Genomic DNA, 68,771 nt, shown 5'->3' with positions numbered 1-68,771 from the left:
GGGGGAGAGCGAGTGGGGGGCGAGTGGGTGATGGGGTCGTTAGGGTTTCCCCCCCTCGTGGGGATAAGGCAAGGGTGGGTCGGCCGGCTGGGCCAGGTGGGCCGGCCTGGCCGGTGAGCTGGGCCGCCTGGCCCAGTTGGTCAGGGGGGCTTTTTGTTCATTTTTTGTTTTGTTTTCTATTTTTGTATTTTCTTTTATTATTTCTTTTATGTTTAAATTCATTTAAAAGTATTTAGGCATTTCATAAAAATGTTTTTACTTCACCATAATTACCGATGCAATAATTGACATAGCCCGAACATTTTTGTTTTAATATTTGAAAACTTTTGTCGTTTGACTTATTTAGGATTTAAATTTGAAACGGTTTTGAATTAACCCGAGATTAATTACAGTGACAAAGGTGACGTGGCACCATTAACGTGAGATTACTGTAGCATGATTATCCGGGCGTCACACCGGTGCCGTGGTCTACTGACGCCGCAGGCTGAACCGGGGTGGGTTGATAACGACCTGTATATTGTGCTGCCAAAGCGGCCTCCCTTCGTGCTCTGCCATTATCCACCACGTCTTGAGCATTTACCTCACCGCGCGTTGGATTGGGTCCTTGAGGGACATTGCGGCGCCGTCACTGCTAGACACTTCCAGTTCATCCATGTGCCTGCTATAACTTTTGCTCGGACGGGGAGTCGAATGAATTCTATCTCGGCTATAGGAATAAGCTTCCTGCTGCACCACGGCGGTTTGAAGAAGATCCCTGGCCCGCCGTGTCTCAATCGCTGCCAGTGAATCGCCCTCCATCGGAATAGCTGCCAAGCGAGATGCTGCAGCAATCATGTTATCCAAAGGGCTCGAAAAGTGACCCGGTGGTGTCGACACGTATGGTGGCGGGTTATCTGTCCGTCGAGGTGGTTCCGTCAATCGTGGCTGCTCCGGCGCTGCCCTAGGCGTGTTGGTCCGGTTTGCAGCTGCCGGGTTACTCGGCCCAGCCCCCGGTGTATTAAAGAGGTTCAATCCTTCAAAGACCGGCGGCATACGCGATCGGTACTTCCTTCGCATTACGTCATTTGAATCATTCTGATCCAACATGAGCCGGTAATTCTGCGCCTGTATCTGCTGTGACTGGGCATCCAAAGCACCCCGTTCTTCAGCCATCCTAGCATCCTCAATTGCCAGGTCCTCCTTAGCCTGTGTTATCTGGTCCTTCAGCTTTGCAATATCCGCATTATGCTGATCCTGCATCTTCGGGGTAACTGCCGTGGTTAACAAGGTCGCCCAGGCATCCATCAAACCGGAGCGGACTTGAGCCGGTCGGCGCACCGGGCCTCCTGCCTGACCGCTGATCCGGAATTCATTGCTGCTGTAGATGAAGACTGCAAAGTGGGCTGTGTTTCGGCCATAAAGACAGCAACCCGACTCGGCGGTTCAAGGAGGTCCAGAATACTGTTGCCATCGGAATATCCTTCGAACACATCATCATGAATTTGGTACAGGGACTCGGTTTCACCGGTGGATGACTCGCCGTCGGAATAAATAGCCGTCTCGCCTTCAGACACCGGTTCAGATCCAATCCCGTGGACATATCCTACGAACGCACGCTTCATGGCGGGCTTAACCCGGGCAAGATTCGCATGCTGAGCCGTTTCGACGAGGTCGGTGCATATGCCCGGCTCAGGGCCCGGTTCGCTGATCTTGCCAATGAAGACATGAATTCCGCCAAAGGGGACCCGGTACCCATACTCGATTGAGCCGGCCTCGGGGCCCCATCCTTCGTCGTCGATGTAGAGCTTGCCGCGACGACTCTTGGTTATCCGGCCAACTACGTACCCCTTGAGTCCTTCAGAGCTGCCCTTCAAGAACTCGAAACCATCGTGCGATAGCCCCACGGTGGGCGCCAACTGTCATGGAATTAACACGTCAGATGTCCTCGTGAAAGGACTTAGTCATGGAGCCATCGGAACGGGTTAGCTTGAAGGGGCTAAACCGGACAAGGGACACGGGAGTTTTATACTAGTTCGGCTCCTTCGATGAAGGTAAAAGCCTACGTCTAGTTGTGATGGAATTGATTGGGTTTCGATGACCAGGGAGCAAATACGCTTTGCCTGAGTCTCGAGTTGTTGTCCCTTGTCCTTGAACCGCCGCCGGGTCGTCCCTTTATATACATAGGCTAACGCCCGGCCGGTCTATAGAGTCCCGAGGCTGACTCATACAAGTGTCTGGATCGGTCTCTCCTTTCCTAACTTACAATACAAGTTACATAACCATGGAGGTTTACCACTATGGGCCCTAATCCGCCTTTGGGCTCCGGGCCTCTAAGCTTCATTATTAAAGCGCCATCTTCCGGGTCTTCGTGGGCTTCAATGTAGTTGAAGGTGAACCGGCCCCTCCTGGGCGGTTTACACTCAGTAGTCATATCCCCAACAGGGGGCATTGGTCCCAGTTGGTGCCACGAACTGGGACCAATGCTCATGGTATATAAGTAGCACTTAGCAATTTTGCAGAGTTCATCACCACAGTTGCCCCCGACGACGCCGAGCCCATCGTCGCCGCCAGGCTGCCCCGACGCCCCCCGCCGCCCCCGCCGTTGCCGTCGCCATCGCCCGCGCCCGTCGTCATCGTCCCGTCACCCGCGCGCTCACCCGACGCCGTCGCCGCGCGCCGTCCCTGCCCCGACGCGCGCTGCTCCTGCCCCGACGCTGTCGCCGTGCCACTCCCCGTGCCCCTGCTCGCCCCGACGCCGCCCATCGTGCGCTCCTCCCTCTGTGAGCACCGCTACTCTGCCGGCCCCGCCGCCGCCGTGCTATTTTTTTAGTTATACATGCTATTTTTTACATGTTTTTAGACTTTCATATATGTATGTATGTATTTTTTAGATATATGTATTTTTTTACGTATGTTCATATATGTATGTATTTATTTTTTACATGTTTTTTTATGTATGTATGTATTTTTTCAATTGTAATGATGTTTTAAAGTATACATATATGCAAAAGTTAGATTTTTAGAAAAGTTTTATCTATATATGTTCTCTGATTTAGTACATTTTAGGTTAGTTTAATTTTTAGAAAAAATTTATATATCTAGCTAGGAAAGGAAGAAGAAGAAAAAGAATGAGAGGAAAAAGGAAAATAACAAGAGGAAGAAAGGAGAAGAAGAGGAGAGGAAGAAGAGGAGAAATAAATAAGAAGAGGAAAAAAGAAGAAAAAGAAGAGGAGAAGAAGAAAGGAATAGAGGAGAAGAAGAGAAAATAGATTCTCTTCTTCTCCTCTATCCTTTCTTCTTCTCCTCTTTTTTTTTCTTTTTTCTTCTTCGATCTTCTCTTCTATTCCTTTCTTCTTCTCCTCTTTTTATTTCTTCTTTTATCTTCTTATTTTTTATCGGGTATGTCGTTGTCGATATACCCCCTCCCGATAACTTCAACACGAGGGGGGTGGCGATATACCCCCTCCCTGATAACATTATTTTCCCATGTATGTATGTCGTCGTTGTTGATATAACCCCCTCCCGGATAACTTCGACATGAGGGGCGGTCGATATATATACCCCCTCTCGACCGTGATAACTTATACCACGGGAGCACCCCCTCGGCCCTCTCGCTCAACCAAAACTCTCGAGGACACCCAAACCCTAGAAAAAAACGATGTCGGTCTCCTACCCCCTCCCGCCGCGCCCCTACCCGACAAACTCTCTTGAGGCCACCCAAATTTACCAAGTTAAAAGAGCGTTGTCGTTGAGGCCACCCCAAACCCTTGAAGCATTGTCGAGGCCACCCCAAACCCTTGAAGCATTGCCGAGGCCACCCCAAACCCTAGAGAAGCAGCGTCGAGGCCACTAATATGATTCATTATTGTGATTAGCTAGCTAGTTCTATGTTTTCCACTAATATATCCATCTGTCATGTTTGAATAAAAATTGTCATGTTGTAAATATTTGCAGAAACTATGGAGCACCCCCGAGAAGAAGCAACGGAAGCGTTGTTGGGGGACATAATCGCAGAAGGAAGTGATGCCATCTTGTCGTATCTGAACGACACCGATGGTCTGGAAGGACAGGGTGAAGAAGAAGACTATGATTATGATGGCTCCGGTGACCCAATGCCGATACAAGAAGGAGACCGTGATGACAGCTCCGGTGACCGAACCGAGTCCGCCCAGGTATATATATTAGTTAAGCCTGTGCTGACTAGCTAATTGATGCATTCATTGTTTTCATATGTACACATATTAATTAACTCTCGCCTTTCTTCTTTTTTCTAGCCCTCCGGATCGAGCACAACTTCGGTAAAGAGACGAGGCCCGAAGAAAAAGTTGCGCTCGGATGAAAGGTTTGAGATCACAGAAATCGCGCGCGATGGCAAGCCGATTGAACCCACCTAGACAAAGGATGCATTTGCTGCTCAGTGCGGGGTTCTTGTTAGGGACAAGATCCCGATCATTATCCACCAATGGTTAAAGCCTAAGAATGAAGACCCTGGGGTGTCTTATGTCTCTGATATGCAGAAAGATGATCTTGGGACAACGCTTAAGGCAAATTTCACCCTACCACCAGAGGAGGATCCGGAGAAGCCAGTTAAAGAGCAATTGATCAAGTCTAATGCTCTTAAGAAGATGGCAGAACTATTCAGGAGGTGGAAGAATGAGCTGAAAACAGAGTTTGTCCATGAAGAAAAGGCACCGGAATTCACTGGAAAGTATGAGAAGATCAGAGATCACTGGCCCACATATGTGGCCCACAAGACATCGGATAAGAGTAAGAAGATGTCAGCGACAAACAAGAAAAAATTTGCGAAGAAGAAGCATCACCATCGCACAGGGTCAGGTGGCTACCTCAAAGCCCGGCCCTTGTGGCCCAAGGCTGAGAATGACCTGATTGATAAAGGGGTCGAACCAGAGACATTGAACTGGCCAGACCGTCGCCGGACTTGGTTTTTCAGGGTTGGCGGAACCTTGGACCCTGTATCAGGGAAGTGCGTTTGGATGGACGAGCAACTGCGAATACCCATCACGAGGCTTGAGGAGTATATCGAGAAAGCGCAGCAAGGGACGTTCATTCCAGACAGAGAGAAGGACGAGCTCACAATGGCCCTCGGGAATCCTGAGCACCCTGGACGGACAGGAGGCACGCCAGGCTCCGTTTCGTGGAAGGCTGGGTTTCCGGACGCAGGGGGTTACAAATGCCAGGAGAGGAGGAAGAAAGTGGAGCATAGCCAACTGCAGGCGCTGCATGCAAGGGTACAAGCGATAGAGGAACGAGAGGCAAATCGCAGCAAATGACCCGCCGAAGCTTCCCCTAAAGCTACCCCGCCATCTCAGCGGAGAAGCAGCGTGGCTTCCACCGAGCAGCTTCAGCTGGAGCCTGTCTTCACGGCTCCTACTAGCTACCCCGTGGATGCTATCATGGAGTCTCAACATTGCCACCTTATGACGCAATGGATGAAATTCAAAGTCAAGGCGGCTATTGGCTCTGTTTTACCTACTAAACCTGGCGCAACCTACCACTGCCGGTCGATTCCAGAAGGATATGCTAGGGTGATGGTGGATGAAATAATGGACGGATTTGAGGACCTCGAGCTTGACCACCCTACGGGTGAAGGGGAGATTCTGCTGGGTTCTTCTCTGAAGACTCCATGCCTATGGCGGAAGGAGCTCATCAACCTTTCAAACTCGACGCCTCCGCCTCCTCCTCCTCCTCCGGCGAGTCAGGGCACTCCGCATCCTCCTCCGGAGAGTGATCAGGGCACTCAGCCTCCTCCTCCGGCGAGTGATTAGGGCACTCAGCCTCCTTCTTCGGCACGTGGCGGCACTCCACCTCCTTCTCTGCCTGCGCCGGTGCGCCCAAGCAGCCAGCCTCCTCCTTCTCCGCCTCGTCAACAAGGGCGGAAGAGACCCGCCGCTGCTCCGGCTGCTCCGGCGCGTCGTAGTCCTTCTCCTCCACCTCGTAAGAAAGGAAAGACAGCCGCAGCCGCTCCGTCTGCTCCGGCGTCTAGCAGTACAGCTAGAGGCGGGAGGCAATACAGATTCGGTCCTTCTCTAAAGACTCCAGAGAAGTTACCATACGAGAGGAGCCTCGAGGAAAACATGAAAATCGTGCGAGCTGAAGTGAAGAACTTCTTTGAAGGGGTGAAAGCAAAGAAACATCCACCTCTGGAGGAGAAGATAGATCCGGTAAAAGCGAAGCGTACTCTGGCTGCCCTGAAGAAACCACCAAAGTCTCCGGTGAAAGGCAACTATGAGCGCATTACTGAAAAGTCATTTATCAAAGCGGAGAGGTCGGGAAGTACTGTCAGTGATCAAAGGTTAGCAGAACGACGGGCTGGGAAAAAATTGCCCAGCTTGGCGAACAAGCGAACCAATCGTTCCCCCTGCTCCAGGTGTCTAGCGATATCGTCGCTAATGATCCGAGGATGGTGCACAGTTATAACAATCTTGGAGATTACCTGCCCGACGATGTACTTTATGATTTCTTGGAGGTGGACAAACACAAATACGAGTACGGGAAGCCTCTCGTCAAAGATGAAAGATCTCTAACAACGATGATGCGAAGATTCCATGATCGGTACATGAAAACCTGCAGAGAGTCTGAGGGGAGGAATATTGTGACGCTGAGAGTTAGAGAGGAGCATGACCTCATTGAAATTGAACTGTTGAATGTTTCATTTGAGGAGTTCTTCACGTTTTTCAATCAAAAGGCCCTCGATAAATTAACGGTCACTTACTACTGCCTGTAAGTAGTACTACTTCTGTCATTAAGTCTCTATATATAGGTCACCTCTTTCATTGCATGTATTTTTAATTATCCTCACTATATTATGCAGATTGAAGATCACCGAATTGAAGAAAAGACAAATCGATGATATTGGGTTCATTAACACAAATCTCATAGATGCATATATGGTTGAATTTCAGGCGAGAGACACCGAGGCCAAGTTGCTACAATCGTTTGTATTGAATCAAAACAAAGCTATAATACTCTTTCCTTACAACTTCAAATGAGTGTTACTGTCTAGTGCATCTTCGATTTCCCTTATTAGTCAAGGTTATAGTAATGTAATTGATGAGTTATGCATGCATGCGCAACTTCCACTATATTCTCCTAGAGATTAAGCTTGAGCAGGGACTAGTAACCGTCTTAGACTCGACACGAAAAGATCCCAAGGAGTATACGGACATGACTAAAATTCTAGAGAAGTAAGTTAAATCGATCATTATCGCACCATATCAACAAATTTGTTCATTTCCTGATATCAAGTAATTGTTTTCTTTGTCTGGCAGGGTTTGGAAAAAATTCACCTCAAAAACTCCGAGACTGCCGAAGAAGCTGTAATTTAAACACCCGAAAGTAAGTACTATAGTAGCATGTTCCGCGCATCTCCTAGTCATTCAAGCGCTAGTTTCATCAATACCATTTAGCACGCTTGCTGATCAGTTTGATTGACCTCTATTTCTTGTAAAGTGGTTGTGGCAGGAACAAGGAAATGATTACTGTGGATACTACATTTGCGAGTCCATCCGCCACATGACCTGTGAGGGGGGCTACTCTGACAAACAATATGAAGTGCGTAAATAATAATATTCACAATTTTATTTTATTACCATCAGTCATGTCGAGTTTCATTTATTCATATATATGTATTGATCCCCTTCTTCAAATTAGATATTTCGGATGCGGGATGAACTCCTACCACCAGATCGTATGCGAGCAATTCAAGAGGAATTGGCGGCATTCTTTCTTGACCACGTGATCGATAAAGACGGAGAATACCATGTGGACCCTGAGTTCATATATAATTAGGAGATTATATTGTAAGAGATAATTATATTGCATATATGTAGCCAGTAGCAATCGGATAGATATACGAGAACTTGTTGTTCGACCAATCTCTCAGAGAAGGAGAGGTGGTCGATATCACTTCTCTCTGTATGCATATATTCATGATGATCTTCTGTTTCCTTCATATGCTTACTAGATAGCGTGTCTAGTCCTCTCTATACGTATAGTACGTAGCGTCGACCAAGCACGGAGATAAGGGAGGATACTTCTCTCTATTAATTAGCTAGCTAACACAATATATGAAACAACTAAATTAACCCCCAAAAAACCCTAACCCCCCCTCTTTCAAAAAAAAATCCAACCCCTGAAATGCTGACGCGTGGATGCCTATTGGTCCTAGTTGGGGCCACCAACCGGGACCAAAGGGCCTCCTGCCTGGGCTCGCCGCACCGGCCACGTGGAGGCCCATCTGTCCCGGTTTGTATAAGAACCGGGACTAAAGGTCTAGGGTATTAGTAACGACACTTGAGTTCCAGTTCAATAACCGGGACAAATGGCCCTTACGAACCGGGACAATATGTCCTTTTTCTACTAGTGATGCCTCGCCGACCGATAGTATCCACTCAACGTCGTCAGTCGGCTTTTACACGTTTGCCGCCTTGCAAGTGTTCGACGGTTTTGCCTATGTGAGTTTTGTTTACTTTTTGTCAATTGAATTCAACAGATTAATTTAAATTGAAGATGAAGAGGCTGATAGAGATGATCTTCAAGGACTCTTTGTCGGGGGAGGGGGAAGAAGATGACGATGACTTTGAAATTGTCGTTGGCATGAGCTCCAATGATGCTCGCAGTTCGACCGCATACAACTCAGTCGTGATAGAGCGCAAGGCCGTGCCAAGATTATGAGAGATTATTTCGATCCTAATCCAACCTATCTGGAGAAGTATTTTCGGCTCTGAGGATGCACACCAGTCTCTTTCTCACCATTGCAAAACCCGTGAAGAAGCATGATGATTGGTTCAAACTCAGGAGGAACGCATGCTGAGAGATAAGTGCGGGCTCTTTTATGAAGTGTATTGCGGCTGTTCGAGTTCTGCCTATGTGTGTTCGGCTGATGCAATTGATGAGTATGTTCTCATTGGAGAAGATACAATCTTGGAGGCCATTCGAAGATACACAAGAGTCGTCATTGATATCTTTGGGACGGAGTACTTGAAGGCACCCAACAAGGAAGACCCCGAGAGGTTGTTGGCATCGAATGAAAAAAGAGATGGTCTGGGATGCTAGGATCAAGTGCAATGCGGAAAAAGTCAATACAAAGGCCACTGCCATAGTCCAACTATTATTCATGAGGCTGCTACATCGGAGGATCTATGGATTTGGTATTCATTCTTTGGATTGTCTGGTTCTCACAATGATTTGAATGTGTTGTCGAGATCACCACTGTTTGTTAGGCCTGTTGCCGGAGACTTGCAACTATATGATCAATGGTCGTGAGTACACGATGGATTACTACCTTGCAGATGACATCTACTCTCTTTGTCCCAAAATATAAGAATGTTTTTAACACTACACTAGTGTCAAAAACGTTCTTATATTATGGGACGGAGGGAGTACTTTTTATGGATCACATTTGTCAATAAAAAAACAATTCTGCGTCTAAAAGGTAACAAAAGATCTCACTTTGCAACACATCAGTAGTCGAAGGACGTGGCATCTGTCACTCACTTGCCACATAAATGTTGGTGATATGTGATTTTTGAGAGAACCGATGACATCATCATGTTATCCTATCTATAAATGTGGTGGTTTTGCGGAAACTCAATTATGCTCTCGGGCCCAAAAATAATTTTTAAAATGTCAAAAAAAATCAAGACAAAACTTTTATGTGTCCTTAGTCACATCCAAATGCTACCTGCAAAAATTGAGGCAAAAATGTTAAGCATTTTGGCCTGTGCAAAAAAGAAAACACACCAAATGTCACCCAAAATTTGTTTTGCATGAAATTTGTCAAACATGCTTGCGACACCAAATGTCGCCGACGAAACACGGGTGCTCCATTTAGCATGAAATTTGTCAAACATGCTTGCGACGCTAACACGAAGGTCAACAAAAACAAAATCTGATTTATTATTTTTTTACATTTTTATTTTGAATTGACTGTTCATCCAGCCAAAACGCCCCTGAGCAATTTAGTCCGGCCGGTGAAGCCATCAACCTGACTTTGCCTCTTTACTCCTCACCGCTCCCTCTCCGTCATAAATCTTGCTGCCCTATTCCAGCGGCAGTGAGAAAGCGGAGCCTCAGCTCCGGGCATTATCACGTCCCTGCACCAACTTGACAGCTCACATTCTCCCCCCGACGCCGAATCCCCTTTCTCCCGGAGCCTCACCAATTTGGATCGACGACGCAAGGCCGCCGGCCGGAACCCAGTCGAGTCGAGCTCCTCCCGGCGCGGCCTTCAGCAGTGCGCAGCGCTCCAGCTCGTCTTCACCGTCCAGCCCGAAGAAGATACAGGTATGGATAAAATCCTGTTGATCTCAACACATTCATGGCCGTAGCCCTTGCTTACTTTGCAGACCAGCGGACTAGTCTTCTGATCTGGATCTGAACTAAAATACTAGGACATGAAATTATTCTGCCGAGGCGAAGTGCCTGCCGCTTGTGATCTCCGACTCGCATTTCCTTTAGGTGCCAGGCTGAGTGCTGCAGAGTGATTTTCAGAAACAGGGCTGCTAGAATGTTCAGAAACCGCTGCTTTGCCTCCCGCAAATACTACCTGTAAACTCATCCTACGAGTCGTTTGGCATAAATCACAGCAGCATTCATTTCCCTCTCCCATATATACCATCAAAAATTCAAATAGGCATACGAGTGTGGTTACAATTTCATTTGAGTCTCCCACAGCCACAAAGTTGCTGCAAATTTAGGATGTCAGTTAGCACTCATCAAGCCTTGTGAATAAGACGAAAAGTAAGTCAGCATCCACCTCCAACCTTGTTCGTCTAAGTTATCTTTGCAAGTAGCTGGATCTTTTCATGTGTAGGGTTTGCAAACTCGATCTCAGTTTACAAGAATATAAAGGGAGGCTTTTTGACATAACCAGAATGAGCACACATAACATCGTTTTCGTTCAGCTGTCGTTTTCGTTTCTGTTTATTGACAAAATTTCTTATCCAAGAAGCTTGGGTATATATGTATTTTCTCTTTTGTTGTATAGTGGTTTTGTCCATTTGATCTGTTTTTTTATGGTGGTATCTAGCTTGCCTATTATGTTTGTACTCTCACAGTAGTAATGTCATGTGCAAGATCTGAAGTGTTGTTGTTGGCTTTTCTCGTAGGAGAACTAGTATTTTGTTTCTGTACAGTGTCGTTGGCTTGTAAATGATAGCAATTTCTATTTTTCGTTTTTGCTTTAGTGTGCAGGATCTGAAGTATCAACCTCTTTGATATTCCTTCTCCCGGCAGCGGCGCACTTCGTCGGTTTTGTCCCGCTCGGCACTCTCCTCCCAGGCTCCCACCCAGTGGTCAGCTCTTCTCGAATGTTGTCGGCCATGCTTTTGCTATTACTTACTTTCTTTTACCTAGCTTGTAGTGATTTTCCTCTCTGATGAAAGATCTATAAGCTGTATGGTTTGATATTACATTTGTGTCTTGCGAACATGACAATAATCAATAAAGAGTAAAAATGCTACTCATATATCTAGTGCTAACCATACACTTGAATAGACATTAATTTCTTTTGGCAAGAAAATTTCAATTTTCAAACTTCAATCTTTTGTGACCACATTAACTCTTCAATCTTCTAGCGAGATTGAAGGAACATTCCATGGTTGATGATGAAGCTGGTTTGCAAGGGTCTTGACTTGCAAAATGATGTTAATTATGAATTTGTATTTATGTTTAATATACTCATTTATAACTCCGAAGTGTCCTTCAATTCTGACATTCCATAGTTCTAAAAAAAATATCTGACATTTTATTTTATTTTGAAGTGTGTTTAAATCCTGGTTAATTATTTGTAGTGATATATTTGTGTTTATTCATGTAAAATGCTTTGTAAAATTCTATGTGAAATAGATGGTTCTGGAATTCTGTTCACTGATGTATGTGTAAAGCCAGTTCCAGTTTGAATCTGTGATGTAATCTGATTACACAGCACCTCCAAACGCAGTCTTGTAACTTGATACCTTCACATGTATGAAACAAACAGAAAAGCACTCCGTACTTCCAATCAACAATGTGCTTTGCAGATGCATTACGCTTTGAAGCCCTTGCTTTGCATTTCGCTTCAGCAGACTAATCCTACCCAACTATATATGACTTCCCTGCAGTTTGCCGGTGGAGACCAAAGATGAAGCGGAGCAGCCTCGCGTGCGCGGCCATCGTTCTGCTCGTCGCGTTCGGATGGCTCGCAGCTTCTGGAGACTGCAGTCTTTCCCTCAAGTTTTGCGTCATGAGGGATTGCAAGACCAAAGGGGAGTTCTGGAAGTGGAAACCGGACTGCTTCTGCTGCGTCGTGCAGCCGGGCGTTCCGTGCTGGCACACGGTTAAGGAGTGCCAGGCAAATTGCCGGGCCTGCAGCCCCAAGTGCTAGCTAGGAGTTACATGTGTGATCATGAGTGTGTCTATGTCCAATGCTAGGAAAACCTGCAGTATGTGATGATGCTGCGCCCTGTTTGCTGTTGCAACCCCTGTGTGTGGTGCTACGCCTGTTTGCTGTTGCAACCCCTGTGTGTGGTGCTACGCCTGTTTGCTTCTGTACTGAGGTGCGAGGCTGGGTTCTGTACTGAGGGGCCAAGCATCCCTGCTAGGCAGAGCGGATGGGTTGCTCCAGCGGATAATATGAAGAAAATTAATGTTGATGCCGCTAGCTTTTGGAATGCTTCGGTGGGAGCTGTGGCTGCTGTGTGCATGGATTTTCATGGAAATTACATGGGAGCTTCAATCTCTATGAGCGGAGAATTTATATTGCTTCTAAGCCTGGGAATAGTTTCACATCCAAACCAAAGCTAGTCCAGCCCATAGCACTATACGCCCAGGATTCAAGCCAAACCGATCCAAACCAAATCAGCTAGAACCCAGACCAAACCAAATTGTATGCTTTTTCAACCCAACCCCATCCAGATTGTTTCTGATTTTTGGATTGAAACCACAAACTCGAACTATGGACAAAGCCCTTAACGTGAAAAGGGCATAAGCAGTCAACGACCAAGCCCAATCAGGGATAATAATTTCTAAAGTGATATGGGCAATCCAGACCAAGCTAAGAGCATCTACAGCCACAACCTGCAAATCTGGGCCCTCAAACGTACACGGCCCCGTCCGGCGCATCCGCGGACACTGACCGGACACTTCTCAAATCCTATCGTCCACATCCGTGCATCTCATATTCGGTCTCTATATCCTTACTAAGCATGCAACGTGGAACTAAACAACGTAGATCATCAAACACACATAGAATCGGACATAGAAATGCACATTCCAATCATCAAAAGATCACCAACGGATCTCCAAAAGATCGCCAAAGTTCACATAATTCATATAAACGACGGACAAGTTTAAACTAGATTACTGAAAACTTGAAATTAAAGACGGAGACAGTGGAGCTTCACCACTTCCTCACCGAGCCTTTGCCTTTTCGGTCGCCGGTGCACATATAGGCGTCTGCGGCTGGTGGTGGACCTTGGTTGTCCGAGGAGGAGGTGAAGCTGTCGCGGTCGCCGTTGTTGTCATCAGAGTCGGAGAGGACGATGAGCCCCTTCATCCGACGGACCGCCCTGTCCTGCTCCCGCTTCAACTTGGCGACCCGAGCCTTCTCCGCCGCTGCTTCGTTTGCCCCGCACTCCGACTGCTCAATAGCAAGCCGGAGCGCCTTGGCGTTGTTCCGCCGGAGGCGGCGAGCGTCCATCTCGCCGTCGTGAGGGACCGACGGTGGACCCATCCGAGGACCCGCGTGTCCTCGTCGGGCTCCGCCTGCATCCCACGCCGGCGGCGCACAGACTTCTCCGCATTGTCCCTCTCCCATGCACGCTGCGCGCGCCTCCAGTCCCGGAGTGCGCGTGCAGGCCGACAGCGCGGGCACTAGCATCCACCGCCGCCCGCGTGGAGGAGTGGCCGGCGGGGGAAGGAGACGGTGCGAGGGCGATGCAGACTACGTGTCCTAGCTTCGTTGCATGCGGGCCAGGAGGGTCCAACTCCGGTGTCCGCGTTGCGTTGGCGTGGGAGCTGCGACGATGCTCCAGATCCGGAGCTTCCGTATGTGTCCACCTTGGACCGCTCCAACGCAATGCGGAGGGCTATCTCCTCCTCGTAGTCGAGCTCGAAGCCAGGTTCGCTGTAGGAGCTGGACATCGGAGTTGATGAGAACGGAATTAGAGAGGAAGAGGAGAGGATGAAGCAAGAGAGAGTGAGTTAATATTCGAAGTGAGGCGCCAGAATTAGGGTTTTTGTGAGACAGTTGTGGGATCGGTGGTGGGTCGGGTCAGTCAGGTAGACGCACGCGGGCGTTTCAAGGCCGCCCCATATCTGCCCTATATTTGGGCTAGATATGAGAGGTACCGGTCGGCCCGGGCTTTTGTCCGCGATTTGAAAGGTCCGATTGATCGGGTTTTTTTTACCAGTCAGTGACCGACAACCTGTCAGGGCGTTCGTGACCGGTAGCATGTCTACCTACAGAGGCGAGAGGTCGCGGGTGAGAGAGAGGGCCCACCCACCTGCCACAAAAGCTTGGCGTCAATTGTGCCGAACGCAACATCGTTGAACATTTTAATGCCAATTGAACAGAGGTAAGTGTTTCCAATCACTCGAAACATGATACTAGTAATTAGGGAAAACGGGAAAAGAAAAATCAAGCAACTGAAACAGAATTTTTTCAAGCAACTGGGTAAACTGCAGGACAGTGGCTTCATTCAAGCCACTGAGACGCGACTGCAAGTTCGGACGGGACAATCCTAAGTTCGCAGAAATGTCTTGTTGTGTCCGCCCGTCCTTGTTGTGTCCGCCCGTGTCCATGTACGACGCCTGATTGCGCTCCTGGATTGGAGGGTGGCCGACGGTGAGATGGAGTCGGACATGGGATAAGGACCGACTCTCTGGAGTGGAGGCGCCGCCGTCTCTCATGCCCTACTCTTTTTCATCGGAGTCCGTGACTTGCACGTCGTCGGTCGATGTGAGGTCGACGATGAATCTGTTGTGGTCGGAGTCCATGACGTCCACCACGAGCGGATGTGGCACCCTGGATTGCCGGGCACTCTGTAGCGGCGCCGGAGAGTGCGACTCCACCTCGCCGGCGCCTGCTGCCTCGCACGACAGGCATGTCATGCCATATTTGTGCCGAACGCGGCGCAGACGTGCACCTCCGCGACGGATCAGGAAGTGAAGGACTAGGAAGGGAGCTTGAAGACGGAGGAGAATGGGGTGTAGTGGAATGCGGTTAGGGTTTCATCTGTAGTGCGGATAGAGTTGAATATACATGTGGTCCGAAGGGCAAAGTAGGCCGGATACGTGTTGTCTGGAGTGAAAATATTTTGCGGTCCGACAATTCAAACTGAAAAAAAAGGAAAGAAACCCCAGCCCCATCCCACTCATTTCCATTCTTCCTCTCCTTCTCCCACCGCCGCCACCCCTCCCCCCCACCCCCACCCACCGGCGACCTCGCTCCCGGGCTCCGCCGTTCCCACCCACCCCGTCCCTCGCCTTCACTACGCAGCAATCGAGCAGTTGGTCAGGCGGTGGCCAGATCCGCCACGGCCGCCACGCTTCTTCCGGATCCGCGCCATCCTCCAGTGCTCCGATTGAGGTGCGCCGCGACGGACGTGCTCGAGGTCCCCAATCGCGCCACTGCGTCCTTTCTCGGGCGACGACGCGACCGTGCGGTTCGAAGCCGCCCTACCGCGATCCCAAGCACTGCGGCTGGGAGGGCATTTCCTGCTCCTTCCCCAACCTCAGGAGGGTCCAGTCCAGTGCTGAAGCTAGAAATTTTGTGAAGCCTGGGCAAACTTGAGCCTAAGTATAAAATAGCTCCAAACATCTGAGTTTGGTCCAAGGAGGGTGAGCGGGTGGGGGCATAGGCCCCCTCGGCCTCAACATAGCTCCGCCAGTGAAATATGAAGTCAAAACATAAGCCTAGTAGTCCTGCAAATGTAATTTTTAAGTAAACTATTATATAACATATTAATGTTCAGTTTCATCGAACAAAATAAAGTTGAGACTTAGACAACATAAGTCTTAGAATGAGGCCATGCATAGGACCAAATCCCATAGCTCTCGGGGTCCCATCCACCCTTCTACTATCGGTTTCCGGGTGTGAGCCAGATGTAGAGCTTGGATTTGAATATTGCTTTGACCATCATGTTGCTAGAAAATTCAAAATTATAGCCATCCAAATTAGCTTCCAAACGTCCTAGAAAGCGTTACAAGATAAAAAAGAAGGATTTGTAGTGCAAATAAAGTACGTGTTGTGACTTGTGAGCGTGTTCAAAGTAAAGAACTTTAGAGAATAGAGATGGTCAGATAAAACATACCAATAATATGCTAAAGAAAATCACGAGGGAAAATTCTTGTGGTAAGTGTGAGTGCTTGCTCTACTAACCAAATTTTACCATCTATGAAATTCAGTAATTTCAAAATTGAAGTTATCATGTAACTATCTGAAACAAATCCATAAACCAAAGACTAGACTTTTGAGGCCGTGATCATCACCGGAGGTCAATTTCCCATTGTCTGACCTCAAAATTTAAGCCCTAAATCTACCAATTTCCAAATCAGTTAGTAGTCTTATCTGATCGTCATAAAGAGGATGAGATGACGAGTTGTCGAGGATGTAAGCCGTTCCTGAAAATGGATTTGCTCTGCCCAGCACTTCCTCTGCATCAAGGCCTGCCTCCGCTTGTTGCCAATCTGTCTCACAATACGTACAAACGGACAGCTAAAGTGCAGAAAAGGGTTGTGATTGCTCGTGTTCCTCCCAAGTAATTATTCTGGAAGAAGCAAACTTAGCACCCCATGACCGTTGAACATTATGCTTGATATAGCCAAGTTTTTTTAAAAAAGTACAAGTGTGAAAAAATAACTTACATAATATTCCGCTTCATTATTATAAAAACATCATTAAGTTTGTGTTAACTTAAATTTGCCACTATGATTGTCAATAAGATAAAATAGTAATAATTTCACCAGAAGAGATCTTAGCTGCAAATTCTCTATGTATATTATCATGCTTTTCGAAGCAAGTCGCCTCACATTTTACTTCAAGAAATTAAATTATCGTGTTTAACAAATAAATAAATTTTGTCGCGTTTGGCGACTTTTTCTCTTATGCATCAGATATCTTATGGCTAACAGAATTAAATCTAAGTAATATTTTTGGTATGCACAAGATCAGATTTGAGAGATACGAGCCGAAAACCAAAAAGATTTCAGCTGATGCCATCTATTCATACGTGGTAAAATGAGTGTTTTTTTTAGAAATGGAGGTATACCCCCGGCCTCTGCATCATGATGATGCATGCGGCCTTTTTATTTAAAATCCAGAAAGAGTCATCACAAAGGTCTTACAGCTCGCAAATGGAGCAAAATAAAGCACAAAGACAACCGGTATGGTGATAATAAGGACCAGCTCTCTAGACTCGTATCCTGTTATGCGACCGCCATCCGAACCGGTTGAATATAACCCAAGCCACCATCTCCCATTGGTTACACCCAGTAACCAAAAGCTCCCTGGAGTCCGTAGGAGTGAGTAAGGACCACGTACGGATCCAAGCTGTAGCTCTGAAGATAACCTGCAAAAAAGTTAAGTTGTGTTGTCTGTTAAAAATCATATCATTTCTGCAGTTCCATATAGCCCATAATAGCGCACATATTCCAATCCGAATACGAGCTGCCGTGATCTTTTCAACCCCAGCTAACCACGTCCCAAACAATGACGCAATATCTACTGGAGGATTGATATTAAAAGCTATATGAATCATCCTCCAAAGTAACTTTGCAAGTGGACATTCGATAAATAAATGTTGTATTGTCTCATCCTAAGTACAAAAACAACACCGCGAGTTACCTACCCATCTCCTCTTAAGTAAGTTGTCCTTTGTGAGTGTTACTTGCTTGTGGACAAACCACATGAAAATTTTGATCCGCAAAGGAACTTTAACCTTCCATATATGAAGGGACCTCGGGATGGGGCCAGAATTAATCAGATCCGTGTAAAAAGATTTCACCGTAAATATCCCATTTTTAGTTAACTTCCATTTTGTGGAGTCAGGCACATCGGAGAGTCGAACTTCAATCAATCTCCGAATCAAGTGCATCCAGGCAAAATGAGTGGTGATGTAGACGTGTGGGCGATCCGCAAACGCCAATACGTGTGGGTGTTAGTTTTTCAAAAAATTTAACTAGCCCATTGTTTATCACATACGTGTATAGGTGGACCCTTTTTGAATCAATCGTGCATGCGTGCCTAGCAGTAAAATCTGCCTATTGTTTATCATGCATGTACAATGTCTCACAGCCAACGAGCCCGGGCAAGTGCCCGGGGTGGCTGGGCGCTGGCTCCGCCCCTGGTCCAGTCCATGTATGTGTTCTTCCCCCGTCCTCCTCCTCCATTCATCAGAGCTTCCTTTTCCCCTCTCGGTTGGATTGCTTCCTCACCTCACCCGTGGATGAACAATCCTCTTGTTTTCGTGTTACAGTCTCGCCAAGCTGCAGGGGACGGCTGGAGCCGACCGGGACCGGAGCAGAGGCCTTCTCTTCCTTTCTCTCCGGTAAGCCCCGACCCGCCCTCCCTCCTGTTACGCACGGCGAGTCGATCCGATCCAGGTCTCCGCTCTAGTCCCATTGCCACCAAGATTATCTCTGTTTGTTGCACCACCTCGTTTCCAGGGGCATTAGGGACGGGGCCAAGTTTCTTTCCTGTAGGTTTGGATGGGTCGGTGAGTGGACGGATGTGCTGAGGTCGCTGGTTGCTCGTATAGATTGCTGCGTGTCCTCGCCTGGCGCTGCTTGAACCACTATGCTATCTAGTATGATTGATGCAATAACCATCCTTTCTTTTCCCGTGAACCGTGCCTCAGCTGTTTGCTTCTTCTCCATGCGTGAGTGGATTTTATTGTTCTACTAGTCTCTTGCTCTGTTGGCGAAGAAGGGCTTGGTAGTCCCTACTTCTTCCCCTATGCTGATGCGACTGGTTGAGCCAGTCTTGGTTCCTATCTTTTTATATCGTCTCATGTTTACATACCACCCAATTTTTTTTGAGCTATGAAGCAACCTGTATCGGCCTCAAATCCCTTGTTTCCTCTTTCAGAGCTCGGCACCAGAAGAACCTACATGTCCAGAGCTCTGCATGAGAACAACCTATTTCAGAGTAGAGATCAATAACTGCACCGAGCTCAGAGCAATCTATGTATGCCACCAGCCATCTGGCTGATTTCTTTTTTTGGAAAAGGGGATGTACCCCGCCTCTGCATCAGAAAGATGCATACGGCTTACTTCAGAGTCAAATACCTGCAAGGAGGCATCCCTCTGGAGCTCGGGGAGCTCGTCCATCTCACCATCCCGTAGCACAATCATCAACTATTCCGTCAGCCTGTGCCGGAGCTTACTCGACGCCTCCTGCCCTGCCCCTCCTCCGGTGACGGCTTCTTCATCGACTGGTAAGCCACTCGGTTCTTCTCCCCTGCTTTCTCTTTGTCTAATAAATATGGGTTTAGTTCTGCGACCATGCAAGTTGTGATCCAATGTCTCCTATCCTGTTCAACATTGTCGTTGATATGTTGGCCATTTTGATAGGTCGGGCAAAAGAGGCCGGGCAAGTAGGTGGCTTGGTGCCTCATCTAGTCGATGATGGTGTGTCCATCCTGCAGTACGCTGATGATACAATCATCTTTATGGAGCACGACTTGGCTAAAGCGAGAAATATGAAGCTGGTACTGTACCTTTTCGAGCAATTGACCGGTCTGAAGATCAACTTCCATAAAAGCGAGTTGTTCTGTTTTGGTAGAGCCAAAGAGGAACAAGATGCTTACAAGCAACAGTTTGGTTGCGATTTGGGAGCTCTTCCGTTCACTTACCTAGGTATCCCCATTCATCATCGTAAGTTGACTAACAGTGAATAGAAGTGTATCGAGGACAGGTTTGAGAAGAAACTGAGCTGCTGGAAGGGCAAACTCATGTCGTATGGAGGCCGATTGATTCTCATTAATTCGGTGCTCACGAGTTTGCCGATGTTTCTTTTATCCTTTTTTGAAGTACCAGTTGGAGTTAGGAAAAGGCTGGACTTCTACCGGTCACGTCTCTTCTGGTAGAGTGATGAAACAAAGAGAAAGTACCGGCTAGCCAAATGGGATGTTATTTGCAGACCAAAATACCAAGGGGGTCTTGGGGTTGAGAACCTGGAAGTCAAGAACAAATGCCAACTCAGTAAGTGGCTATATAAGTTATCTGCAGAGACTGAGGCAACTTGGGCACAGATTCTTCGTAACAAGTATCTGTACTCTAAGACCATGTCGCGGGTGACAGCTAGACCAACTGATTCACCTTTCTGGAAGGGGCTAATGAGGGTCAAAGCTACTTTCTTTAATAGAACAAAGTTTATTGTCGGTGATGGCAATAACACTCGTTTCTGAGAGGATACTTGGCTAGGTGATGCACCGCTGGCACTTCAGTATCCGTCGCTATATCGTATTGTGCAGCGACGGGATGCTCTGGTTGCAACAAGTTTGCAATCCACTCCTCTTAACATTCAATTTAGGAGGGTGCTCGTTGGTGACCGGTGGGAGGCTTGGATTCATCTGGTGAGTAGACTGATGGAGGTTCAGCTTACTCATCAGCCCGATCAGTTGTGTTGGAAGCTTACTAAATCTGGTGAATTCACAGTCAAGTCGATGTACATTGATGTCATCAACTTTGGTGTTATTCCTAGTTCCAAACATGTCTGGAAAGTAAAGGTTCCTCTGATAATCAAAGTGTTTATGTGGTTTGTCCATAAACAAGTCCTTCTAAAGAAAGATAATTTGATTAAGCGCAACTGGACAAGTTCTACTAGGTGTAGTTTCTGTGATCGGGATGAAAATATCAAGCATCTTTTCTTTGATTGCCCGTTGGCGAGGGTGTTATGGCGCTCGGTGCAAATTGCTTTTAACATTACTCCTCCGAATTCGGTCAGGTCGTTTTTTGGAACGTGGCTTGCCGGTATGGAGGCCGAAACAACTAGACAAATTCGAGTAGGAGCATGTGCGTTGTTATGGGCGATTTGGAACTGCAGAAATGATTTGGCTTTTAACAGGACAACAACTATTCATTTTTTGCAGGTTGTATTCCGGGCTACTGCGCTAATCCGTATGTGGTCATTACTCACTCCGACGGAGGCCAGGGCGTGTTTGGTTACTGGATCTGTCCAGTGGAAGATGGTAGCGCGGGATATCTTCAACCGGTTTGGATGGCGGTCATGTAATAGGATAGGCGATTAGTTTACCTATCTCTCTATATTATGTCAGCCGGTTGTGGCTTCTGGGCCTTGTTTTATTTCGCTAGCTCTTTGTGAGCCAGCCTCCTTTGTTGCAGCACATTGCAAGACTTTGTTGAACCACTTTATTTATTTATAAATATGGCCGTATGCATCACTCAGATGCAGAGGCCGGGGAGTCTCTCCTTTTCGGAAAAAAAAAGTTTCACACTTGTACTTTAACTTCCTGTTAATGCTGAGTATTCAACATTTACATCCCCCCAAATAAAGAAGAGTATTTTGCACTTGACTTCTGAACAACTAATCGTCATCTACCAACTGAGCACCATGAGTCTTTGGAAAGAAAAACATTAGATATGACTAATAAATGAAATATTTACAGAACTCTCAACCCATGTTGCTATTTGGTCAAGGATATCTGCAAGTGTAATTGTTTGGTCATGTGAAAAACAATGTGGTATATTGATATTTAAAGGGAGGCGCTGACCTAAATGGCGCTGACCTACAAGGAGTGAATACAGCACACATTGTGCTTATACCAAAAAAGGAAACACCTGTTGAGATAAAGGATTTCCGACCTATTTCACTCGTTCACAGCCTGCCAAAGCTAGGCTCAAAAGTCCTTGCAAACAGGCTTCAGCCCTTAATCCCGTCTTTGGTGCACCCGCTGCAATCCGGATTCCTCCCTGGACGAAGCATTATCGAAAACTTCTTGTTAGCAGCTGAACTTGTACAGCAAGCGAAGAAGAGACATATGCCCATGATTGTCCTTAAGCTTGATTTCAGAAAAGCATTTGACAGCGTCAGTTGGGAGGCCCTTTTCAAAATCCTTGCTGCAAGGGGATGCGGAGACAGATGGCTGGGATGGATCAGCTCTATACTATCTTCCAGTTCCTCAAGAGTTATGATCAATGGTGCGCTCGGAGAACAGATCAAGCTGAAATGTGGATTACGACAAGGAGACGCCTTGTCGCCATACCTGTTCATTCTTGTGGCCGATCTTCTACAGAGATTATGCATCGCGGAGCACCAACTGGGCACCCTTGAACACCCACTTGCGGCACATGCGCCCTTCCCTGTGCTGCAGTACGCAGATGACACCTTGATCCTCCTAAAGAGTACGTATGAACAAGCCTTAGTTATCAAACGGATACTCAACAGTTTCTCTGATTTCACGGGGCTACACATCAATTTCAACAAAAGTACCTTCGTCCCCATAAACATGGACGACGACACCTGCCGCAGAGTTCAGGACTTACTGCAATGCCAGATATCCTCTTTCCCCTGCACCTACTTGGGTCTGCCCCTCTCCACAAACAAGATCACCCACGGCCTGCTCATGCCGGTGATCCACAGGGTTGACAAACGACTGTCTGGTTGGCTAGCCACCTTCCTCTCTTGGGGTGGGAGGCTCACACTTATAAACTCTGTTTTGGCCACTATACCAAACTACTTCATGGCATGCTTCCACTGGCCGAAACAATCCTTGGACAGGCTAGAACAAATACTCAGAGGCTTCTTATGGCAACGCAAGAATAAAGCATCTGGTGGACAGTGTCTTGTTGCCTGGGACTATGTTACTTTGCCAAAGGCCAATGGCGGCTTGGGAATCAGGGACCTCAGGGCTCATAACTTTGCCATGATATGCAAACTTGCATACAACGTTCTGCAATCAAGTGGAATACCGTGATATGACTAGTTCGCTCAGCAACACTGTCAGCATACCATGCCCATGGATAAACATCATAGAGACACGGCTACCTGGAGTTGCCTGGCATCAGCCATCAAGACAGTCATAGAATCAACGAGATGTACCTTGGGAAATGGATCCAGAATCTCCTTCTGGCACGACTGGTGGTTGGACTGTGGAAGGCTGAAATTCTCTTTCCCAATTCTCTTCACCTTTGCACAATCGCCTTATTGCACTGTTGCCTCGCAGTTCACTGATGGACACTTGAGCGAACATGACTGAGAGACCGCCCCGGGCGACTCCCCGGGCGACTCCCCGAGCGACAGCCGGGGACTCCGCCGCGCTGTGTCCTCCTGCTGTGGCTGCTAGGGCGGGCATCGGCGGTCGCTTCTGGGCCCTCCTGGCTTCGGACGAGGAGGAGGCCGACGGAGATAGCGACAACTCAGAGTACTCGCTGCCGTCACCTACGCCTTCGGATCTGATTTGCGATCTATTTCATGCAGGGTATGACGAAGATGAGGTGGCCATTACAGTGGACACGGTTGTGCCGGTGGAGGATCCGGCGAGGATTGGGCTTCGTCCGGACGAGAGGAAGGAATTGGTACACCGTGTCGTTCACCGGAGAAATGCGGCTTCGGCGGTCAGGCCGTGGAAGGGACCGTTGCCTAAGGTACGCCTACCAAACCTTACCTTGTTCGATTTAATACATCCGGATTCATGGACGGTGGTCAAGAAGAGGAGGGCTGCGCATCGGTTCAGAACCAGATCGCTGCCGGTGGCGGCGGCTGTGTTGCCGACGAGGCTGCCGAGCGGGATCCGGGCGAAACGCAGCGAGCGATTGAACAATCTGCTGGGCCGCTTTGGGCCGGACTCTCCGTGCGTTCCTGCTTTGCTAAGTGGGCCGGATATGGCTGGGTATGAGGCCCAGGCCATACCGGACGCCACATGCACAACTAGCGCCGCATGCACGGACGTAGTTTCCGCATCCGCGTTCGTATCGTCGTCTTCCTCTAGGGTTCGCCGGCGTGGGACGCCCTTTCTTCCTCCGTGCGGTCCTGGTCGGGCTTGCCGGATCCCGCCACTGCTTCTGATGGCCGGTCGAGGAATGGGTGGACCGCCGGCAGTGCAGCCCCGCGCGGCTGCGAGTAAGGCCGGGGCGATCGGGCCGCCGCCGCCGCCTGGGAAGGCTGGTCGAGGGGCCCCTGGCGCGGGGAGCAGCGCAGTCGACGCCGGGCGAGTTGTCGCCGGGGCCGGGCTTGGCGCTCCCGCCCCCTCCGGACGGGTTGGTGGCAACCAAGGGGCACGGCCGCCCGTGCCTGCGGCGGCTCGGCCGCCGGTGATGCCTACGGGCAGTGGAGGTCCCCGACCTTTGGGGCCTTCGTCTGCCAGGCTGCCGGACTTTCCTGCGGGAAGAGGAGTCCCTGTAGGGTCGCGACCTTCGGGGCCTTCGCCTGCCAGACCGCCGGACTTTCATGCGGGAAGAGGAGCCCCTGCAGGACCGCGACCTCCGGGGCCGTCGCCTCCGGTGGCCACAGTCATGGGCCGTGGCAGCGGGCCTGGTGATGTGGTGCCGGCCCCGGGTGGTGCTCCGCCTCGGGCTGCTCCGCCGCCGCATTATGCAGCGAGGCCGGCTCAGTATCGGTCAGGATCTTCGCAGCCTAGGAAGGAGTGGACAGTTCGAGAGTCTGTTGAGGCGCCCCGTGATCAGTGGGGTGATGATGGTGTTGATGCTTATGGAGATGGACAGCACCGCGGTTCCTCGTCTACCGGTGGAGGCCGAGGCTATGCATGGCAGAGTGACGGGTCTGCTGAGAGACCTTTCCTCGGGCCTCCTGGTGGCTTTGTCGAGGGGGCTTCCGGCCCGGACCCCCGCCAGAGAGATGGATTCCATGGACGTCGGGGTGGTCGGGGCGGAGGCCGTGGTAGGTTTCGTCGGCAACCTCCGCCTCCGGTTGCTGTTGACCAGAAGGTTACCGCGGTTGAGACGGATTCTGCTCAGTCTACGGATGTTACTAATCGGGCTATGGAGGTGGTAACGACACTGGCCAAGGTTGATGTTCCGGTGCCTGGGGCTGCAGATGAAACATCAGACATGTCTGACTCCGAGAGGGCGGCCAAATGGGCGCGCAAGAAGGAGAGGATGCTGTGTTACCGGTGTGGTGAGAAGGGCCATTTTATTGCAGAGTGCGTCGCAGAGCTGTGTGACTCTTGTGGCAAGCTTGCACATGATTCGGGAGATTGCCCGTTAGTGCGTGACCAGGCTCCATCTCTGACTATGTATGGGCTGTACTGTGCGGAGCTATTGTTCTTCGAGTCCCCGGCGGCGAGGGAGATTCCCGAGGATACACAGTGCATGACTACCGGGATTGTGAAGGCAACTCAGGGCGAGGTGACTGAGGCTCAGATTATCCACAGACTTCAGGAGTTGGCGCCGGGGGACTATCAGTGGGAGCTGGTCGGACTCGAAGCGAATGTCTTTAAGGTGGATTTCCCTTCTGTGGAGGATTTACAGAGATTACTGAGTTTTGGCTTGTGTGGAGTTCCAGGTACTACGTGTATTTTGGAGTTTCACGAGTGGACGAAGGTGGAGCCTAAAGGCAAGCCGCTCACGCAGATCTGGCTGCGGTTTTCTGGGGCCCCATCTAAGCCTCTGCAGGACGTTCGAGTTGTAGCCAGTATGGGTATCATGGTCGGAAAGACGGAGAGAGTAGATATGGCTTTCACTCGGGCTCATGGAGTGGCTCGGATATTGGTGAGTGTTCTGAATGTTGACTTCGTGCCTGATGTCGTTCACTGGACATATAGGGGAGAGGTATTCCCGCTCGACATAGAGTTTGAGGACATTGAGATGTTCGCTGGCGAGGTTGCTGGGGATGATGTTGATAGGCACGAGAGTGATGGTGGTGCAGGAGCCACGGGGGCGCCAGACGAGTCTGCTCGAGAGGGTTCGACCAGATCTCGTCCTGATGCTCAGTTGCCTGGGGAGGGGTCCGGAGCTGGTTCCACTCCGCCTTCGATACCCACGACGACCCTGCGGTTTGGGTCCTTTGAGCCTGCTTCTGCGCCTCCCAAGCTATGGAGTGATAGGGTAGAGGCTGATGATGAGTTTGAGCACACACTTCCTTCTTTGGACTCTGCTGAGACTGCACTTCGGGATGTAGAGCCGGAGGTCGCTCCTATTTCCCTTGCTATGCCGGTTGAGGTGGTTCCCACATTGTCATCTATGACCGAGGTGGGCCTTATGGGACGGGGGTCCAGGCAGGTGGCCTTGTCCTCTTCCCTACCTATACAGACGTTGGTGTCACCGGCCATGTCGGGGGACGCCAGCGATAGGAGTGGGAGCCCGAGGCAGGTGGCTTCGGCTCCCCCTCCTCAGGCCCTGGCTATGGCGCCATCATCCCCCGGGACGCCCGGGGAGGAGGGGTTGGGGCAGGTGGCCCTAGACTCCCCTTCATCGTCTGCGGTCAGGAGGACCGCCCCTACTATGCTTCGCTCTGAGCCGGTGGGCGGTGCAGGAGGAGGGAGTGGGCAGGTGGCCCCAGCTATCCCGCCTCTTGCCATACCCGCCGGGCACTTGTCTGAGGGCATCTGGAGCCCGCAGCTTTCCCATTCTAGAGAGGAGGTTGTTGCCTTCGGCGGTATCCCAGACCCGGTCTCGACGGGGAGACGGACCAGTGCCCGCGTTCTGGACCTTCCGGAGGTGGACGATATGCAGCAGCGGTGCGCTATGAGGGCGGCCAAGCTTCACGATGCTGCGATATATACTGGTATGTCCGTCAACATATCTAATTCTTTATTGCATTTTGCTCCTGAGGAGATTGTTAATAATGCAAACCAATTAGGAGTTTCTCTTGGCGCTAATGATATTGAAATATCCAACTCGGTGAATGATATGTTAGATTTAGAGGCGGAGCGGGCCTTAGAGACTATTAGTCATCTTGCTGCGGTCAAGCCCATGAATGATGAGGAAATTGAGGAGTTAGGGATAAAAGTGCTAAATAATCTATGTGCGGACCTAGCACCTTCTAATCAGGAGTCGGAGGGCGAGGATGTGCCCTTAGATGATGCAGATAGCAATTCCGTTCAGCCCGGTTATGAGGACCGGGTGAAGGAGCACCCCAAGCTAAGGTGTAAGTGGAAACGAAAAATTTATCCCGACTCTGCTGTTCGTAGGAGTGCTAGGATTCGGACTGCTAAAAAATTCCATGATGAACTATGAAAGGAATCTTTTGGAATAGCAGAGGTCTGAAAGACTTGGCTAAAAGGAGGTTTCTTGCTGAAGCTTCTCTGGAACATCGGTTAGATTTCGTTGCTCTGTCGGAAACTGGTCGAGATAATTTTGCGCCGCAGTTTCTTTCCTCTCTTGTGGGTGGTCTTGAGTTTGATTGGCATTGCCTCCCGCCACGAGGTCGATCGGGGGGCATCTTACTGGGTGTGAGATGTGATGCCCTTGAAGTCCGGAGTGTAGTAATGGGTGATTTCGCGGTAAAGTTTCGAGTTAGGTCTAAAGTTGATGGGTTCAACTGGGCGTTGGTAGCGGTCTATGGTGCCGCCCAACCCGAGCTTAAACCGGAGTTTCTGGCGGATCTGGTTCGGATATGTGGGTCCGAACAGCTTCCGATTTTGGTCGGGGGTGATTTCAATATCATTAGAAGGAGAGAGGAGAAAAACAATGATAACTTCGACGGCAGGTGGTCGTTTATGTTCAATACTATTATTGAAAGCTTAGATCTAAGGGAGATAGAGCTCACTGGTAGACAGTTTACCTGGGCTAATGCTCTGCCAAACCCGACATATGAGAAGCTTGATCGGGTTCTCGCCAGCGTGGAGTGGGAACAAAAGTTCCCTCTTGTTACGGTGCAAGCTCTCACGCGGGGAATCTCTGATCACGCACCTTTGTTCGTGGACTCAGGGGAGCCGAACCATATAGGAAACAAAAACACATTCTCTTTTGAGATGGCCTGGTTCGAACGCGAGGGATTCTTAGACATCATAGCCAGGGAGTGGGCTAAGGGTGTTGGAGGAAGGACGGCGGTCGAGCGCTGGCAGAATAAAATTAGGCATTTGAGAAGCTTCTTACGGGGTTGGGCTAAGCATCTAAGTGGGGTGTATAAGGTTGAGAAGGATAGACTCCTCTCTCTTATACAGGCATTGGACGTAAAAGCTGAATCTGCGCTGTTATTGCCTACCGAGCTCCAAGTTAAAAATGAGGAGGAGAAGAGGCTGAAAGAACTTCTCTGCGAAGAAGAATTGAAGTGGGCTTTGCGTGCCAAGGTCCGCAAGGTAGTCCAAGGGGACGCAAATACTCAATTCTTCCACCTCATTGCTAATGGTAAACACAGAAAGAAGCGGATCTTTCAGCTAGAGCAGGATGAGGGTACTATTCTAGGGCAGGATAATCTCAAAACCTATATTACCGAATACTATAGACAGCTATTTGGACCGCCGGAGGCCAATTGTGTGTCCCTCGATGAGTCCAGGGTTGAGGACGTGCCTCAATTGACTGCTGCTGATAATGATATCCTGGCTGCCCCGTTCTCAGAAAAGGAGGTGTTTGAGGCTATTGCACAAATGAAAAACAATAAGGCTCCCGGTCCGGATGGGTTCCCGGCTGAGTTTTATAAAAAGTGTTGGCACATTATTAAGGGGGATTTACTACCTATGTTTCATGATCTATTCTCTGGATAGCTTCAATTATTTCACTTGAATTTTGGAACTATCACCTTGCTTCCGAAGAAAACGGATGCTGCGAGGATTGAGCAGTTCAGGCCGATCTGCCTCCTCAATGTTAGTTTCAAAATCTTCACCAAGGTCGGAACTAATAGGCTCACACAGATTGCGCAATCTGTGGTGCAGCAATCCCAAACTGCTTTCATGCCGGACAGGAACATCCTTGAAGGGGTGGTTGTCCTTCATGAAACGCTCCATGAAATCCATTCCAAAAAATTAGATGGAGTAATTTTTAAGGTGGATTTCGAAAAAGCGTACGATAAAGTTAAGTGGCCATTCCTCCAACAGGCATTGCGTATGAAAGGTTTTGATGAAGCCTGGCGCCGACAGGTCGAATCATTTACGCAAAAAGGGAGTGTGGGAATTAAAGTGAATGACGACATAGGTCATTATTTCCAGACACATAAAGGCCTAAGACAAGGAGATCCGATGTCCCCTATCCTGTTTAACATTGTGGTGGATATGTTAGCAATTTTGATAGGCCGGGCTAAGGAAAATGGTCTAAGTGGGTGGGTTGGTTCCTCATCTTGTGGAGGGAGGTGTTTCCATCCTTCAGTACGCCGATGATACAATCATCTTTATGGAGCATGATTTGGCCAAGGCGAGAAATATGAAGCTTGTGTTATGCCTGTTTGAACAATTAACCGGGTTAAAGATTAACTTCCATAAGAGCGAATGGTTCTGCTTTGGTAGAGCCAAAGACGACCAGGAGTCTTATAGGCAGTTGTTTGGGTGCGAGTTGGGGAGTTTACCCTTCTCTTACCTTGGTATCCTGATTCACCATCGTAGGCTAACAAACAGAGAATGGAAGTGCATCGAGGATCGTTTTGAGAAAAAACTGAGCTGTTGGAAGGGTAAGCTCATGTCATACGGAGGCCGGTTGATTTTGATTAATTCGGTGCTCACGAGTATGCCTATGTTTCTCTTATCTTTCTTTGAGGTCCCAGTTGGTGTTAGGAAAAGACTGGACTTCTATCGGTCGCGCTTCTTTTGGCAGGGTGATGAACTTAAAAGAAAGTACCGGCTTGCTAAATGGGACATCATCTGTAGACCGAAAGACCAAGGGGGTCTCGGTATTGAAAATCTTGAAGTCAAGAACAGATGTCTTCTTAGTAAGTGGTTGTGGAAGTTGTCCGCCGGGACTGAGGCCATGTGGGCGCAGATCCTTCGTAACAAGTACCTCCAAACTAAAACATTGTCCCAGGTCGCAGTCAGGCCGACTGATTCGCCTTTCTGAAAAGGACTAATGAAAGTCAAACAATCTATGTTCAATAGGACGAGATTTGTTATTGGAAACGGTACAAGTACCCGTTTCTGGGAGGATACTTGGCTTGGTGAATCACCTTTAGCCATTCAATATCCGTCTTTATATCGGATTGCTCAACGACGTGAGGTGTTCGTGGCAACGATATTCCAATCTATCCCCCTTAATATTCAGTTTCGACGGTCGCTAGCGGGCAATCGTTGGGAAGAATGGCTTCATCTAGTAAGGAGACTAATGGAGGTTCAACTTTCTCACCGACCCGATGTATTGCGTTGGAAGTTGACTAGATCTGGAGTATTTACAGTTAAATCAATGTATATTGATGTTATTAATTCGACTGATATTCCAACTTTTAAGTTTGTTTGGGCTGTCAAGGTGCCTTTAAAAATAAAAGTGTTTATGTGGTTTGTCCATAAACAAGTTATTTTAACAAAGGACAACTTGATTAAACGCAATTGGACAGGTCCTACTAGGTGTAGTTTCTGTGATCGGGATGAGACGATTAAGCATTTATTCTTTGATTGCCCGTTGGCTAGAGTTCTTTGGCGGACGATTCATATTGCTTTTAATCTTCCTCCACCGACTTCTGTCTTTGCTTTATTTGGGACATGGCTTCATGGGGTTGGGCCTGTTCTCACAAGACATATTCGAGTTGGAGTTTGCGCTTTGTTATGGACTATCTGGAATTGCAGAAATGATTTGGTTTTTAACAGAACATCACGGATTCATTTTTTGCAGGTTATTTTCCGAGCTACGGCACTGATCCGTTCATGGTCTCTACTCACTCCGATGGAGGCCAGGGAGCATTTGGTTACTGGATCTATCCATTGGGAGATGGTCGCTCGGGATATCTTCAACCGGTTTGGATGGCGGTCATGTAATAGGATAGGCAATTAGTTTCCCTATCTATTGTTAGCCAGCCGGTTGTGGCATCTGTTTTGGGCTAGTCTGTATATCTAGCCGCTTGGAGCTCTGTGTGAGCTGCATTTCTCTTTTTTCCTTTTGGTTTAGCTGGAGACTGTGGAACCTTGTTGGCACTTTTGCCTTTTTTTAATAAGATGGCCGTATGCATCGTTTTGATGCAGAGGCCGGGGAGCCCCCCTTTTCGAAAAAGAAAAAAAAACATCCGAATTTAACTCTGACAGCCACAAGAGAAATGGAGGCCTTACTGACGATTCTAGTTGGAGTGCATCCATCTCTTTCTCACACTGAAGCAGATCAGAGAAACCCTTTTATGAAATCTGGAAAGGTCACCACTGCATTCTTCTATGAGCTGCTCACGTTCAGGGGGATCCTTTGCCTAGCTGCTTCAAAGATATGGGACACTTTGATACCCAACAGACATCGGGTCTTCCTTTGGCTGGCTCTACGAGGTAGACTGAACACAAGAGATAATATTCTCAAAAAAGGCTGGACGTCAATCACAACACACAATGGCTGCGACCTGTGCCCTGCAACCGAAAACAGTAGCCATATCATCCTCAGATGCAGGCTTGCTGATGCTGTTTGGGAGCGGGCAGGCGTGCAAGACAAGGCAAGAAGCTCCAATGATCTCCAGGATTTTCTACTCGCCACGGAACCCCCTGCATATGGCAACCTCTGGCATATTGTTTTTGCAGCCTGCACCGTGTCTCTCTGGTCTGCCAGGAACGAGCAGGTCTTCCAGCACACACGATGGTCCGCTGGCAAGGCGTTGAGCACGATTGCAGACCTGCTGCGCCTGTGGAGTAATCGTGCGAATAACAATGAGGATAGGATTAAGCTGTGTAATTTTGCTGCTCTTTTCCATACCCCTTTTTCTACCTCTTTTTAGGCTTGGTGACGGCTAGCTGCACTGTCGCAGCGCTTACGCCACCTTCATGTAATCTGATTCTAACCAGCCGGGCCTCGCCCGTTTTGAATGCATAAGGTAGATCATGATCTACCTTTCCTTTCAAAAAAAATATATTTAAAGGGAGGCGTTTTAACATAACATAGTTTCCATTCAGCCATAGTTCCCTGCCAGGCTGCCACAGCCTGAAAGAACAATGGTGAATAGCAGCACATCAAAACTGAGTACAATCGCATAATTTGCTTTGCGGATTCATTATGCACTAGCCCTTGCTTTGCATTTCGCTTCAGCAGACTGATTTTTCTCACCTAAAACGTACTGAACTATTATGACTTCCCTGCAGTTGGCCGGTGGAGACCAAACATGAAGCGGAGCAGCCTCGCGTGCGCGGCCATCGTTCTGCTCGTCGCGTTCGGATGGCTCGCAGCTGCTGGAGAGTGCAATCTTTCCCTCAAGTTCTGCGTCATAAGGGATTGCAAGACCAAAGGTGAGTCCTGGAAGTGGAAACCGGACTGCTTCTGCTGCATCGTGCTGGCACACGGTTAAGGAGTGCCAGGCAAATTGCCGCTCCTGCAACCCCAAGTGCTAGGTAGGTCGAATTTAGCTATTTGTTCAGTGCAATTTGAGTTTGAAAGACATGTGTGGAGTTGCATGTATGAGGATGACTGATAGCACTCCTCAATGCAGACTCAGCAGTTGTCCGTTTGGATTTCGTAGCTAACCCAGTTCTGATTTCTGCGAAAATTCTCCCGGTGCCGACAAGTGCTGGATGCCGGCTGGTCCCTAGTTCATGCCTCCAACTAATCGATTTGAAGCCTGGTGAAGCTGCGAAGGAGGGTGATGCTTCACATTCCCCGCTGATCGAAGCCAAAGTACTGTTGGAGCGTGCAAGATGGTCCTCAATCTGAACAGTAACTAAATACTTGAGTCAATTGTGGAGCGATCATAAAAACCATGATGTAGAAATATTTGCATTTCAATGAGTGGTCGCTGAAGAGGCTTGTGTGCCCTGAAAATATGTATGGAGATAATCTTCATATGTACTGCTGCTATAAACAATTGGGAATAGAAGGGTCGCGAGTTGGCAAGTATAAACTGATTGTCTTGACGGAGACGCTAAATGAGCGCAGCTGCAGGAAAATGGATAAGTAGATAAGGCACTCCAATGTATTACTGTACCACATAAGAGATGGAGGAAGCAACAATAACTCAAATGAAAAACAAAAGAAAAATAAATACAGCATGATTAGTAGTGATGCAACATTGGTGATACATATTTGATTTGGCTCGGTAGTACTCCCTCCGTCCCTAAATATAAGTCTTCTTAGACATTTCAAATGGACTACAACATGCGGATGTATATAGACATATTTTAGAGTGCAGATTCACTCATTTTGTTTCGTATGTAGTCACTAGTTGGAATCTCTAGAAAGACTTATATTAAGAGTAGTCAGCTAAAACGGTTTTTGTACCTAAAGAGATAAATAGATGACGGGTAGAAGATTAGTAGTACTTGCTAATTCTTTGGCTACAATGATCAATCATTTTGGGACAACTATTAGTCAATCGCAAAACATCAGAAACAAATTGGCAGCTACTGGCTAGAGCTAGTATTATGCTATCATGTTTTCCGAACAGATTATAAGGAACACCGACATTCCGCAAGTTCATAGGCTACTACATTGTATATATGAGACTGAAAACATCAGTTTCGGGGAGATAAACTAGATAATAAAATTAGGAAGAGTAATCTACTTGCAGAACAGTATGAGAACTTCCATTTTTTTGTATATCATCATTATTTTTCGTATTCCCGCAAAAAAAATCATTATTTTTCGTAAATAACTTGTCTTGATATTTTACCTTGATTCAAGTTAATGTAGGTTTGGGCTCCGATTTACTGGTTGCTGGTTGACTACACTTTTCAATCAGATTTCTTGCCTCAAACTGAAGATAAACCGTTTCCATTAACAAAGGAGTTTTGGCAGACTAAATAAATTGTCAAACACCACATGCTAACAAGAAAAGGAACAACATCTGAAGTTTTAAACACAAAACAGGAAAAGGGATAGCATTTCAGTTTCTTAAAATGTTCAAGAACAGAAGCCTGAACATTAGGTTCGACATCTGCATCATCTTTCTACACAACCTACATATTCCAAACCGTGAGGAACCAAGAAGCACTTACTTAAATAAGCATTAAGTAAGGGGTGGCATATCTCCGCGTACATCAAAGGTATTTTGTTTGGCCTGTACAGGTCTCCCTGTTTAAGGAATGCTCCCTGTGTTCCTAAATACTAGATCAGGAACGCGCCTTGGCGCGGGGTGCCGGTCCCAACGATGTGGTCAAGAAGGTAATCATCGGTTAGTAGAAAGCATGGTTTAAGTTAATAGGAAGTGCAGCTTGCCACATCCCTGCCGGGTGAATCATATCCAATCCGGTAGAAGTCATGAAGATCAGTACATTCCATTGATGCATTTCATATACGTAATATTTAACATATATAATGCACCGAAACTTTAAGGTTTACAATAACACAAAATAATAAGTTCATTTGCAACCTTCTGAGAATTACATGAGATATACAAAAGACGCCTTGGCACTGACATTTACTTACAGAAGATACAAAATTTCACACTTTCTTAAATTATTGGAGTCAACAAAACAAAAGTTTACAGAAAAAGATTGACATAGAATCCCACACAACGATCGACAATAATGAACTGATCGTTGGCATTGTCCACCGCATTGATCACGTCGCCGATCTGATTGTCATGCCATTGTGCGTGATGCCGCTGCCCATTCGCTCATCGCCCCTCACATTGACAATGGCGTTTTGCCTGGTTCCTGGACGCTGAAGGGGGCGATAGCGATGACGCCATCATGCTCTTGGCCTCATTTTGCTGCTTAGTTCACAACTTTGTCATCCTGCATCATCAGTTCACACGGCAGAGAGAGAGATAGCAGAGGTTCAGAGTTATTCTTGGACTAATTCGATGTGTTTAGTAGCTATATTCTGGTTGAGGTAGAAGATGCAGAGTGAACGATATACAGTACCACTTTATTGGGAGATTCGGCATTTTAGACCTTGGCTTCGTCCCCGAGCTGCTCCTGCTCCGCTTTCTGCTTGCACGGCTGGGCTAGAGATGCCAATGCTTCAAATACAACTATAAGAAAATAATAACAGGAGAATCCATTAAGTTTGTGAGCGTATCGGAGGCAGAAATACATATTAACATTAAGAACAAACAGAAATGACTTTTTGCCTCTTGTAGAATAAGATTTCACAATAAATGAATCGGAAAATTGATCTTAGTTGCATGGACAAAAGCATGCAGAGCTGGATTTATAGCTTTACGGTCAACAGTACCTACAGTCTGATGCAACTGATCCATTGAAGAACAGATATAAAAGCTGATAGAAATACACAGGTGCGGCTAGTCTAATATAAAATCTACCAGGTCAACGAAGCTCACTTCCAATTGACAGAAAATCTACACATTACGCATGTATTTTTTGAGCAAAATTATTATGCATGTATTGAATGGAGAGAACTTCGGGTCAAAATTACATTTAGATATTAATCGAAGGAAAAATAAATTGGCAAAGGCGATGGATACTATAAAGCAAACAAATCATCGTTCTGAGTCAGCAAAATCAATCACTAAAAGGCAGGAATCATGTGGTCTTCGAGAGAAGAGCAGCATCCTCCTTTGGATACAGCGATATGTTTAGCAGTATTTCCTAGAAAAGCAAATGCTAGCTTGATAGTTAACTCAATACATATGTGGTAACTACTTCTTTGGATCCAGTACATGGATCAGAAGGAAAGGAATTTCATGGTGCACCTTTTTAGATAATGGACATGAATATTTCCAATGCATTTGAATGTTTTAGTTCAGTAATTGATATATTCAGAGAGAGAGAGAGAGAGAGAGAGAGAGAGAGAGAGAGAAATAGCCCAAAGGTACAAAAACGTCAGGGAAGTCGTAAGATACAGTTTTTTTAAGATACAGATAAGAAAATCAGCAAGACAATCCGCTAAAAATGAAAGGCGCAGTTGGAGGAAGGTGATTGGCAGGAGACGTACCAAAGGGACGATGACGGCCATGAGCAGGTGGCGGCAAAGGACCTGGAGATAATTACATTCCTGCGCAAGATATATGATGTCGTTAGAAACATATGGAGTACTGCATTGGTTGTCGTTGATCATATGGAGTATGACCAAGGTTTTTGAGTCGCCGAGTCAAGCCAAGTCGCCAAGGCTGCGGCTAGTGGCTTGCTGGCTTGAGTCAGTGACTTGCCTGGACTAATCGTCCCAAGTCGCCATGGCAGTACAGTGCACTCCTGCACCAGTTTCCCTCCTTTGCATAGCCCATTAATGCCAGATAAGCAAAGTTATCAGGCCGAACAGGCCCAGCACGGCCCAGCTAACCACTCCTGGCCCTCATCCACTCGCTAAACCTAGCGCTGCCAGCCCGCACTCCTTCATCTGCGCCTCTCCCCTCGAACTTCTTCCTCTGCACCGCCGGCGAGGAGAGGCGGCGCCTCCTCCCCCGCCTCCTCTCCCTCCCCCGCCTCCTCCCCAGCCTCACCCGTCTCTGGCTCAGTCCTGCAGCTTCATCTCCTCCTCCCCCACCTTAGTCTGCGCCGCCACAGCCTCGCTCGAGGTCACGGCCGTCGCCGCGGAGGTCCAGCCGCCGTCGATCTGAAGGGGGTGCGTCGCCGGCGAGCTGCGGCGGCGGTTCCTAGGTCACGGCCGCGAGCGCCATGGCTTCCTCTCCTCCCGAGCTCCCTCCCTTTCCCTCTCTCTCTCGAGCCAGCAAGTCAATTAAGCGACTAATCACAATGATTAATCACAGAAAATCGCTGTTGAGCCAGCAAGTCGGGCAACTCGCTCCGCGAGCCAAGTCGCCCGCGCAAGCCAGTCACGGCGCGACGACTAGGCGATTAGTCGGTGACCAATCGGCAATTAGTCGGCGACTCAAAAACCTTGAGTATGACAGACTCAGAAAAGCAGAAACCATATGAATCATAACAGGATAATGCACAAGAGAGCACATAACGACAGCACACATTGATCATAGGCCCAAGCAGGCATATTGACATGGATGAGGTTCATGAGTACATCCGATGATAGACTACAGAGCACGAACATGCAGACGTCAACAGATTGCAAAGCTCATTTACATATATACAAACAAAATAACCAGGGCACCGAAGCTTTATGATCCTCTACACATGGATTTTCGACCTAATGCCAAGTGCAGGTGTACGACACAACTAACCTAAGAGGCCACATGTGTTGGAAATATGCCCTAGAGGCAATAATAAAAGTGTTATTATTATATTTCTTTGTTCATGATAATAGTCTTTTATTCATGCTATAACTGTATTATCCGGAAATCGTAATACACGTGTGAATACATAGACCATAATATGTCCCTAGTGAGCCTCTAGTTGACTAGCTCGTTGTGATCAACAAATAGTCATGGTTTCCTGGCTATGGACATTGGATGTCGTTGATAACGGGATCACATCATTAGGAGAATGATGTGATGGACAAGACCCAATCCTAAGCCTAGCACAAAGATCGTGTAGTTCGTATGCTAAAGCTTTTCTAATGTCAAGTATCTTTTCCTTAGACCATGAGATTGTGCAACTCCCGGATACCGTAGGAATGCTTTGGGTGTACCAAACGTCACAACGTAACTAGGTGGCTATAAAGGTGCATTACAGGTATCTCCGAAAGTGTCTGTTGGGTTGGCACGAATCGAGACTGGGATTTGTCACTCCGTGTAAACGGAGAGGTATCTCTGGGCCCACTCGGTAGGACATCATCATAATGTGCACAATGTGACCAAGGGGTTGATCACGGGATGATGTGTTACGGAACGAGCAAAGAGACTTGCCGGTAACGAGATTGAACAAGGTATCGGTATACCGACGATCGAATCTCGGGCAAGTACAATACCGTTAGACAAAGGGAATTGCATACGGGATCGATTGAGTCCTTGACATCGTGGTTCATCCGATGAGATCATCGTGGAACATGTGGGAGCCAACATGGGTATCCAGATCCCGCTGTTGGTTATTGACCGGAGAACGTCTCGGTCATGTCTACATGTCTCCCGAACCCGTAGGGTCTACACACTTAAGGTTCGATGACGCTAGGGTTATAAAGGAAGTTTGTATGTGGTTACCGAATGTTTTTCGGAGTCCCGGATGAGATCCCGGACGTCACGAGGAGTTCCAGAATGGTCCGGAGGTAAAGATTTATATATGGGAAGTCCTGTTTTGGTCACCGGAAAAGTTTCGGGATTTATCGGTAATGTACCGGGACCACCGGAAGGGTCCCGGGGGTCCACCGGGGGGGTCTACCTAACCCGGGGGGCCACATGGGCTGTAGGGGGTGCGCCTTGGCCTATATGGGCCAAGGGCACCAGCCCGAAGAGGCCCATGCGCCTAGGGTTTTGAGGAGGGAAGAGTCCCACAAGGGAAAGGCACCTCCTAGGTGCCTTGGGGGGGAGGGAAACCTCCTCTTGGCCGCCTCCCCTTTCCCATCTAGGGCTGCCGCCCCCCTAGGGGTGGGAACCCTAGAGGGGGCGCACCCTCCTCCCTCTCCCCTATATGTAGTGAGGCCTGGGGCTGCCCAAGACACGCGATCTGATCTCTGCCTATTGGTGCAGCCCTCCCTCTCTTTCTCCTCATATCTCGCGGTGCTTGGCGAAGCCCTGCAGGATTGCCACGCTCCTCCATCACCACCACGCCGTTGTGCTGCTGCTGGATGGAGTCTTCCTCAACCTCTCCCTCTCTCCTTGCTGGATCAAGGCATGGGAGACGTCACCGGGCTGTACGTGTGTTGAACGCGGAGGTGCCGTCCGTTCGGCACTAGGATCATCGGTGATTTGAATCACGACGAGTACGACTCCATCAACCCCGTTCACTTGAACGCTTCCGCTTAGCGATCTACAAGGGTATGTAGATGCACTCTCCTTCCCCTCGTTGCTGGTCCCTCCATAGATAGATCTTGGTGACACGTAGGAAAATTTTGAATTTCTGCTATGTTCCCCAACAGTGGCATCATGAGCTAGGTCTATTGCGTAGATTCTTTGCACGAGTAGAACACAAAGTAGTTGTGGGCGTTGATGTTGTTCTATATGCTTGCCGTTACTAGTCTTATCTTGATTCGGCGGCATCGTGGGATGAAGCGGCCCGGACCGACCTTACACGTACTCTTACGTGAGACAGGTTCCACCGACTGACATGCACTAGTTGCATAAGGTGGCTAGCGGGTGTCTGTCTCTCTTACTTTAGTCGGATCGGATTTGATGAAAAGGGCCCTTATGAAGGGTAAATAGCAATTGGCATATCACGTTGTGGTTTTGCGTAGGTAAGAAACGTTCTTGCTAGAAACCCATAGCAGCCACGTAAAACATGTAAACAACAATTAGAGGACGTCTAACTTGTTTTTGCAGGGTATGCTATGTGATGTGATATGGCCAAAAGGATGTGATGAATGATATATGTGATGTATGAGATTGATCATGTTCTTGTAATAGATGATCATGGAGCCCCAAGATGGAGATCAAAGGAGCTATATGATATTGGCCATATCATGTCACTATTATTTGATTGCATGTGATGTTTATCATGTTTATGCATCTTATTTGCTTAGAACGACGGTAGTAAATAAGATGATCCCTCATTACAATTTCAAGAAGTGTTCTCCCCTAACTGTGCACCGTTGCTACAATTCATTGTTTCGAAGCACCACGTGATGATCGGGTGTGATAGATCCTTATGTTCACATACAACGGGTGTAAGAAAGTTTTACACATGCAAAACACTTAGGGTTAACTTGACGAGCCTAGCATGTGTATAGACATGGCCTCGGAACACAGAAGACCGAAAGGTCGAGCATGAGTCGTATAGTAGATACGATCAACATGAAGATGTTCACCGATGATGACTAGTCCGTCTCACGTGATGATCGGACACGGCCTAGTTGACTCGGATCATGTAATCGCTTAGATAACTAGAGGGATGTCTATCTGATTGGGAGTTCATAATATGAACTTAATTATCCTGAACATAGTCAAAAGACCTTTACAAATTATGTCGTAAGCTCGCGCTTTAGTTCCACTGTTTAGATATGTTCCTAGAGAAAATATAGTTGAAAGTTGATAGTAGCAATTATGCGGACAGTAGAAAGCTTATGTCCTTAATGCACTGCTCAGTGTGCTGAACCCCAAACGTTGTTTGTGGATGCTGCGAACATCGGACATACACGTTTTGATAACTACGTGATAGTTCTGTTAAACGGTTTAGAGTTGAGGCACTAAAGACATTTTCGAAACATCGCGGAACATATGAGATGTTTCAAGGGCTGAAATTGGGATTTCAGGCTCGTGCCCACGTCAAGAGGTATAAGACCTCCGACGATTTTCTTAGCCGGCAAACTAAGGGAGAAAAGCTCAATCGTTGAGCTTGTGCTCAGATTGTCTGAGTGCAACAATAACTTGAATCGAGTGGGAGTTGATCTTCCAGATGAGATAGTGATGTTTCTCCAAAAGTCATTGCCACCAAGCTACTAGAGCTTCGTGATGAACTATAACATATCAGGGATAGATATGATGATCCTTGAGGTATTCGTGATGTTTGACACCGCGAAAGTAGAAATCAAGAAGGAGCATCAATTGTTGATGGTTGGTGAAACCACTAGTTTCAAGAAGGGCAAGGGCAAGAAGGGACACTTCATGAAACGGCAAATCAGCTGCTGCTCCAGTGAAGAAACCCAAGGTTGAACCCAAACCCGAGACTAAGTGCTTCTGTGATAAGGGGAATAGTCACTAGAGCGGAATTACCCTAGATACTTGGTAGATGAGAAGGCTGGCAAGGTCAATAGAAGTATATTGGATATACATTATGTTAATGTGTACTTTACTAGTACTCCTAGTAGCACCAGGGTATAAGATACCGGTTCGGTTGCTAAGTGTTAGTAACTCGAAATAAAAGAGCTACGGAATAAACGGAGACTAGCTAAAGATGAGCTGACGATATGTGTTGGAAGTGTTTCCAAGTTTGATGTGATCAAACATCGCACGCTCCCTCTACCATCAAGATTAGTATTAAACCTGAATAATTGTCATTTGGTGCTTGCGTTGAGCATAGACATGATTGGATTATGTCTATCGCAATACGGTTATTCATTTAAGGAGAATAATGGTTACTCTATTTATTTGAATAAAACCTTCAATGGTCTTGCACCTAAAGGAATGGTTTATTGAATCTCGATCGTAGTGATACACATTTTCATGCCAAAAGATATAAGATAGTAATGATAGTACTACTTACTTGTGGCACTGCCATGTAAGTCATAATGGTATAAAACGCATGAAGAAGCTCCATGTTGATGGATCTTTGGACTCACTCGTTTTTGAAAAGTTTGAGACATGCGAACCATGTCTATTGGTGTATACGCATGAAGAAACTCCATGCAGATGGATCGTTTGGACTCACTTGATTTTGAATCACTTGAGATATGCAAATGATACCACATGGGCAAGATGACTGAAAAGCCTCGGTTTCAGTAAGATTGAACAAGATAGCAACTTGTTGGAAGTAACACATTTTGATGTGTGTAGTCCAATGAGTGCTGAGGCATACAGTGAATATCGTTATGTTCTTACTTCACAGATGATTTGAGTAGATGTTGAATATATTTACTTGATGAAACACAAGTCTGAATTATTGAATGGTTCAAGTAATTTCAGAGTGAAGTTGAAGATCATCGTGACAAGAGGATAAAATGTCTATGATAAGATCATAGAGATGAGTATCTGAGTTACGAGCTTTGGCACGCAATTAAGACATTGTGGAAATTGTTTCACAATTAATACCGCCTGGAACACCATAGTTTGATGGTGTGTCCGAACATCATAGTTGCACCCTATTGGATATGATGCGTACCATGATGTCTCTTATCAAATTACCACTATCGTTCATGGGTTAGGCATTAGAGACAACCGCACTCACTTTAAATAGGGCACCACGTAATTCCGTTGAGATGACACCGTATGAATTATGGTTTAGAGAAACCTAAGTTGTCATTTCTTAAAGGTTTGGGGCTACGACGCTTATGTGAAAAAGTTTCAGGATTGATAAGCCCGAACCCAAAGCGGATAAAATACATCTTCATAGGACACCCAAAACAGTTGGGTATACCTCCTAATTCAGATCCGAAAGCAATATGGATTGTTTCTTGAATCGGGTCCTTTCTCGAGGAAAGGTTTCTCTCGAAAAGTTGAGTGGGAGGATGGTGGAGACTTGATATGGTTATTGAACCATTACTTCAACAAGTGTGTAGCAGGGCACAGGAAGTTGTTCCTGTGGCACCTACACCAATTGAAGTAGAAGCTTATGATAGTGATCATGAAGTTTTTTGGATCAAGTCACTACCGAACCTCGTAGGATGACAAGGACGCGTACTGCTTTGGAGTGGTACAGTGATCCTGTATTGAAGGACATGTTGCTAGACAACAATGAACCTACGAGCTATGGAGAAGCGATGGTGGGCCCAAATTCCGACAAATGGTTAGAAACCATGAAATCCGAGATAGGATCCATGTATCAGAACAAAGCATGGACTTTGGTGGACTTGCCCAATGATTGGCAAGCCATTGAGATAAATGGATCTTTTAAGAAGAATACGGATGTGGATGGTAATGTCACCATCTATGAAGCTCGACTTGTGGCGAAGAGTTTTTCACAAGTTCAAGGAGTTGACTACGATGAGATTTTCTCATCCGTAGCGATGCTTAAGTCCGTCGGAATCATGTTAGCATAAGCTGCATTTATGAAATCTGGCAGATGGATGTCAAAACGAGTTTCCTTACCAACTTTCGTAAGGAAAGGTTGTATGTGATACAATCAAAAAGGTTTTGTCGATCCTAAGGATGCTAAAAGGTATGCTAGCTCCAGCAATCCTTCTAGGGACTGGAGTAAGCATCTCGGAGTTGGAATGTATGCTTTGATGATGATCAAAGATTTTGGGTGTATACAAAATTTATGAGAAACTTGTATTTCCAAAGAAGTGAGTGGGAGCACTATAGAATTTCTGATGAGTATATGTTGTTGACATGTTATGTATCAGAAATGACGTAGAATTTTAGGAAAGCATATAGGGTTATTTGGAAAGTGTTTTTCAATAGAAAACCTGGATTAAGCTACTTGAACATTGAGCATCAAGATCTATAAGGATAGATCAAAATGCTTAATAATACTTTCAAATGAGCACATACCTTGACATGATCTTGAAGGTGTTCAAGATGGATCAGTCAAAGAAGGAGTTCTTGCCTGAGTTGTAAGGTATGAAGTTAAGACTTAAAGCTCGACCATGGCAAGAAAGAGAGAAAGGACGAAGGTTGTCCCCTATGCTTTAGACGTAGGCTCTACAGTATGCTATGCTAAGTACCGCACCTGATGTGTGCCTTGCCACATGTCTGGCAAGAGAGTACAAAGGTGATCAAGGAGTGGATCATCAGATAGCGGTCAAAGTTATCCTTAGAGGAATAAGGATATGTTTCTCGATTATGGAGGTGATAAAGAGTTCGGCGTAAAGGGTTACGACGATGCAAGCTTTAACACCTATCCGAATGACTCTGAGTAGCAAACCGGATACGTATAGTGGAGCAACCATTTGGAATAGCTCCAAGTGGAGCATGAAAACAACATTTACAATATGACCTAGAAATTTGCGAAGTACATACGGATCTGAATGTTACAGATCCGTTGACTAAAACCTCTCTCACAAGCAGAACATGATCAAACCCCAGAACTCATTGAGTCTTAATCACATGATGATGTGAACTAGTTTAATGACACTAGTAAACTCTTTGGATGTTGGTCACATGGTGATGTGACCTGTCAGTGTTAATCACATGGTGATGTGAACTAGATTATTGACTCTAGTGCAAGTGGGAGACTGTTGGAAATATGCCCTAGAGGCAATAAGAAAAGTGTTATTATTATATTTCTTTGTTCATGATAATAGTCTTTTATTCATGCTATAACTGTATTATCCGGAAATCATAATACACGTGTGAATACATAGACCACAATATGTCCCTAGTGAGCCTTTAGTTAACTAGCTCGTTGTGATCAACGGATAGTCATGGTTTCCTGGCTATGGACATTGGATGTCGTTGATAACGGGATCACATCATTAGGAGAATGATGTGATGGACAAGACCCAATCCTAAGCCTAGCACAAAGATCGTGTAGTTCGTATGCTAAAGCTTTTCTAATGTCAAGTATCTTTTCCTTAGACCATGAGATTGTGCAAATCCCGGATACCGTAGGAATGCTTTGGGTGTACCAAACATCACAACGTAACTGGGTGGCTATAAAGGTGCATTACAGGTATCTCCGAAAGTGTCTGTTGGGTTGGCACGAATCGAGACTGGGATTTGTCACTCCGTCTAAACGGAGAGGTATCTCTGGGCCCACTCGGTAGGACATCACCATAATGTGCACACTGTGACCAAGGGGTTGATCACGGGATGATGTGTTACGGAACGAGTAAAGAGACTTGCTGGTAACGAGATTGAACAAGGTATCGGTATACCGATGATCGAATCTCGGGCAAGTACAATACCGTTAGACAAAGGGAATTGCATACGGGATCGATTGAGTCCTTGACATCGTGGTTCATCCGATGAGATCATCGTGGAACATGTGGGAGCCAACATGGGTATCCAGATCCCGCTGTTGGTTATTGACCGGAGAACGTCTCGGTCATGTCTACATGTCTCCCGAACCCGTAGGGTCTACACACTTAAGGTTCGATGACGCTAGGGTTATAAAGCAAGTTTGTATGTGGTTACCGAATGTTGTTAGGAGTCCCGGATGAGATCCCGGACGTCACAAGGAGTTCCGAAATGGTCCGGAGGTAAAGATTTATATATGGGAAGTCCTGTTTTGGTCACCGGAAAAGTTTCGGGATTTATCGGTAATGTACCGGGACCACCGGAAGGGTCCCGGGGGTCCACCGGGGGGGTCCACCTGCCCCGGGGGGCCACATGGGCTGTAGGGGGTGCGCCTTGGCCTATATGGGCCAAGGGCACCAGCCCCAAGAGGCCCATGCGCCTAGGGTTTTGAGGAGGGAAGAGTCCCACAAGGGGAAGGCACCTCCTAGGTGCCTTGGGGGGGGGGGACGGAAACCTCCTCTTGGTCGCCTCCCCTTTCCCATCTAGGGCTGCCGCCCCCTAGGGGTGGGAACCCTAGAGGGGGCGCACCCTCCTCCCTCTCCCCTATATATAGTGAGGCCTGGGGCTGCCCAAGACACGCGATCTGATCTCTGCCTATTGGTGCAGCCCTCCCTCTCTTTCTCCTCATATCTCGCGGTGCTTGGCGAAGCCCTGCAGGATAGCCACGCTCCTCCATCACCACCACGCCGTTGTGCTGCTGCTGGATGGAGTCTTCCTCAACCTCTCCCTCTCTCCTTGCTGCATCAAGGCATGGGAGACGTCACCGGGCTGTACGTGTGTTGAACGCGGAGGTGCCGTCCGTTCGGCACTAGGATCATCGGTGATTTGAATCACGACGAGTACGACTCCATCAACCCCGTTCACTTGAACGCTTCCGCTTAGCGATCTACAAGGGTATGTAGATGCACTCTCCTTCCCCTCGTTGCTGGTCCCTCCATAGATAGATCTTGGTGACACGTAGGAAAATTTTGAATTTCTGCTACGTTCCCCAACAACATGCAGTGGTGGTTGATTGCCTGAAGTACCACTTAGTGGTGCCTCACATCCATATGCAGAAATGCCATAGTGCGGCTGCTTTTCCATAGGCGGCGCATCTGGATGGGGATAATAGTTTTCTTGTGGCCTTGGAGGCATGAACTATGGATTTCCACCATAACCTGGACCACCAGGATGGAGGTTTGGAGGAGGAACCCAGGGTTGAGGAGGTGCCCAATGCTGTGGGGCTGCCATGGGCTGTTCTCTCTGCACACTGTGCATTTTTATCCATTGAGATGGAAATTTACAGTTGTAAATGCTGCATCCAAGAAACTTATTATTGATAGGAACATAGGGTGCCAAAACGAAATCGAACTTACTTGTTGTTCAAATAGTGGGAAAACGCTGTGGTCAACAAGAAACTTTCTCAAGTGACTTGCTATCAACTCCACTGCTTTGTGGACACCAAGAGGCTCGCCTTGTATCTCCACAACTCTATCGTTATTTAGTGCAACAGGGGGCACATTTTCTGATAAAAATTTAGAATGTTAAGCTAAAAAGGCATATAGCATAATAATGCTGACGCTACGTAGCATCTTCTCCGAATGTATCAAATTATCCCATGCAGTTTTCAAGTTAAGTAGTTCCAGACTTGTAGAGTTGCAGTCACCAATGATGAATATCAACATCCCAGTTTAGAGGACCAACTGAATTCTAAACATTTGAAAATGCTAAATGCTACAATAATAAGCAGCTGAGCACATTGAAAAATGAGAAGAAAAGTTAAGAATCTTGCATGTAGTTATAATAAGCTGTTCTGCAAACCTATAAGCAGAAGGAAGGTTCAAGTACACAAATCCTATGAGATAGCAGAAATACCAGATCTGGGTTATTTTAAAGACTATTAGGTTAATGTTTGGTTTGTGCCATATCACACCCTACCAATTTTTGCCAACAAGGCTAGGCAAAAAATTAGGTAGAGATTCCTTGGCCCTTGGGAGTTGTGTAGGGAATGTGAGGTGGTGTGGGCTACTTTTCATAGGCAACCAACCAAATGATGGCCAAGATATTAGGCTGGCAAAATTTTGGCACGGCACATATAGGCACAAATCAAACATACACTTAGTATGTAAACTCCACCCCCTAAACCCTAAACCCTAAAAAAACATCCATTTACAAAACTTGTTTCTAAAAGGCTTAGGTCACCAAAAGACGTCGTTGTTCCTGAAATGATGCAAGAATCAATGAAAAATTATATGGTGCAATGTGAAATGATAACAAAGGCCCAAGAAGAGATCAATTGGGGCAGGGTAAACACCTAGTAAAGGGTTTTGCTTCTTCCAGACCTTTCTTGCCCATAGTTGTTGGGGCAACAGTAGGCACGGACGGTTCAAACCTGAAAAGAAAGGACATGACAAGCAGAAGTAGCATTAGGCATGGAATAGTTAATGCAGTTTCAATAAAAGAGACGTCGAGAGGCAAAGGAACATCAAGAACCTGTTTGCATTGGTTGTTGCATCAGTAAGTGCCAACCCGTCTTTCTCATGAGAGTGATAGTTGAATGACACTTATAATCCCCAAGACTCATAATATCAGAAGATAACTGTTACAAAATGAGATGTAAGAATGGCATTAGTATGAATCCAATTTGAGATGAGAAATAATAAAAAAGAGCTCCCAGGAAAATGTTTATGATAAGTAATAAGGAGCATGTACATTTGCCTTTTGCCTCAGTGTCTCACCCTGTCCTGACAGAACTCTCAGGATCTGCCACACACGGATAAACCTAGGACTTATTCAGCATGCTGACCAAACCTTAATAAACACTACATTAACACATGTCATGTTGTAGCAGAGGCATTATAGCAGACACACAAGCATGACACCGACTGCGAGCAATGCATCATGTAACGTCTAGCAATCCCAGGGGCCGACGCACGCCTAGGAACGGCGGCACACCCAGGACCAGCAGCACGAGCAGGGACAGGCACATGCACAAAAGTGGCGTCGTGCCCAGGATCAGCAGCACGACCAGGGACAGACACATGTGCAGTAGCGACTGCATGCCCAGAATCAGCACCATGACCAGGGACACGGCCACGAACACCCCTACCACTTAGCCAAGGTAGGGCGCCACGCCCAGCGGCAGGCACATGTCGAGCGCCACGCCCACACCTGGCGATAGGCTCAGCTCCAGCAGTAGGCACCCGCCGACTCACGCCCCTACGCCTGTCAAGAGGCTCAGCCCCACCAGCAGCGACATGATCAGAAACAGGGGCACGCCCTATATTAGAGCCTCCACGGCCAGTGGCTCGTCCACGACGACCAGCAGACCGCCCACGACCACGCCCACGGCCACCTAGCAACCCAACATAAGCCTCGGGCGTGGCTTGAGCATGAGCAGAAACCGGACCACACGCCATGTCAACAACCCAACAACGTCATACACACACGCTGGACAAATAAGCAAGAACCACGTAACCATATATCAGAGCATAGCATAACAACAATAGGCAACCGAGTATAAAACACAGTACACAAGCAACATAATCAGAAACATGATAATACTGTCATTGAATAAAAGAATAACGAATTAGACCTTCACATAAGAAGTACCACATCGAAAAATATAGGCAAAACCATGTCAAGCCTGTATAAAAAATAATGGCAAGCATGTGATTCGTATTGCATGTGTCAAGTATCAGCTTAGCACACAAGAGTGGTCGTTACATAAGAAGTGGTTTCACCATTAGAGAGAGTGTAGCCATGAGTTTACTGCTTAAGTTTCACCAAAGCAGAAAATGTTGATTGGACAACGCGAAGAGCTAGAAATATTGATTGGTGCAAGTTTGAAGAAAATAAATCTAAATCAAGTCATAATTCCTAAGTGAAACAACTGGGAAAATGTTCCAATAAATAGGCGATTGTAGTGACTCCTGATATAAGAACTAAATCTTTTCTAGCCTTCAATTAAATGTACTATTTCAGAATTGAAAAATTGCACACGAGAGGATGCAAGAGGCACAGGTGTCCCAGTTCATGGAAAAATTGCACAAGCACCTTTGTCAAGAACAAAAGCAAACACGTAAAAGGCGTATCAAACAATTCACAGGTGTCCCAGTTCATGGATACATTGTTGCAATAGATAGCAACATAAACGATCCAGCAATTGGTACCTCTGTCAAGCAAATGAAGCAAATGCTTTACATTACACCTAATCGTATTTAAGTGCCAGACCTAAATAACTGGATACGAAAGAGAAGTAAAACAAAGCAACACATATGGTCTTTTGAAGGGACGCAAGTAGATCAATGCTACCTCTGAATATAAAATTAGGCATACTGGGACAACATATGTTTATGGAGATTTGAGAGATTAGCCAAAACAAAAAGGTGTTGTTCTGTATATAGACCACTAATTAGAGCATGTGAGTTTAGAGCAAGAGCTTAACACCAAATGAACACATCATGATTATAGTGGACGAACAGTTCATCCAAAATTATAGTGCGCGTGCAAACTTACAACAACAACTTCCATATTGATTTCAGTAGCCTCGTCGATCTTTCCATGCCCCTCTGTGATTTCAGCAACTTCTTATAAACTCAGAGCGGAAGAGAAAAAAAATAGGGTGCATGAATAAAGTTGCTCCTTGTTGATCGACTTCATACATTTGCTATAAATAAACAAAGAAAATAGAAGCTTTTACAACAATTGTGAACACTGCAAGGGTGTGGCATGTCTTCGACCCCTTACGGATGAGCCAGACATCCCATTTCATAAAGGCATGAAGCTACACAGAACATATGTGAGACCTACTTCCTACACACATAGCCCACTAACACATGTGTTCTCCGAATAGCCAATTCTTATGACATAAAGAATAAATCTGATAGGTTAACTGAACCAATTCTCTAGGCAACTTCTCTGAACATGTTTCCACCACATAAATCTGAATAGTAGCTAGATGTTCAAACAAAGAATAAGGAATATGGAGCTAGTTGTACCTGTTTGAGCTGCCCCTCTTGTCACCTGGCAAGGTAGTAGATGCGGGCTTGGAGGAGGATTTCTGCCTTCACAAATCACCTATGGGAGACGCGGCATGCTGGCCACAACGGCAACCTGCACGATGGGAGATGGAAGGAGCATCGATGAGAGAGAGAGAGAGAGAGAGAGAGAGAGAGAGAGAGAGAGAGAGAGAGAGAGAGAGAGAGAGACGCCCTGGCAGAAGGAGCCTCACCTCATCACGCTGCCCTCGTCGGTCCCTACGACGGCGGCCTCCGGCGCGGCGCGGTCTTCCAGCACCTCGCGCTCGACCGCTTTGCGGCCGGTGAGACCGAAAGCCGCTGTCGACGCACTCCTCTGGTAGAGCAGCGGCACGAGCGGCCACGTCCGCTCGGCAGGCGGGGAGGAGATGGGCCAGGTCGGACGGGCGATGGGAGGGGAGGAGACAGAGAGGATGGGAGCAGGACGGGCGGCGGCGGCGGCGGGATGGGGAGGATGGCTGGTGGCGGCGAGGAGGAGAGGATAGCGGGCTCGAGTGGTCGTGGAGGAGAGTGGGCTCGAGGGGGAGGGGAACGACCCAGCTCGCTCTCAGCCCTAGCGCTAATTGGGCACTTTTCCAACAAGGTGAAATACCAAAAATGCCCTGGGGGGGGGCACAAATTTTACGGGCGGTGGCAGAAGATATTTACCGCTCGAGGGACACTGTTTCGATCGACAGTTACTCGACTCGATCCTACGGCCCGTATCCTTCCATCTCGCGATCGAACAGACGAAAACGCATCAAGGACGGGATCCGACGGCCAGGAATCGCTGATCTATGAGAGGGCTGGGTTACTCCCGTCGTAATTCTTTCTGGATAAGACGTTTTGGCAGTTCTTTAGGAATGGAGGGAGTATCTATTAGAAATGGAAAAAATTTAAAGACCACAATTATGTATTGTTTGATATGTTTTGGTTTCGCTTCAGGGAGGTTTCATGATTTGGTTTCTAGACTCTAAAATTAACTTTTGTTTTCTAACAGAAGAACATGCTTTGTTTTTTTGCTTCAGAGAGGTTGCAACTGGTGTGAAAACCCATTTCAGGGACCTCCTACAAGCAATTCATTAGAAGGCCGGTGCAAATTAAGCTTTTTTTCCTTGAAAAACATGATTTCAAAAGGAAATCACATATTACCTGAGTCTCAATGAGGCGTTCATGTACATGAACAACTAGTAATTGTTTCCTATGGTTTAGTTGGACATTAAATAAAGGCACTCTCCATCTAAGATGGCCAGAAATGAATCACAAGACATGTGTAGCAAAATAATGTACCGTCAATCTGTACCGCAACTTCCAGGTACTGATTTCTGCATATACAAGTACTAACAACTACTACGTACTTATGTGGAAACGCTTTTCTTTAATTGGCACAACGGCATGCAATCCCGCAAAAAAAAAAACCTACATACAAATATGAAGGATCTAAAGTATTTTTCAATCTTGCTGCTGCAACTAAGGATAAACTTTTTACCCTTATAATTCAAGATCATATTCGATTTGGAGCGGCCATATGTGTATTCCCAGTGCCACTGATTCCAAACGAGTTGGGACAGAAATTACGCCCAAATTGGAAAGATAATACACGTAAATTATGGACAGGGAAGAAGCAGTTTTATTTTTAGAAAAGGAGGTTAAATCCCGGCCTCTGCATCAATCGATGTATTTAACCATCTTTATTAATTATTTCCCAAAGGTTTGACAAAAAAATACATCAATCCACCTCACTCACACCTACAAACTCGATAGTGTGGAGTGCTCTCACTCCTTATATCTAAAACAGGTATCGTCGCCGGTCCATTCACATAACGTATCGGGACCAATAGCTAGTGCAGCCTATCTAAAACGCACACCACATGTACACGTTTTACAAGCCGCCATCATCATGGGACCACTCACTCATCTTCAGGACAGAGATCCGCATGATCCTTGCCAGTCTGGACATCCGTTGACGCCGCCACGGCGCCACTCCCGTGCGCTCGTCCGTCCAGGCGCGAAGACTCTGAAAGATCTGTCGTGCGTAGCACCTGCCAACTAGGCATGACTCAACGTAGCATCTGTCGGCCAGGCATGACTTGACAGCTCCACCAAAGCTCTGTGCAAGACGAAGCCGCTCCATCTCCTGCCTCTGTCTTCCAGCGCCGCTCCACAAACGATGCTCCCAAGAGAGAAACATCATCGTAGTACTGCCATCGTTTGATTCGGAAGACCAAATCCTAAGGTTTCCCCCGAAGCAACACGGGTGAGTCGACAACAGTTACACGACGATGCCTTCATCAAGATAATGGCGCAAAACGCCGCAATTGCCAGCCAACGGCTCGATTTTCACCGGCAACTATGTCTCCCCAACTCATAGCTGAAACTAGATGACGAATCTTGAGATCCGACCACCCAGCCGCAGGCCGAACACCTCTGACGGAAGAGATGACCATCATCGCCGGCTGCACCGGTGAGAACAGATCTGACCGGAGGTGCCACCGACGCGACCACCAGGCCCTCCACGCCACCGTTGATCCAAAGGCAGATGGCGCGCCGCTGCCCGCAGCGCCGCCGCCGCCCAAAACAGGGCTAGCTGCCGCAGCCGCGCTGCCTCGCCACGGCCATCGTCGTTGCCAATTGGATCGGGCACGCCTCCACACAATTCAGGGCCCCGCACAACCCCAGATCCGCGGGAGAGAGGCGATGTCCTCCGCCACCACCGTCAGCCCCAGGTTTAGACCGGCGGCGTCCCCTAACTGCGGCGGAGGGAGGGGAGGAGGGAGTGTGCGCCCCCGGCGGCTGGGTTTAGGGCGCCGCCCGAGTCGCCCTAGCGGGGACGACGCGGGGCTCTAATCCCTGACGTGGCTTCACGGTTGGTCCACGAGCGCGTCCGTTTCACAGGATACCCTCTCCTTTCTCCTCCCCGGCCGCCCCCTCTCCGCTGCCCGGCCTATTCCTATTCCAGCGGCAGTGAGAAAGGCACTTATTCCCCCGAAGCCGAATCCCCTTTCTCCCGGAGCCTCACCAATCCCGATCGACGACGCAAGGCGGACGGCCGGCCGGAACCCAGTCGAGTCGAGCTCCTTCAACAGTGCACGGCGCTCGAGCTCGTCTGCACCGTCCAGCCCGAAGAACATACAGGTATGGATAAAATCCTGTTGATCTCAACACATCCATGGCGGTAGCCCTTGCTTACTTTGCAGATCAGCGGACTAGTCTTCCGATCTGAACCCCAACAAAAATAGCAGGATAGGAAAATTAGTCCGCTGAGATGAAATGCCTGCAGCTGGTGATCTCCAACTCGCATTTCCTTAGGTACCACTGTCAGGCTGAGTGCTGCAGAGTAAATTCTTTTGTAGGGTCTGCAGAGTGACTTTGAAATACAGAGCTGCTACAACATTCAAAAATCTCAAGACTTTGCGCCCGCACATATGACGCTTTGTCAGTTACAGTACCTGCTATAAACTCCTAAATTACATTTGCCTAGATAGAAACATGGCATTTGGCATAAATCGCATCAGCATCCATTTCCCTCTCCCATATGTACCATCAAGAATTCAAATAGTCATACGAGTGTAGTTACAATTTGATTTGAGTCTAATTGGTGCGACAAAAAATTAAAAGCTGCAATTTAGGATGCCACAAACTAAAAGGGATGCTTTTTGACATAACCAAAATGAGCTCACATAACATCGTTTTCATTCAGCTATAGTTCTCTTCCACAAACTAAAAGAACAATTAATGATGAATAGCAGCACATCAAACTAAGTACAAGCCACTCAACAATAGAAATTTTCAATGTACCTCAGAGGATTGTTTAAGCAATATGAATTATTGTTTGCTGAGATATATCATATACTACTCCTATACTAGCCTGCCTGCCAACTAGCGGGAACAGAGTTGGGCTCGAACAAAGCTCGAATTGACTCAACCTTTATTTGACAAGCTAGGATCTGTAACTCCACAAATACACACATGTGATATATTATAGGTGCGATCATGCTCAGGCTCAACACTAAGGCCAATTACTCTGTAAATATCATATGCTCAACATGATAGAACTGAATGGGATGCATTATGCTTGAAGTCCCTGCAGTTGGCCGGTGGAGACCAAACATGAAGTGGAGCAGCCTCCTGTGCGCGGCCATCGTTCTGCTCGTCGCGTTCGGATGGCTCGCAGCTGCTGGAGAGTGCAATCTTTCCCTGAAGTTTTTGGCTATAGGGATTGCAAGACCAAAGGTGAGGCCTGGAGTACCCACTGCGTCTGCTGCCTCGTGATGCCGGGTGTTCCGTGCTGGCATTCGTTCATGGAGTGCCAGGTAAATTGCCGCTCCTGCACCCTCAAGTGCTAGCTAGGAGTTACATGTGTGAAGGTCGAATTTAGCTTACCCGCAAAAAAAAAGGTCGAATTTAGCTATTGTTCTGTACAATTTGAGTTTCAAACGCATGTGGTGATGCAGACTGCTTTTGTTCTACATGTTGGGTTTGATCTTAGGTTATTGTTAACCGAGAGAAAAATATGGGAGACAAAGTCTCCTCCCCTAACGATTGTGCTCTGATCGGAGGCACCCATAACCGACTTTTGGTTTTGGTCCCTGGTCCACCTAGCGCCATATATAAAAGGAGGAAGTCGTACCCATCAAGGGCCCTCACGCACATGTACAGGCTAAAACCCCAGACTCCTAACAGCCGATCCAAAAAGGGCGCTAGAAGGGATCAGAAGGCCATCTCCACCGCCGGCCACCGCAGGGTCGTGCCGGCGGCTTGCTGCCATCATCTACGTGGTCTTTCTGCCGCTCAGCTTCATCCACCGTTTTCTCGTTGCTGGAGATCATGGAATACGCTATGCCTGCATCAAGCAGGCACGAGACCTTACACAATACCCGTAAGATCTCATGAACTCCTTCTCTGTTAATCTGTTTTAGGTGATCTAATTCTAGGCTTAAGATCCTGTCACGTTCATCCCTAAGGATTTTTTCTAACACTACACTCTACTATGTCTGCATCGTATCCGCGGAAACATGGGTTCGAGTTTGATGCAGCAACAGATCATGCTCCCAGGGTGATATATAGCCATGGCTTGAGATTTAACTTCAATTAGGATACACCTTTTCTTGTACTAAGACCGGCACCGTGCGCACCCACAAGGTCAACAATGTTAGTGCCACTATGATTCCAAGCCCCCCACCCCCGGTTAACTAAATTCTATGTAAGTCGAGAACAACAAATGCTAAAGTCCTGCACATTAATTTGGTCATCATCACATACTCAGTTATGGGCAAATCTTGCTGATTTGAATGCATCCACATTTATGGGCATTCATTAAAAAAATCAGGAACATATCTTGCAATATATCGTTCGAAAAATATGTATATACGCAGTACAATAATTCTGAGATCTATGGTAATAATCACAAGAACGCATGTTAATGCTCTCCATAAGATCGAGGCAGGCGGGGGGTTCTAGTCATATGGGCACGTCTATATCTCGAGACTGTTTTTTTTTAGCAAAACATAGCTAGTCTGTATTGACCAATGAGAATGTTTACAGGAATAACTATTGGGTCATGAGGTGAACCTAACCAAACATGTCTCCCCTGAGGAAGAGACACACCAAATCTAGCTATGTTATGAGATTCAAAATTTGAAGCTCAAGATTCAAACACGAAATTATAGGAAGTAAAAACACTAACAGTTTCTACAATCTCTTTAATTATGTCTCCATGGTTTCCCCCGGCCCTTTCATGAATATGTTTTGACCTGCTTGCAATCCGTGGATACTTGAATATGTTGCATAGCTAAGTCTTGTGCCAAAGAAAGAGCTACCCTACATGCTAGGGCTTCAAACGCAGAAGGATCCCCCCTACACGCTAGGGTTTCAAACGCGGAAGGGTCCAACAATCCTTATATAACTAGAACGGAAGAGCCCAGGTAGGTGCCATATATATCGCGACAAATTGCAGCAGCAGTGCCCACATTCGGTGGCGGAGCTACAGCAAGGCCGGATGGGACATGGCCTGCCCAACATTTTAAAATTTGTACACGAGTTTTTTTTACTGTTGGGCCTTAGAACACTAGCCCACAGGCTATTTCTTTCATTTTGGCCCGCCCAGCTCACCCAGAGTTGGGCTTCAAGCTCCGCCACTGCCCACCTTATGGTTCGGCGAGACACCAACATCAACATTTATTTTCAAAAAATCAATACGTAGCGGAATCCTCTAGTGGGCCGGTCTAGTAGAAAATTCCTTCTGTGTTGTTTCATTACGTACCTATGATTCGTTTCTCTTTTATTTATTTTTAAGCTTTTCTCAACATTTATTTATATTAGACATTTATTTATATTTCTAATATATATAAACATACTTGAACCCTGGTGGGCTAAGGATACCCTTGTACTCGTAATCATCCAACCACAGGTTGTTTTGCGGCATGAGAGAAGTCAAACTGTCTCCAGCAGGAAGGATCTCTTGCACTTTCTGGAACCATGGTGTCTGACCACTTGGCCCCACCAGGACATCAACGGGACAAAAAAAATCTACCTATACACGTTATGTTGGACTGCTAATCTCTACTCCTAATGGAGCAGTTGGTAGGATTGCGTCCACGGTTTATTTTCGTCTGGTTATATTTCGTCTGGTTTATTTTCGTCCGGTTTATTTTCGTCTCATATCCCACCACCATATCTCCTCACATTGATTTTTTTACCCTCACAATAAAAACTTTCCTAACTTTTCCAAAGTTTCCTAACTAGACACGTTATAAACGGGCATGTACCGATAGCACGTTATCAATTAATAAAATTTTGTTTTATGACAATCAATTCCAAATCCTAATTTTTCTAATGCATCGATCTTTGCCTTTTTTAAGTAGTTATTTTGATAGGGAGGGTTTAGCCACGAAAATCATCCCTCCATCGTCGGCTGCATCCCTCACCCACGTCGCTGTTGCAGGATCTTCATCCGTCATCCTGAGCAATTGGGGCGGCGATGCGGGCGAGCTTCACGATAGTGGGGAGGACCAGGCCGCGGTGAAGGCAGGTCATGCGCTCCTCACGCTCCACGAACGGAACCTGCGCACGGAGGCGGTAGCGCGGGGTGGCAGCCGGCAATGAGGCGGCCGCGCTACGTGACGAGCTACGGGTCCCCCTTTGTGATGTTTTGGCATCGCTCCTTCATCGCACATCCTCAGGTTCCTCTTGCCCTTCCCTTCCTCTGTCCTCCTCTCCCATCTCTATGCTTTCACGTGCATCCAGTTTTGATTCCTCGTGTGATATATACCAAACATAGGTACGTCAATTCACTTCCTTCCCTTCCCTTCGTCCCTCGGTCCCACGCTCGTGGCGCTGAAGTGGTGGCAACAGGCGATGGCGGTGGTGTCCCTGATGGCGGCGAGGACAGCATGTGGCAGCTCCCGAAGCATGAACACGACCGCACCTCGGGCCTGCCGTCTGCCAAGATATGGGTGAGTTCTCGTGCTGCCAACCATAAACCCTCATGTCCTACAAATTCCTCAAACCCTACCGTCTTGATCCCGTCCACGCTCTGATCCAAAGGACGATGCAGCTCTGGCCGATTGACAATGGAGGTTTGGGATCCTTCCTCTCAGCACCCACTCCTGGAAGAATCAGCGGTGCGCCACGCCGATTGAACCCCGTCGAGATCACTCGCCAAGATTGCTATTCTGAAGTTTATTGTAAAGAAAGTGAAGAGTGAGACAGGATCCGTTTATTTTCAACCGGTTTATTTTCAACCGGTTTATTTCCATCAAATTACCCCCACCCCCACGCCCACCCACCGAAACGCGCCCAGCGAACCGGGGAGAGATCCATTGATTTGGCTAAGGTAGGAAAGAATCTGTTATTTGTTTGCTAAAGCAAATTGCATTAATGGGAGAGATCCGTTGATTTGGCTAAGGTAGGAAAGAATCTATTATTTGTTTGCTAAAGCAAATTGCATTAATCGTTGATTTGGCTAAGATAGGCAAGAATCTATTATTTGTTTTCTAAAGAAAATTGCATTAATGAGAAAGATTTGTTGATTTGGCTAAGATAGGCGGTTTTGAGTAAAGTTATCTTTACTGTAGACATATAATGACAATTAATCAAGTATCAACATCATTGCATGCTTATTGTGTGGAATGTGTGTCCCAATGTTGACAGAAGGTATAAAAAGATTGTCTTGGAATTATTATTGTCTTGGGAAGATATTGCCCTGAATTCTCATTTCTCATCAGAAATTTAGTATCCATTTTCGTTGATCTTATTTGCAACATGTACAAGTCAGTAATAATCTAAGGGGGTGCCCTACCGGAGAAGATTATGATAGTTGGACAAGAAACTTGGTACTGTCATGTAAGGTAAAGGTAGGAGAAATAGGAGATAAAAGCATGCATGGTGGGAGAAGGAAGTCGAATGTCGCGTGGTAGCTCAGACATGCAGTGTGGAAGAAAGACAATGACGAGATGTATGTATCTACTAGATCATGACCATGAGATATCATCCCATAGAAATGACCTTTGACTCTCATGTCACATGAATTTTCTCTTTGTATATATATATTTGTTAATCCGTGGCAACGCACGGACACTTAGCTAGTACTAGTAGTGTGGAGGTGGTCTTTTGTTGTTGTTTTAATTATTACGTTGAGTGCTAGTGTAGTGTGCCTATCCATGGACTGCTTGCCACTAGGCCCAGATGCGAATGAGTTGAGCCAAGGGAACATGGAGTGTCCGAGACAGACAACAAAGGTCTACCTCCACTTGATTGACTATTCCCCAGACCCACAATAAACCCCCAGGCCCACAATAAACGGTGACCGGTACTCTCATGGTCAAGTGACACAAGGGAGTTCCTAAAAGAGCACCAAAGAGACCACGTGACACATGTGGTAAGCAATCTAAACTATTCAAAAAATAAAATAAAAAATAAAACACCAAAGAGACCTACGTGTCAATGGCTCACAAAACCGCTGGCCATCACAGGCCACGCAGGATACATGTAATTGTCTAAATTTTTGAAAGGAAATGTTTGAAATTTTCATATATGTTTTGAATGATGGCTTTCAGTTACATAAGTGCTTGAACATGGTTTCTTGTTTCCAGTTAGTGGCCATTTTTACGGTACATGCGAGTCAAATTTCAAATATATCAAGTAAATACATAGAAATGTTGTTAGTGCCTCAAAAATAGAAATGACTTAAGAAAAATATCTAAGGGCTCTTTTGATTCAAAGGAATTGAATAGGATTTTTAGAGGGTTAGAATCCTTAGGATTTTTTTCCCTATGTTGGTCGTTTGATTCACATGATTGAATCATATCGGATTTTTTCTGAAGGAATCAAATGTACTACATTTCATTGGAAATCAAGCATCCACTCCATCCTCCTTTTACATTTGCTTTGTTTTTCCTGTGGCATCAAACACTCTATGTTAATCCTATAGGATTCAAATGGACATGCCACTCAAATCATGTATTTTTCCTATTCCTAGTTCTAAAAATCCTGCAAATCAAAGAGGGCCTAAATTTGGCATGAACAAACAAATAAGGTATGTCACATGTAGAAAAGTTTGGGTAGCTGAAATCAATAGTTTTTGTTGGAACCCCACATGGTATGTTGACCCGGTGTGTTCAAATAAAATAAAATAAGAAATACAAATCATTTCATAAAAGAGATGGAATATGGAGGTATATTAGTGTACGTTACCGCAATATCTAGTTGTAGTACAAAAATCATGTGAATAATGATGAACAAAACGTGATGTGCACGGTAAACTTCCTACTTCCCTTTGAATGTTAAATCACTTCTCGGGAGATGATTAAGTTATAAATCGATGTATGTTTACACTGTTATGAAAATGAATGGATTTTTTTAACGCGGCCTCATTAGGTAATATGATGACCCCATACAAAATTTCATCATATTTAAACCATACTTGGATTTATCTAAAGAAAAGCAAATAGGATGCTTGTAATTGTATGGAGTTTTTAATGGAATTATTTTAACTTTGTAGTTTTTTTTGAAAGGAGGCTTTGAGCCACATAAGTGCTTGAACATGATTTGTTTTCATTTACATTGGAGACCATTTTAAAGTACATCTAGTTCAAATTTCAAATATATCTAATAAATAGATACAGATGCATTTAACTCTTAAACAATGCAATTGGTTTCAGAAAGATGCCTAAATTTGATATTTAGTCCAAGCCCTAACCCTACCACAAACCCTTATTCCCAATACATACCATACCATAATTAATTAACTTAAGCCCATTTTACCGGTGACGTGCTCTCTTGGCTTGACTGTCATGGTGCACGAGGCTAATAATGTCTAGGTCCAGAACGACCCATTGCCGCTACATACCCTATAAATTTAACATGTAACGCTAACTCCTAATCTTAAACCCACCCCTCTCTCAATCTCCACAACTAGTGGTGATTCCCCACTTCTCCCTCTTCCTCCCTAACACCCACTCCACAGAGTCCTCTGGTGAGTGGTATTTTGACACTCATTTCACCTTTGTTTAAACCGAGATATTGCATTTAAAAAAAGAAATTCACTCCGATATTGGTACTAGTTACTAATGAATGCAAAGGGTTCCACAAATCCTCTCTTTGATGTGTTTCCACCGGAAATTGGCTAAAAGGGAAGACATCATGTGTAGAAATGGAATGGAAGGAGAGAGGAAGAAGGAATCAATAGGAGGCGTTTTTACAAAGATAGAGCAAAAGACGGTGTTCCATACGCCCGTATGAGCGCCCACATGGTGTGGATTTCGAGGCAGATCATCCACCTGAACAATTTTCATAAAAGGGACCCCGTCGAAATACCAACAGAACAACGAGCACAGAAGCTAGAACCTCTTCAACATCATCATCATCCACGAACCCTAGCCGCCGTCATCTCACTAGTAGAAAAGGGGGCAATGGTCGAGGCCAGGTCAGCCCATTAGTCCCGGTTCAATCCAGAACAGGGACCAATGGGGGCATTGGACCCGGTTCGTGAGCCCCGGGGGCCGGCCGGGCCACGTGGGCCATTGGTCCCGGTTCGACTGGACCTATTGGTCCCGGTTGGTGGGACAAACGGGGACCAGTGGTCCTCGCTCCTGGCCCACCACCATTGGTCCCGGTTGGTGGCTTGAACCGGGACCAAAGGATACCCTTTAGTCCCGGTTCTTGCCACGAACCGGGACCAATTAATTGCCTATATATACCCCTCGCCCGCGAGCAGAGCACTCCCACTGCTCTGTTTTTCGTGGCCGGCGAGGAAAGAGCTTTGTGGTGCTCTAGCTCACCTCCTATGCACACGAGGTGTTCGATGGAATGCCCGAGCCACACTACTTAAGCTTTCTCCTCTCCAAGCTCGACCTCCAAGCTCCATTTTCCTCAATATTTGTCTAGGTTTAGCGGTCCGTCACGTCCCGTCCCCGTCTTCACTGCCGTCGATCGCCCTCGCCGATCTCGTCGCCGGCACCACCGTGGTGAGCCTCTTGTTCTTATCTTCTTTCTGAAAGGAATTTTTTTTTCTTACATGTATGTTTATATAGATACTTGTATAATTTTCTTACTTTTATTATTGCATCTTATATAGTGCGATGGTTTTGGTATCCGCCCCCGTCGGCCCTCGTCCTGTCTATGATTCGGATGTGGTATATATTATCTTTTCATAACTATTGGTTCATTTATTGTTTATGACAATTATGCCGACCAACGTGACATAGATTTTATTTACCTAGGAGGTTGTTGAACCGGAAATTCCAACCGACCCTATTGTCGAGAGGTTAAATTTAGTTGAAGAAGAAAACAATTTCTTGAAGGAAAAAATTAGAAAAATTGAGGAGGAGAAGATGATATTGGAGTTGCATGTTGCGGATGTCGTCGATGATCACAAGATTAAGATGGATGCAATGCACTTGAATATTAGAAAGATTAGAAAATATGCCATTCATACCGAGGCTTGGTATCATTATGCCGCTGGATCAGTTGTTACATTGGTTGCGATTATGATCGCATTTGTTTTCGCATTGAAATGTTTTACATAGTTTCAGTGTATGGTTTAATTAATTTAGATGCTCTGCAGAGCTTTATGTTGTTAGATGAGAACTATGTATGTACTTTGTTTTAATGTGATGATGAACTTCTATTAATTTGATCACTTAATTATCTATTCATAATGTTCTGTAATGATTTTTGACACACTTAATTATATATAATGCACACAGATGAACCGGCAATGGATGTACGGTTCAAGACACACCTCCGAGTACATTAAGGGCGTGCATGATTTTCTCGAAGTGGCTGAGGCAAACAAGCAGAATGGTTTTATGTGTTGTCCATGCCCTATATGTGGGAATAGAAAGTCTTACTCTGACCGGAAAATCCTCCACACCCACCTGCTTTACAAGGGATTCATGCCACACTATAATGTTTGGACGAGGCACGGAGAAATAGGGGTTATGATGGAAGACGGTGAAGAAGAAGAGTACAAAGACAACTATGTGCCCCCTGAATACGGTGATGCTACTGAACATCAAGCGGAACCAGACGATGTGCACGATGATGATGCAACGGGCGAAGCTGCTGAAGATCTAGAGCAACCAGACGATGTGCCCGATGATGATGATCTCCGCCGGGTCATTGTCGATGCAATGACGTAATGCGAAAGTCAAAAGGAGAAGTTGAAGTTCGATCGCATGTTAGAGGACCACAAAAAAGGGTTGTACCCCAATTGCGAAGATGGCAACACAACGCTCGGTACCGTACTGGAATTGCTGCAGTGGAAGGCAGAGAATGCTGTGCCTAACAAAGGATTTGAGAAGCTACTGAAAATATTGAAGAAGAAACTTCCAAAGGATAACGAATTGCCTGACAGTACATACGCAACAAAGAAGGTCGTATGCCCTCTAGGATTGGAGGTGCAGAAGATACATGCATGCCCTAATGACTGCATCCTCTACCGCGGTGCGTACAAGGATCTGAACGCATGCCCGGTATGCGGTGCATTACGGTATAAGATCAGACGAGATGACCCTGGTGATGTTGACGGCGAGCCCCCCAGGAAGAGGGTTCCTGCGAAGGTGATGTGGTATGCTCCTATAATACCACGGTTGAAACATCTGTTCAGAAACGGAGAGCATGCCGAGTTGATGTGATGGCACAGTGAGGACCATAAGAAAGACAGGATGTTGAGAGCACCCGCTGACGGGTCGTAGTGGAGAAAAATCGAGAGAAAGTACTGGGATGAGTTTGCAAGTGAGCCAAGGAACGTATGGTTTGCTTTAAGCACGGATGGCATCAATCCTTTCGGGGAGCAGAGCAGCAATCACAACACTTGGCCCGTGACTCTATGTATGTATAACCTTCCTCCTTGGATGTGCATGAAGCGGAAGTTCATTATGATGCCAGTTCTCATCCAAGGCCCTAAGCAACCCGGCAACGACATTGATGTGTACCTAAGGCCATTAGTTGAAGAACTTTTACAACTATGGAATGGAAACGGTGTACGTACGTGGGATGAGCACAAACAGGAGGAATTTTACCTAAAGGCGTCGTTGTTCGTGACCATCAATGATTGGCCCGCTCTCAGTAACCTTTCAGGACAGACAAACAAGGGATACCACACATGCATGCACTGTTTGCTTGACACCGATAGTATATACCTAGCAAGCTGCAGGAAGAATGTGTAACTGGGCCATCGTCGATTTCTTCCGACCAACCATCAATGTCGAAAGAAAGGCAAGCATTTCAAAGGCGAGGTAGATCACCGGAAGAAGCCCGCCATGCGTACCGGTGAGCACGTACTTGCTATGGTCAATGATTTACACATAATCTTTGGAAAGGGTCCCGGCGGACTAGCTGTTTCGAGTGACGCTGGGGGACACGCACCCATGTGGAAGAAGAAATCTATATTTTGGGACCTACCCTACTGGAAAGACCTAGAGGTCCGCTCTTCGATCGACGCGATGCACGTGATGAAGAACCTTTGCGTGAACCTGCTAGGCTTCTTGGGCGTGTATGGGAAGACAAAAGATACAGCTGAGGCATGGGAGGACCTGCAACGTTTGCACGAAAAAGACGGCATGCCTCCAAAGCAGTATGAAGGTCCTGCCAGCTATGCTCTTACCAAAGAAGAGAAGGAAATCTTCTTTGAATGCCTGCTTAGTATGAAGGTCCCGACTGGCTTCTCATCGAATATAAAAGGAATAATAAATATGGCAGAGAAAAAGTTTCAGAACCTAAAGTCTCATGACTGCCACGTGATTATGACGCAACTGCTTCCGGTTGCATTGAGGGGTCTTCTACCGGAAAACGTCCGATTAGCCATTGTGAAGCTATGTGCATTCCTTAATGCAATCTCTCAGAAGGTGATCGATCCAGAAATCGTACCAAGGCTAAGGAGTGATGTGGTGCAATGTCTTGTAAGTTTCGAGCTGGTGTTCCCACCATCCTTCTTCAATATCATGACGCACGTCCTAGTTCATCTAGTTGACGAGATTGTCATTCTGGGCCCCGTGTTTCTACACAATATGTACCCCTTTGAGAGGTTCATGGGAGTCCTAAAGAAATATGTCCGTAACCGCGCTAGGCCAGAAGGAAGCATCTCCATGGGCCATCAAACAAAGGATGTCATCGGGTTTTGTGTTGACTTCATTCCTGGCCTTAAGAAGATAGGTCTCCCTCAATCACGGTATGAGGGGAGACTGACTAGAAAAGGCACGCTTGGAAGGGACTCAATAATATGCAGAGACGGATATTCTTGGTCTCAAGCACACTACACAGTTCTACAGAACTCTACCTTGGTGACACTGTATGTCGATGAACACAAGAACAGTCTGCGCTCCAAACACCCGGAGCAGTGCGACGACTGGATTACATGTGAACACATCAGGACTTTCAGCAGTTGGTTGGAAGCATGTCTCAGAGTATGATGACAACTATGTGCCCCCTGAATACGGTTATGCTACTGAACATCAAGAGGAACCAGACGATGTGCACGATGATGCTGCAACGGGCGAAGCTACTGAAGATCAAGAGCAACCAGACGATGTGCCCGATGATGATGATATCCGCCGGGTCATTGTCGATGCAAGGATGCAATGCGAAAGTCAAAAGGAGAAGTTGAAGTTCGATCGCATGTTAGAGGACCACAAAAAAGGGTTGTACCCCAATTGCGAAGATAGCAACACAAAGCTCGGTACCGTACTGGAATTGCTGCAGTGGAAGGCAGAGAATGCTGTGCCTGGCAAAGGATTTGAGAAGCTACTGAAAATATTGAAGAAGAAGCTTCCAAAGGATAACGAATTGCCCGACAGTACATACGCAACAAAGAAGGTCGTATGCCCTCTAGGATTGGAGGTGCAGAAGATACATGCATGCCCTAATGACTGCATCCTCTACCGCGGTGCGTACAAGGATCTGAACGCATGCCCGGTATGCGGTGCATTACGGTATAAGATCGGACGAGATGACCCTGGTGAAGTTGACGGCGAGCCCCCCAGGAAGAGGGTTCCTGCGAAGGTGATGTGGTATGCTCCTATAATACCACGGTTGAAACATCTGTTCAGAAACGGAGAGCATGCCGAGTTGATGCGATGGCACTGTGAGGACCATAAGAAAGACAGGATGTTGAGAGCACCCGCTGACGGGTCGCAGTGGAGAAAAATCGAGAGAAAGTACTGGGATGAGTTTGCAAGTGAGCCAAGGAACGTATGGTTTGCTTTAAGCGCGGATGGCATTAATCCTTTCGGGGAGCAAAGCAGCAATCACAGCACCTGGCCCATGACTCTATGTATGTATAATCTTCCTCCTTAGATGTGCATGAAGCGGAAGTTCATTATGATTCCAGTTCTCATCCAAGGCCCTAAGCAACCCGGCAACGACATTGATGTGTACCTAAGGCCATTAGTTGAAGAACTTTTACAACTATGGAATGGAAATGGTGTACGTACGTGGGATGAGCACAAACAGGAGGAATTTTACCTAAAGGCATTGCTGTTCGTGACCATCAATGATTGGCCCGCTCTCAGTAACCTTTTAGGACAGACAAACAAGGGATACCACGCATGCACACACTGTTTACTTGGCACCGATAGTATATACCTGGCAAGCTGCAGGACGAATGTGTACCTGGGCCATCGCCGATTTCTTCCGACCAACCATCAATGTCGAAAGAAAGGCAAGCATTTCAAAGGCGAGGCAGATCACCGGAAGAAGCCCGCCATGCGTACCGGTGATCACGTACTTGCTATGGTCAATGATTTACACGTAATCTTTGGAAAGGGTCCCGGCAGACTAGCTGTTTCGAGTGATGCTGTGGGACACGCACCCATGTGGAAGAAGAAATCTATATTTTGGGACCTACCCTACTGGAGAGACCTAGAGGTCCGCTCTTCAATCGACGTGATGCACGTGATGAAGAACCTTTGTGTGAACCTGCTAGGCTTCTTGGGCGTGTATGGGAAGACAAAAGATACAGCTGAGGCACGGGAGGACCTGCAACGTTTGCACGAAAAAGACGGCATGCCTCCAAAGCAGTATGAAGGTCCTGCCAGCTATGCTCTTACCAAAGAAGAGAAGGAAATCTTCTTTGAATGCCTGCTTAGTATGAAGGTCCCGACTGGCTTCTTGTCGAATATAAAAGGAATAATAAACATGGCAGAGAAAAAGTTTTAGAACCTAAAGTCTCATGACTGCCACGTGATTATGACGCAACTGCTTCCGCTTGCATTGAGGGGGCTTCTCCCGGAAAACGTCCGATTAGCCATTGTGAAGCTATGTGCATTCCTCAATGCAATCTCTCAGAAGGTGATCGATCTAGAAATCATACCAAGGCTAAGGAGTGATGTGGTGCAATGTCTTGTAAGTTTCGAGCTGGTTTTCCCACCATCCTTCTTCAATATCATGACGCACATCCTAGTTCTTCTAGTTGACGAGATTGTCATTCTGGGCCCCGTGTTTCTACACAATATGTACCCCTTTGAGAGGTTCATGGGAGTCCTAAAGAAATATGTTCGTAACCGCGCTAGGCCAGAAGGAAGCATCTCCATGGGCCATCAAACAAAGGATGTCATCGGGTTTTGTGTTGACTTCATTCCTGGCCTTAAGAAGATAGGTCTCCCTCAATCGCGGTATGAGGGGAGACTGACTGGAAAAGGCACGCTTGGAAGGGACTCAATAATATGCAGAGACGTATATTCTTGGTCTCAAGCACACTACACAGTTCTACAGAACTCTACCTTGCTCACCCCGTATCTCGATGAACACAAGAACAGTCTGCGCTCCAAACACCCGGAGCAGTGCGACAACTGGATTACATGTGAACACATCAGGACTTTCAGCAGTTGGTTGGAAGCACGTCTCAGAGGTGAAAACACTGTTTGTGATGAGCTGTACTTGTTGTCCAGGGGACCATCTTCGACTGTTACAATTTGGAAAGTATACGAGATAAATGGGTATACATTTTACACGATTGACCAAGATCAAAAGAGCACCAACCAAAACAGCGGTGTCCGCTTTGATGCAACAACCGAGAGGGGAAAGGACACATATTATGGTTACATAGTGGACATATGGGAACTTGAGTACGGACATGATTTTAAGGTCCCTTTGTTTAAGTGCAAATGGGTAAATCTGTCAGGAGGCGGGGTACAGGTAGAACCACAGTACGGAATGACAACAGTGGATCTGAAAAATCTTGGGTACACTAACGAACCGTTCGTCCTAGCCAATGATGTGGCACAGGTTATCTATGTGAAGGACATGTCTACCAGACCGAGAAAAAGAAAAGATAAGGAAGCGAATACATCATACGATGAGCCAAAGCGCCACATAGTTCTTTCAGGAAAAAAGGATATCGTGGGAGTGGAGGGCAAGACAGACATGTCTGAAGATTATGAAAAGTTTCATGAAATTCCTGCCTTCAAAGTCAAGGCTGACCCCAGCATCCTGATAAACGATGAAGATTATCCATGGTTACGGCGCAATAAGCAAATGACACAAGCGAAGAAAAAGTGAAGACTTTCTCCCACAACTATTATGATGATACCATGCCAACTTTGTAACAGACGAGTATGATACCATTATCCGTTTTGTACAAGCACATGCTATGTGGGTGAATTTATGATACCATGCCAACTTTCAACTTTTTCAGAGTTCATTTGAAATGCTTTAATGTCTTATGGTTCGGCCCTCGTAATAATTAAAAATAGCAACAATAAGTATTTTGTTGTAAGTAGAAACAAAATAAAATAAATAAAGCAAGAAAGAAAACAAAAAAACAAAAAAAGTGTTTTCAAATTTGAAAACTAATGGCACCAACAGAAAGTTTATAATTTTTCTAAAACTAAAATAAAAAAGAATTAAAAAATAGAGCAAAAAACAAAAGAAAATAAATAATGCAGAAAACAAAACAAAAAAACTGGAAAATAATTAAAAATAGCAACAATAAGTATTGTGTTGTAAGTAGAAACAAAATAAAATAAATAAAGCAAGAAAGAAAACAAAAAAACAAAAAAAGTGTTTTCAAATTTGAAAACTAATGGCACTAACAGAAAGTTTATAATTTTTCTAAAACTAAAAGCAAAAAGAATTAAATAATATAGCGAAAAACAAAAGAAAATAAATAATGCAGAAAACAAAACAAAAAAGTGGAAAAAAATAAAAATGGCAACAATAAGTAAAGAAAACAAAAAAACAAAAAAATGCCTCCTACTGGGCCCCCACAGCCTGAATACGACTAGAAACCCTAGTATGGGCCAGGATTGAGGTCCACGGTAGGCCCAGAAGGCCCATCATGCAAAGCAATAGCAAGTAGGCCCGAAAGCCTGCGGTGGAGAGGAGCTCGAGAGGGGTGCGGCAGTGGGGCTTATAAACCACTGCGCGTCCCTCTCAACTAGCGAGGTGGGACTAAACTTTGGCCCCGACGCGGGCAGCACAGGGGCCTTTGGTCCCGGTTGGTGGCACCAACCGGGACTAAAGGTGGGGCATTGGTACCGGTTGGTGCCACCAATCGGTACCAAAGGCCGCCGCTTCCCGCCCTTTGGGCTGCCGAAAAAGAGGCCTTTGGTCCCGGTTGGTGGCACCAATCGGGACTAAAGGGTGCATTAGTCCCGGTTGGTGCCACTAACCGGGACTAAAGGCTTTGCTATATAAGCAACACTTAGCAATTTTGCAGAGTTCATCACCACAGTTGCCCCCCGAGACGCCGAGCACATCGTCGCCGCCAGGCTGCTCCGACGCCGCCCGCCGCCCCCGCCTGCCGCCCCCGCCGTCGCCCGTGC

General features: G+C 46.6%; 1 protein-coding gene and 2 long non-coding RNA genes across 8 annotated transcripts; 2 read left to right on the top strand and 1 right to left on the bottom strand.

Moving 5' to 3' along the window:
* The first annotated feature begins 10,069 nt into the window (after positions 1 to 10,069).
* LOC119311524 lies at positions 10,070 to 12,116 on the top strand. Its single transcript, XR_005151099.1, has 3 exons — positions 10,070 to 10,284; positions 11,187 to 11,294; positions 12,102 to 12,116. It is a non-coding gene; the product is annotated as an uncharacterized LOC119311524 (long non-coding RNA).
* Positions 12,117 to 34,183: 22,067 nt separating this feature from the next.
* LOC119349465 lies at positions 34,184 to 50,013 on the bottom strand. 6 transcript variants are annotated; one of them, XR_005169430.1, is made up of 9 exons: positions 49,725 to 50,013; positions 49,492 to 49,606; positions 49,010 to 49,062; positions 46,985 to 47,090; positions 46,806 to 46,883; positions 45,868 to 46,711; positions 35,833 to 35,892; positions 34,800 to 34,909; positions 34,184 to 34,670 (listed from the first exon to the last, which is right to left on the bottom strand). XR_005169430.1 is itself a non-coding variant. In XM_037617502.1 (9 exons), exons 3-8 carry the CDS (start codon positions 49,022 to 49,024, stop codon positions 34,883 to 34,885), a joined length of 435 nt encoding a protein of 144 aa, XP_037473399.1. In that variant the 5' UTR covers positions 49,025 to 49,077; positions 49,492 to 49,606; positions 49,725 to 50,013; the 3' UTR covers positions 34,184 to 34,670; positions 34,800 to 34,882. The 6 variants fall into 6 exon arrangements, 2 of the variants coding, with proteins under 2 accessions (XP_037473399.1, XP_037473398.1); XM_037617502.1 differs by having other exon boundaries at positions 45,868 to 46,016; positions 49,010 to 49,077; XM_037617501.1 differs by having other exon boundaries at positions 45,868 to 46,016.
* Positions 50,014 to 56,351: 6,338 nt separating this feature from the next.
* Positions 56,352 to 57,342, top strand: LOC119311516. Its single transcript, XR_005151094.1, has 3 exons — positions 56,352 to 56,690; positions 56,789 to 56,963; positions 57,065 to 57,342. It is a non-coding gene; the product is annotated as an uncharacterized LOC119311516 (long non-coding RNA).
* Positions 57,343 to 68,771: the final 11,429 nt, after the last annotated feature.

This window comes from Triticum dicoccoides, chromosome 1B, assembly GCF_002162155.2.
Source record: "Triticum dicoccoides isolate Atlit2015 ecotype Zavitan chromosome 1B, WEW_v2.0, whole genome shotgun sequence".
Classification (NCBI taxonomy): domain Eukaryota; kingdom Viridiplantae; phylum Streptophyta; class Magnoliopsida; order Poales; family Poaceae; genus Triticum; species Triticum dicoccoides.
This window is presented reverse-complemented; position numbering and strand designations above follow the sequence as displayed.

Coding starts and splice junctions, on each gene's coding strand:
- LOC119349465 (XM_037617502.1), bottom strand. Junction 35,893..45,867: donor TCCCACTATTTGAACAACAA/GTAAGTTCGATT, acceptor TATCTTGCGCAG/GAATGTAATTATCTCCAGGT. Junction 34,910..35,832: donor TGGCCGTCATCGTCCCTTTG/GTACGTCTCCTG, acceptor ATTTTCTTATAG/TTGTATTTGAAGCATTGGCA.